We start from the raw sequence: 70,754 nt of genomic DNA, 5'->3' as shown, positions 1-70,754 counted from the left end.
GCTTTGCTGTGAAGTTCCAGAGCGTGGGAGTAGGGAAGTGCAGTCTGACACAGGGCTTGCCTTGGTGCCTCTGTCATCCCTGGGGAAAACCAAAATCTTCCTCACCTCTGCCTCTTCCTCACCTCAGAGCTTTCCTCACAGAGGCTCCGTGTCACGCTGGCACCTTGGGAAACCACAAAGGGATCAATGCCCACTAAGAATGGCCTCAAAGACTTGCTCAGAGCCCTGGCAAGCGAGGGAAAAACAGAGTGTGAGAGGTGCAAGAGCCTTCCCTGCATGCAAATTTTCCAGGCAAACCAAAATGTTTGTAGCCACCTCGTCTTCACCGCTTGCCACACACTTGCTGTTGTGTGAATGCTGCCAGGGGTGATGCAGAAATACCTGCAGCATCTTCTCCCTCCACCCATTCCAGGAATGCTTCTGACATGTGTGCTATTGTACCCCTCCACAAAATAAAATAAAAATAAAAATAAAACAAAATAAAACCAAATAAAATAAATAATTCTTTCCCCTCTTTATCCAAATCTCTTTCATGCAGTCAGGATGCCCAGCATCCTGAGCACAGAAACTTTTAAGAGCAAAGAAAGTGAAGGCCCTTTCCCTTTGCTGTTTCACCCCAAAGTGAGTAATCAGCCATTAACATCCAGAGGCCATTAACATCCAAATTTCCCCTCCCGTGGAGGAGAGAGCAATAATTACTGCCACTTTCTCAGCAGCTTACAGTAAAGCTCTGTGGCTGGTTTCCTTTATTACGAGCATGAAACCAAAGTATCCCAACCACCACAACAGCACATCAAAGGAGGAGGATGTTTGTTGTGAACCAGCTGCTTATTCTGAGAAATAATCTGGGTGACTCTGGGCTGGGGGAGGCTGAAAAATGGGGAAGAAAAAGGCAAAAATGCCTCTGCCATGCCCTGCCCTGCCCATCTGGGGTGGCTATAGGGGGATCTCAGGCAGCCCCACAGCTCTGCCAGCTCACAGCTGATCTCAGCTCTGCTGCTGCACAAACAGCTCCAGCCCTCTGGTTCCCCTCAGAGTGCTGAATCAACCACCTCACTGCTTCCCCAGAAGCTCCAGATCCTCCAAACTGCCTCTGCCTCTTCACAAAGGCCTCTTTGCCATTCCAGGCTGCCTTTGCCTCGGGCATCGTGGGCAGAAATTCCGGGCAGGAGCTCCCCGGCTCTCAGGGAAGGGACACAGCTGGTCAGGAGCTCTGTGCTGTACCCTAAGAGCAACAACGAGACTTAAACACCCAGCCTAAACACTCCCCCTGCGAGGTGATTAATTAGGCTGTGTCTAATGAGCTGTGCACAGCACCCAGGCTTGGTCAGGGCATGGAGGAGAGGGATGGAGCAGCACCAAAGCTGCTGCACCCCCCCGGTTTGGCAGTGCCAGATGTTTAACACCGGGTTCTGCTCGCTCAGAACATGCCAGGAGCCCCCACAAACTTGGGAAGCAGCAAAATCCTGTCCCTGCTGGAGCTGGGAAGCAGGATGGAGATGAATGGAGGGGGTTTTGCCTGTGGATCACCACGGTTTTCTGTCCCCTGCCCTGGCCCCAGCAGGTTTATTTCCCTGCCCGCACTGAGGAGAGCTCAATTCCAGCACTCTGGGACCTGCTTGAACAAATGGAGCTCAGGGCAGGAATGTGAAGCCAAGGTGGAGAAAACCCAGACTTTTGGTTGTGCTCAGCCATTGTCCAGAACAGCCTGAAAGATCCAAAGTCTCCCAAATGAAAATCCACCAAGGACAAGCTTGTACTGCCTGCTCAGTGCCCCAGTTTCCCTTTTTGTTTACTCTGGTGCTAATCCCAACTCAAACTGGTGTAACTGAGGTCAGGGGTCAGACCCAAACGTTCGGCCTCGAGCTCTTTAATCTCCCACCCTTCATTTTTGGTGCCAAGCCACTTTTAAAGCTACACGAAAGAACCATCAGTGCTTTCTGAAGAATTCAATCAGGGCAAGTATTTTGGGGAGCTGAACACACAAAACCCAGCTATTTGCTATTGTTCCCAGCACTACAGAACTAAAAGAGCTCAGGGAGAGTTAATTGGATTTTTTTTTCGCTCTCCTGCTCCCCCAACTTGTAGACTAAATCCCAGCTATTATCAGGAATATTACAACCAAGGACCTATGGCTTGATCTGAAGCCCTGGGAAAGGATTTGTGTTGTGGTGTTCGGTGGAGATCTTACTGTAGCAGAAAGGAATCAGGCTGCGAGTCACTCCTCATTAATTAAAAGCGATTCCGCATCCCTTCGGAGTGCTCCCTGCTGCCCCTCCTCAATGCCCTCCTTTCCTTGGCAATTACATAAACCAAGCTTCTGAATGGGGGTGAAAAACAGCTTTAGTGGCTTAGAACAATGCCCAGCATCTTCTGGCTCTGACCTGGTTACCTCCCTATTCTCTGTCCTGGGCAATTAAGGGGTTGAGCGGTGCAGCAGCCTGGTGTAATTAAACGAGCAGGCCCCAGTGGCAGAGCACTGGGAAGTTGATTGAGGGCTTTAAAGCTGCTGCAGATGCTCGTCCAGAGATGCTGTCCTGATTAGACACACGTTAATTGGGATTCCACCCTCAGTGATGCAGCTGTGGGAAGGGTGGGAAGGGCAGGAGGGGAAGGGCGGCAGTGGGGGAAGTTCTTGGGGTGAACAGGAGGAGTTCTGCCCCTTTTCTCCTGGATCAAGGGATGAGAAGGGGCTCAAGAGCACAAGCCTGGTGTTGCCTGGTTCAGGTGGAAGAGGGAAGTGCCACAAAGTAATAATTCTGAAGCCACACCACACAGTGCAGGTGAGGATCCCTCACAGGGCTCCCGGAGCCCCAAGAGAGAAATCTGAACTGCTGCCCTTTCTTAGGAAGGCCATGGGAGCTGGAAGGATCATGTGGAAGGGCCTGGTCTGCCAGGAGACACTTCAGAATTCCCACTGATGGTGTGGATTTGGGAAGTACAAGGAAATGACTGGAAAAATCTCCCTCATGGTCAGCACTCCTCCTTACATGAGTAAAAGCTCCTCTGTGGATGCACTGGAGATTTGTGCAGGTGCCCCTTTTGCTCCCCTGTCCTCTGCTGAGGGCAGAATTTGTACCTGAGGAGCTGAATTCCCATTCCCTTTGTGTTTATTTCCCTGCTCCAGCCCTTTTCTGTCCTGCTCACACAGCCCTGCTCCTTCCCTTAACATCTGGATCCAACTTCCAGCAGCAGGATCTCTGCAGCACATTCCTCCCCTCCCTCCTGCCTCTGTCCTGTTCACAGAGGGAAGAAACACAAAGAGGGGGAGGTCAGACAGAGAAAAAGGGGGACAGGGCATGATGAAGACGTTGGGAGATGAAATAATCTTTTCTTTTCCTTTCCTGGGCTCAGCTCTTGGCCTGTGTGGCTCTCAAATGCTGCAGAAATACAGGAATGCCATTCAAACCCACTGAAAAAAGTCTTTCTGAAGCTGCCCCCATCCCTGAAAGTGTTCAAAGCCAGGGTTTGGAGCAGCCAGATTTAGTGGAAATGTTCCTGCTCATGGGACAAAATGAGTTTTAATGTCCCTTGCAACCCAAACCATTATGGGATCCTACGAGAGCTGCACTCAGGGGGCAGAGGGAAATCCTTCCAGCCATTTCCAGGGATGGAAAAGGTTTGGAATGCTCTGCAGGTGTCTCCCATAGCTCAGCCCCACAGCTGGGTGAGTGGAAACCCCTGGGCACACACAGAAAGCTCCGTGCTGTACTTTGGGAATGAAGCAATCACGGAGGTCAGCGCTAATTAAAGTCCATCAGCTCGTGCCCTCAGCGTGTTTGGAGATTAAAACGAGCGAGGTCTGGGAGCAGCAGCTGCTCTGAGCCCTGGATCACATATTCCCATGAAAGGAACCAAATATCCTGCTGGGAACATCTGAAATAACAGCCCCCAGGGACAGGGGAAGGAGCTTTCATGTCTCTTCCAACCCAAACCATTCCATGAATAAAAGTGGTGCCTCTCCAAGTGTCCCTCCACTCCTGAGGAATCCAGGCTGGGAGATACTCTCCAGCACATCCCTGCTGCTGCTGGCCTGGGAGAGGTTAATGTAAACCAGAATGATTCCTGTGGGAATTAAAAAGGGGAAAAAAAAATCTCCAAATGGTGAATTTTTAATTGGGAGGCTGACCAAAGAGCAGATAAAGCGATGCCAGCGTGGAGTTAATATCCTTTAAAACAAAAAGGATGTGAATTTTCTGTGCAAGGCAAGCCTGGTGTGAGAGATATTATAAATCTCAGTGAAGCCCTCAAATTCTAAAAGGATATAAATCTAATTAAAGTGATATAAATCTAACAGGAGAAATACACTGTAAATCCAGCCAAAATGATATCCATCTAAGGAAAGCAATGCAAATGCACCAGAAACACCATAAATAAAATCAAAGCAATATAGAAGATGTAACGGAAGCAATGTGAACCCTAAATCAAGTGCTATAAATACAGCAGGATGATCTAAAACTAATTAAAGTGATTTATAAAATGGACATTTGGAGAAGAATCACGGCCCACAGAACAGGAGAGGAGCAGGAGAGGGGGATCAGAAGAGGTTTATGAGCGATAAAAACACAAAGAATCAAGCAAGGTTAATGAGGTGCTGTGCTCAAAGGGGCACAGCAGAAAGGGGCAGGGAAACTCCTCTTCCCCAAAACTCTGAATCCCATTTTATTGTGACACACATTTCCCAGGACAAGGCAGCCAAATGGGGATGGTTTTGTGGGGTAAATGGTGAAAATAATGCCAGGGGAGCCACAGGACCTTCCAGCCCAAGGTCCTGGGAGCTTTGGGGGATCCTCAGCCAAGCAGGAATTTGTGGGAGCTCAGGACAGCCCAGACAGCACAGCCCTGACATTTCCCCCCCAACCCATTCCCAAATTTTCCTGTCTGCAGTGAAGCAAGAAAAAGAAAATGAAGGATTTGGGGATTTTCTCCACCTCCCTGTTTGTAAGGGCAGAACTGTTCCAAATCTGCTGTCAGAGACAGACAGACACAGTGGGGACTATTTTTGCCTTAAACTGGAAAAATCTCATTTGTAGTTTCCATTTTCCACCACTTGTACATAAAATAAGTTCCTGAAGGTCTTTTCTTTTTCACCTAAGTGATGCAATAATTGACCCAATCCATCCACAGTCCACATAATCATAATCAATAATGTTGTTTGTCTTTGAGGGGAAAAAAAAAAAAATCAATTCCAGAAAATAACCAGGTTTGCTTAAAATTCTGGCTGCCTTTAGCGAAAAGAAAGTATTTTCATTCTGAATAATAAAACACCCCTCAGCTTTACAATTGTGCTTTTCCCTTCCCATCTTCCTCTGAAGTGCCATATGTTTTATTCTTGCAATTCCAACATTTTCTGGTGCTTGAAAATCATTTGGCATTTGAGCATCTGCAGTGGCCTGAATTTCAGGAAAAGATCTATTTTCTGGAAACTCACTGGGAAGCAGCAACCCCCTTCCCAAACCCCCATCCCCAATAATTTATGTTCGAAAATCAGCCTGGAGGAAAATGCAAATATTTTTCTGGCAGATTTAGCTGGAAATATTTCCTGTGCTTTCCTGAACATTAAGGCAGGATTCAGCAGCCACTGAGTCAAACAGCTTTATTAATAAAAAAACAAATTTTTTTATTTAAAAAATAAAAAGAAAATAAACACAAGTTAATTAAAATGTCAATTTAGTTTCTTTATGGACAGATGGGTGCCTGGGGACAGCATTTGTGTCAATGGGGTCTTAAAACTTATTGGAAACAATTTTGTAAATTATAGATTTGATTTGATTTTATATTTTTATTTTATATTTTATATTTTATATTTTATATTTTATATTTTATATTTTATATTTTATATTTTATATTTTATTCTCATTAAATCATTGGGATCAGCTTGAAACAAAGAGCTGGAGATGACCAGGACAGAATCTCCATTATTTCCATCCCGTCTCTGATTTAAAGTTCCTCCAGCCAAACCTCCCAGAACCATTTCCTGGAATCGAGGACGTGGGCAGAGCATCAGCATCCCCTAAATCCCAGCCTGATTCAAGCTGGAAGGAATGAGATGGGGGCCTTGGAATGAATGAGTGAGCTGGAAATTGGGAAATAGCTGGGAATTGGGAAGTAGGTGACTGGGAGCTGGTACACACCAGACCCAGACTGCCACAGTGGCACAGCAGAGCCTCTGATTTAATGGAATAAATGGAATAAATTCTCCTGGGATTGTCCTTCTGGGGCAGATTTTACACCAAAGTAGGGTTTGATCTCTGCAGCCCTGGAATCAGATATGGAGAGATTACCCTGTGGGCACAGGGGACAGGATGTGGCTCTGGCCATCCACACTGGGATCAGCCCGAGCAGGGATTCCCAGCCAGGCTGTGAGCACCCTGCAGACAGACAGACAGAGAGACAGATGGACAGAGCCTGAGCTAACTGAGCCTGAGCCTGGGGCCCTGCTCAGTGCTGTCACCTCATTGGTGGCTGCATAAATATAAATCTAATATCTAAAATCTAAATATAAATATAAAACACAGAGCCAGGGCAGGCGCAGCTTCTCCCAGGAACAGCTCCAATCCTCCATGGAAATCTTTGCTGCGTGATGCCAGGGGGGATCACATTGAGGTGGTGGAATAAAATCCCTCCTGTGCCCTCTTCAGCTCCCAAACCCTGCTGTAAATCCCAAATCCTGCTGTAATTCCCAAGCCCTGCTGTAAATCCCAAACCCTGCTACAGTTCCCAAACCCTTCTGCACTTTACAAACTCTGATCCTTCTCCCAAACTCTGCTGCTGCTCCCAAACCCCACTGTAATTCCCAAAACCTTCTGCAGCTCCCAAACCCTGCTGTAATCCCAAACCCTGCTCCCATTCCCAAACCCTCCTGCAGCTCCTGGTGACGTTATCCCAACTCGTGGCTCCTGGAATCAGCCCAGAGTCCCTCATCTCTCCCCAGCTGAAGGCTGATGTCCCCACAGGCAGTGAGATGGAGGCAGGCCAAGGGACAATCTGTTCCTCATTGAGGTCATCCTGCAGTTTGCTGCTGATGTGGCGTCTGGGGGATGGAGCAGAGCAGAATCAAATAAATAATCCCTTCCTCGCCTGGCCTCAGATAAAGCAGGAGAAGCACGAGGCCAGCAAAGGAAACACCAAACTCTTCCAGGTGACCCTTTACCCTGCTCCCACAGCACTGGGGGAAAAGCACAGCAGCTCCAGCTGGGCCCAGTATCAGGCTTTGCAGGAATATTTCTCGTATCTCCAGACAGTCTTTCCAAAGATTTGTTTGTTGGATTTTTTGTCTCTCTTTCGGAGCAGGGGCTTCCCCCAGCCCTGTTCTCCAGGCTCTCCCTGCTCCCCTGCAGCCCTGCAGAGCTGCTGTGTCATTTTAATGAGCCACCTCAAAGCACAGCTGCCAAACTCAGGCATTTTGTCGGGTTCTGGTGAAAAATCACAGCTGTCTGAGAGTTTCCTGCTCCCCTCACTCGCCCTCCCCCCTTCAAGGAGGTGGGGAAAGCAGGAATGCAAAAGCTCAGAAGCCTCCAGAGCTGGGAATATTTTTCTTCCTTCCAGCCCAGTTCTGCCTTCCCTTTCTGTGGCAGGTGAGAGAAATCAGCAGCACCTTTTGAAGAGCCACCCCAAAATACGGAGACTCAAATCCCAGAGCTGCCAACCCTCCCTCGTGAAAGGCCTAAACTCGGAATGTCAAATATTCCAGAGGCTGAGAGGTTTGGCTCGAGCCGTGACTCTGGAGTTTGGGATGTGTCTCTCTGCAGAATAAAACCAGTGGGCTCCCCCATCAGCTGGTGACTCAGGGAAGCAGAAAAAGCATGAAAGGAGACAGCAAAGAGGCTCAAGAGCTGGAATCAGACAGAGCTGCCAGTGGGAAATCTCCTTTGTTTGCCTAAAGCTCCGTGGCAGGAGCTCAGGGATTGATTAAGGACAAAACAGGATGCTCCTGCTCGTGGCTGCCCTGCCAAGCACTTCCAAGCCAGGCAGACTTGGAGCTGAAAGTGCCAGGCTGGAGAGAATCCCTCCTGCTGCTGGAGGGTGAGGAATTTCCTCTTAGCTCTTTGGAATTCTGCAGCCCAGGATTAATTGAGCGGCGCCTCGCGCTGCAGGAGAAATCACATCGAATTCCCTTCACAGCTCAGGGCCAGGAGCGCCAGAGAACACAAATTCCTGGCTGGGATGGAGCCAGGGAAGGGTCAGGGCACTCCTGTCAAGGGAAGAGAGACCTTTTGCTGGAGATAAGAGGCATTAAGCACAGCGGGGAGGCAGAGCCCGGGGCACTGGGCTTTGCTTGCTTAGAGCAGAGGCAGAAGGGAAAATGCTCCCATTCCCTCTTTCCCAGGGACACTCCTGAATCTGCTTTTGGGTCCATCTGGGATTCCCTGGCCCTGCCCAAAAGCTGCTCCCCCCAAGCCCAGTGCTCCCAGGAGCTGAGGAAGGAATGGCCCCATTGTCCAGCTCCAGAACACCACTGCACAGTCCCTGAGCCAGGATTTTGGGAGCGTGGGGGCTGCTCCGTGCCTGCTGTGCTCATCACAGCAAGGATGGGGCTGGGGAAGGTGGGAAGGGGATGGATTCCCATTCCCTGGCACCGAGGGCTCCAGCCAGGCTCTGATTCCCTCAGCTCAGCCCTGGAACCACGTGTAGGACGGGAGCCACTCCATCCCTTCTCCTCTCCCGTAACCTCAGCCAGAGCCCTTCCCCAGCACCACGTGGAGAACGTGGCTCTGTTTCAAGGGACAAAGTGCAGGAGTTTTTCATTAACAGGGAATGAAAAGTGCCTGCTGTGATCCAGCTGCGCCTTGGAGGAGGGAGGGAAAGCGCTCAGGGGGAAGAAAGAGGTGGAAAAGGAAATCAAAGCAGCAAAACTGCCTTGTGGTGCTGTCCCTGCACTCCTTTCCCTGTGGCCCCTGCTGGACCCACACTGACCCCAGCATGTCCTGCTCCCCACATCTTTTGGGGATCACAGCTTGACCTCAGTGTAACCCCCAGCAAAACTCTGCCCATGGAACAGAGCGCTCCCAGGATGCTGGGAGTGGGGAGCAGGAAGGGCACAGGGTGTTTAGGAGCAGAGAAGAGGATGAAGAGGAGCAGCCCTGCGCTGTTTACATCACTTCCAAAAAGAAGAAGCTGAGCTGCGATTCCCCCAGGCAGCTCCCAAAGAATTTACCCGACATTCCAAGAAAAAGGCCTCTTTTTTTTTCTTTTTTTTTTCCCCCACCTACGGAGTTGGCTGCAAAAGCAGCCTCTCACTGCACAAGAGGAAAAAAACCCATATTGTTGAGGAGAGCCCACTCCTGCCAAACAGCCACGTGGGCCAGGGCTGGAGCAGGAGTGGGACAGGGAGGGAATAAAGTGGTTCTTTATGTGGTGGCCAGGCTGGACGGGGCTGGGGGTGATGCTCAGGCAGCAGAACTGGAAAGGTCAAGTTCAAAGAGGGGGATCTTCCTTCTGGGGGAGCTAGAGGGGGAGCAAGGAGGAGAATTTGAGCAGCAAACAGGCAGAGAGTCCCCGGGAGCACGGGAGAATCTCCCTGGGAAGCAGCACATTCCCAAGCCCCAGAGGTGAAGGAGCAGGGAGGGGGATGGCTGCGGGAGAGATGAGGGGAAAGAAGGGGGAAAGCTGAGTTTGGACAGAGCAGCAGCTTTCCTTCCAGTGCACCAGAGAAACCCAGCCCCAGGAAAACTGTCTGGCATTCTTCATGGGAGAGAGAAACGCGCTTCGCTTCCAGCCCAGCGCACATCCAGCACTGCAGCTCCTCTGAGCCGAGCAGGGAGCTGCCAGCAGCTGCTCCCCCTGGGGAAGCTCCAGGCCCAGAACCACCCCTGCCTTGCCCTGTGCTCTCCCCCAGCAGGGGCTGGTGCTGCTGGCCAGGGTGCCCTGCCCATCCCTGCCCACCTCCCGTGCCCAGGGTGAAGGGCAGGTTGCGAAGAGACAAAGCCCTGATCCCATTGCCATGGAGATGTTAATTCAAGCCGAGTTCAAAGGAAATTGTTCCAGCTAAAGCTAACAAGCCTGGCAGGAAAGCCCTGCTGTCAGTTGAAAGGGGCCAGCTCCTCGTAAAAAGGGGGAAAGGAGAGGGGCCCCTGCTCCAAACACGAGCTGCGAGGAGCCCCGAGCTGTTCCCTCGGAGCAGAACCTCCCCAGCAGCACAGGATGCCAGGGAACGCTCCCAGCACAGCTCTGCAATGCTGCCATGGGGCAGGACAGGGAAGGGCAGCACAGAGAAAGGCAGCACAGCCCTCCCCTGGCGCTGCAGCCACCCGGGGTTTTGTGGAAATGTTGCATTTTGGTGTAATGATTAATCCTGGCCGGGAAGGCGCCTTGGAAAAGGTTGGGCTCTGCTGTGCTGTTTGGGGACTGCTTCGTCTCTGAGCTGGGGAGGAGGTTCCCAGCCCCTCCGAGGATGGGTGGCTCTGCCCTGGGCTCATCTGGCAGTGCTGGAGGGTGGGAAGGTCCACATGGAGCACCTGGAGGGAAGGCACAGAACCCCCTGAGTCTGAGGAGGGGTGCAGGGAGGTCTGGGGTGGACAGGAGACAGTGCAGAAAACAGCTCTGAAAGGGATGGTGAAGCAAACAGCTGCCAACCCCCTCCCCTGCCCTGCAGGAGCACTTTGAACACCTCCCCTGAGCCAGAGCAGGAGCAGACCTGCTCCGTGCAGGATCCGGGGGTTACGAGCAGCACAGCTTAGCGCTGGAGACATGAACTGTGGTTTTAAATAAAAGAAGGAACAAAAACCCCAGAGTCAGGACAGGCTCTTCCAACTGAGCTAGGAGATCTTCCCATCTGCTCCTGCAGTGCCAAGAGGAGAATTGGTGCTGGAGTGGAGCTGCTGCCTGCCAGCCAGGGGCACTGAGAGGAGCTTTTATCTGGAGCAGAAAGTCCTGGCTGGCAAAGACTGACCCTGAGGGAGTCCTGGGCAGTCTCTGGCCACTGCTGGACACTGAGGTGCCTCTGGGCAACACAGCTCCTCTTTCCCTCCTTTCCATCCCTATCCCTGCCTCCCTGCAGCCCCTTCCCGCTGTGCAGGCTCAGATGTGCTGCCAGGGCAGTGCTGGGGAGCAGCAGAAAGTGCTGACAGCCAAGGCACTGCTGCAGCTCCCACATCCCACATCCCGCTGCCTGAGCAAGGCTTGGGCCCTCTCCCACCTCTTCCTTTGCTTTCATCCTCCCCAGTTCCAGGCTGTAGCTCCGAGGCTGCAGCTGCTGCCGGAAAAAGGAGATTTTTGCTAATGCACAACGGGGAGACTTCGCACAAATTGGAGCAAAAATGTTTTCTCTGTCCTTAACTTTTTTTGCTCCCCTTCTTTCCCCTTTTCCTGCCACCCCTCCCAGAGTCATTCCCTTGCCAGCTGGCTCCTCTCCCCCTGTGTCACTTCAGGGGCTCCCTCCTGGAGCAGCCCTGACTTTTGGCCTCCTCAGGGACGTGTCTGAGCAGGAGGAGAGGAAAGTGAGGAGAAGGGGAAGGCCAGGCCCGGGTTTCTGGCTGATTTGTGCAGGGAAGCAGAGCAGACCTGGATCTGCTGGGTTTGGGAATAACAGCAGGAGACTGGAATCTCTCTGTAATCTCAGGGCTGGAGTCACAGCTCACTCATGGCCACGTGGAAGGAGGACACAAAACCAGAGCTCGGATCTGCTGGAGCAATCTCAGGTTAAATCATATCACAGCTGTCTTCCTCAAAATAAAGAGGTTTTTCCTTCCCCCCACAAGGCTCTATCTACAAGCTGAATTCTTTTAGAAAACAAAAACAACCAGTCAGAAAAGCAACCTAGGCAGCCACAGTTAAATTTGTTTTTCCATTTTTCTGTAAACTTGGCTCTTTTCCCCTGAAAAATTTGGTCTGATTGTGAGGATGGGGAGGCCCAGGCACAGAGGAGCTGTGGCTGCCTCATCCCTGGAAGTGTCCAAGGCCAGGTTGGAGCAACGTGGGATGGTGGAAGGTGTTCCTGCCTGTGGCAGGTGTGGAATGAGATGGATTTGAAGGTCCCTTCCAGCCCAAACCACTCCAGGATTCTGTGACATCCTGCTGAGGAGCGAAGCAGCATTTCCGTATAGATCGGCAATAATTTCTCCCAGCTCCATCCCCTTTTTAGTTGCAGATCCTGAATTAGGTGCCCTGACCCTGTGATATCGTGAGCTGCTGAAAACCCTGCTGAAGGAGCCCTGATTCCTCCACTCTTCAGGACCAGAGGGAAGGAGCTTTTTTTCCTTGAATCCTCCTCCCCAGAGAGCTCTGAGTTTTGCCTCTGCCGGGAACTTGGCGATTTCCCTTCGGGACCTCTGCCTGCACTTGCCCCGCACTCAGCCCTTTTCCCACTGATGATTAAACTCTTTTGAGGCAATCCTGAGACTCATCCCTACCCCCTTTCCGATTGCAAAACATCACCCATTCTCCCCTCCTCGCTGCCCTTTTTGTTGTGCATGCAAAGAACCCGGGGCCGGTTATTTTAGCGCCTCTTTCAAGGTTACTCAGCCTGGCCTTTGACAGCTGATTCCTGCACACACCGACCTCTGCTCTCCCTGCTGATCTGGCCTGTTTCTCCATCCCTTGCAGGCATTCTGGTGACTCTTAGCATCCTTTTGAGGTGGTTATTCATCCAGCTGGAACTGGAAAACTCCTTTGGAAGGTGTCCTCTCAAACATTTTGAACTCTGCTTGTTGTTTTTTTTCTTTTTTTGAAGGAAGAAAAAAAGGTTTTGTTTTTTGTTTTTTTTCTTTAAAGAAAAATTGCAATCGCTTCTCTGAGCTCCCGAGTCCAATTTTCATTCCTGTGGATTTCTCCCCACCAACGAGGATTTGCCTATTTGAAATCGAGGATCTCGTTTGCAGGCTTTGTTTGCCTTTCCATTTCATTTTCATTGAATCAGCAGTTAATCTCTGAATCAGAGGTTGCTTTCTTTGCGTGCTGCCCTCATTGCTGATCAAACCCCAGGACAGGGCAATGCCTTTCCTCGCTGGTTCAGTGAACACTGCTGAGGAAATTCATCTCTATTCCATGCCAGAATACATCCCCTGCTGTTATCAATGTCATTGATTTTCAGGATAAGTAAGAGAAAATCTTCCAAAGAAGACATTTGCTTGGGCTGTGTCAGGTGAATAATTTTGCAGAATTCTCTTTCCACGTCCCAGTTTGACCCTGGGAATTCACAGAACACCCCCTGACAATGCCAGGACCAGCCCAGATTTCTTTCCCCACTGATCTTAAGCCTTATAGATTCTTTTTCCAGCGTGTCAGGACTTGGAGGATTCTCACTCTAAAGCTCTGTATTGCCCCTTTTACTGTACATCCCTTTGGGGAATCGGAATTATTTCAGATCTGGTCTCAGAGTGCTCCTGCACTTCATCAGAGAGGTGTAACCCATCCTCTGAGAGCCGGGCAGTCTGCAAATGGAGAGAAAATGCAATTCCCTGAACTAGAGAGCTGCTGAAACCAGGATTCAGCCCAGAATGGACACGGCTTTACCTTTTCTCTCACTTCTAATCTCTCCAGCTTTGAAAAAACAGAGTTAAATCCCAAGACTGTAGTTAAATTTTCCTCTCAGTCACCATTCAGCAACTGCTGAATAATACAAAGAGTTGGTGTGGACACAGGGCAAGAGTGCAAAGCATCCTGTGCACCAGCACCTCATTTTGGGGTATTCCATGGCTTGTGGAGTGATGCAGAAATTATCTCAAAGCAATCAATTCACAACACCCAGGGGGATTTTCTCCCATGTTCTATTTGAGCTGCTGTGTTAAACTCTTCCCTTTCTCCTCCTGGAGCTCGGTGAGGGGCTGCACCACAGCCTGGTGCTGGAGAAGGACTTGGACAGGCTCCTGGAATCGCTACTACCAGCTGGGAGACTAATTTAGTTTCTGTTCTTCACCCCTTTCTCCCCTTTCTCTCTCTCAATAAGGGAGGAAGGCGGCCAAGGGCTCTGCTCCAGCCGGGCTGGGTCACTCCGAGGAGGAGGAGGAAACACCAGGGAGAGCTGGAAGGGCTTCCTGAGACTGAGCTGAAGCGCTGAAGAAGAGCATTTAAAATCCCTGACAGGTCCTGGCCTGTCTCCAGCATTACCTGGGGTGCAGTGGAGCAGCCCAGGGACTGCTCTGAATCCCACAGCAGTGTCAGGGAATGAATGAAAGAAAGAAAAAACAGGGGCTGAGGACATTGAGTGTTCTGTCATCTCCTCCTCTCCAGCTCTCTGGCTGGTGCCCAGCAGCAGCTCCACGATTCTGTGATCCCTGCACAAGCAGCCCCTTCCCCACTGAGCCCTGCTGTGCCCCTGGAGGTGCCATCCTCTGGAATAAGACATCAACCCGACTGCCTGACAGCCTGGAATGTAAAAAAAACCCTCCCTTGGCAGCTCCTGCCGGCTTATCTCCCTCCCTCAGCCAAATTCCAGGTTAGGAGCTGCACAAAGCAGCCGTGATGAGCTGCCAGGATTTTAATGAGCAGTTCCCACAGACACCTTCCAGTGATGAAACTCGGCCGAGCAGGTGCACGGTGAGCTCCCCGAAAAGGGAGCTCTGTTTGCTCCTCTCTTGTTCAAACAGCAGCGGGTACAGAAATCCTCCCTCTCCAGCATCACTCCAGTCGGGAAGTGGCTTTGTTTGGCAAGGAAATTGTCGTGGAGAGAGGTTTGCTGCGGGATGTTTACACGGTGCTTCTGAGGGGATGAGGAGTGCGCTGATAAGATAACGGGGTTTATTTCAAGGGGATGGGGAAAGGAATTACCCTCCTGCACCCCGCACAGGCAGCCCCGCTCACTGCCGGCTCTTCTCGCAGGGATTTCCAGGATTTCACCCCCGGGATGGAATCTGGGGTGTTCCCCAACCCTTCCCAGCATGCGGGGCATTCCAGAAGGAAGGAGGAGAGGGAAGGGGATTACCACAGCCCCAGGGAGCCCGGCTTCTGCTGGGAAGGGATCCCGAGGGCGCTGACCCTGCCGGGGACCTGCAGGATGGAGAACCGGCTCCAGCACAGCCTCCCCAGGGCTGGCCGCAGTGCAGTGCCAGTGCATTTCCCCCTTTCCCAAAGCGTGGAAAAGCCAGCAGGATTAGACCAGTGTAATGCACCAGGGATGGACCCAGGGATGGTCCAGGCATCCACCTTCCCACCAAAAGCACGGAATTGTGATAACACCCCCCGGCTCCGCTCAGCTCCAGGCACCCGCTCCGATCCCAAGGTGGAGAGGAACTGAGCTGCCGTGTTCTGGAGGGATTTTCCAGCACGCCCGGGTTTTTGGGGCCCCTGACACCCGTGTGTGGGCCACGGAGGACACCTAGTGGCTGGCAGCCCGTGCGGGGTGTCCTGCCCCACAGCACCTCCTCTGCTGGGCACAGCTCCCCAGCCTCTCCCTCTGCATCCCCTCCATCCTCAGCTCCCCTCTCCGTGTCCTTTTCTGCTCTCCACCTCCCATCTCCATCTCCCCTTTCCATCCTCATCTTCCCTCTCCTCTTCCCTTCCTCCATCTCCATTTCTCCTCTCCATCCTCACCTCCCATTTCCATCTCCATTTCTCCTCTCCATCCTCATCTCCCATCTCCATCTCCCCTCTTCTCTCTCCATTTCCATCTCCCCCTCCATCTCCACATCCCCTCTCCATCCCCCATCTCACCCAGAAACCCCAGATCCCAGGAAATCCACCATGCAGGGATAATGCCTGTCCTTGTTCCACGCCTGAAAGGGGAAGTGGAAGGGCTCAGCACCTGTGGCCGCAGCGGGATCCAGGGTGGGGGATCCCTGGGGTGGGAATAGGGGTGCAGACAGTCAGCAAAGAGGGGTGAGCACCTCCTGTGTGCTCCCAGGCTGGGGTGGGCAGGACAAGGGGAGCTGGGATGGGCAGAGGATGCTGGAGGAGCCTGGCAGAGGCAGGAAAGGAGGGATTTGGGTGGTCAGCAGGGCTGCAAAACCAGCCTGGGGGCCCTGGGTGGATGCTCAGAGGGTCCTGCTCTAGGAAATAAAACACTAAAAGTGTCCTGGGAGGGAAATCTCCACTGGTGATGCTGCATGGGCAGGATGTGAGCACTGAGGGCAGGAAAATCCGAGCTCCAGAGCCTTGGGGAGGAGGTGTGAGCCCCTTCCAGCACTGCCCAGCACCTCTGTGTCCCCCTGCCAGGGAACTGCCCCAGGGAGCCCCGAGAGCACAGGGAGCCCTGGAATGTGGGGCCAGGCCATTCCCTGCTGCAGGAGGGAGCTGCAGCTTCCTCTCCCAACCTTCCCCACACCTTGGCTCTCCTGCCTGGGTGCCAGCCAGCCCTGGGACGCCACACCAGGCTGCGCTGGGACTTGATGGAGCCTCCAACTCGAACGCAATTAATGTAATAAAGCGGGGCAGGAGAGCAGGCCGGGCTCCCTGCCGTGCCCCAGCTCCAGGTGTGCCGTGCCCGTGCACAGCAAGCAGCATCCCTTCCCAGCTCCCTGGCGTTCCTGGGAATCTCCCCCGTGATTTTCCCCTCTTTCACAACAGTCCCACCTACAGGGAGGTCGGGTGGTGCTGGAGGAGCAGGCTCTGCACTGTGGGGAGGCAGGAATGCAGGAGTTCCTGGGCCCTCTGGGCACTTCCCAAAGATCCTGTGCAGCTGCACAGGGGCTCTGCAGCCTCAGGGACCACACTGGTGACAGGGTGACAGGGATGGACAGGATGGGATGGACAGGATGGGATGGACAGGATGGGATACAGTGGGTGGTCACTGCTGTGCCACTCAGAACTTCATTTTCTGCCCTGACTCCCAGTCAGATCCTCCTGGGGATGTTCCTTGAGCTGGAGAACATTCAGAGGTTTGTTCAGCTGGGTGGGAAGAGCCTTTTCTGCCCCCAGAGCAGGTAGGAGCGAGGCAAAGAGGCCTCAGAGCGTTGATGGGATGGTGGAGGCTGTTTGGGGTGCAGGAACTGTCCAGGATGGAGCCCCTAGAGGGAGGCAGGAGCAGGATGAGAGGTGCAGGCCCTGCCATGCCATGGTGGGGCTGGGAGCAGACACAAACAGGTGCTGAGGAAGGCCCATGAGCTCAGTGCCACTGACGTCAGAGCCGCCGTGCTCAGCCCGTCCCCAGCTCCTTTCCAAGGCAAACATCAGACATTTTCCATCCAGCTCTGCTTCCAAATCGCACTCCCATTCCTGCAAGCCAGGGCTGGTGTCCACATGCTCCTGCTGAATTACAGGTCCCTTCCCAAGCCTCCACCACGGAGCAGCCCTGGCAGGAGCAGATAAGGGAGCTGGGAACAGCAGCTGTGTCAAGGACAACCTGATCCCATTTCCATCTAAATTCCAGCCACCAAAACCCCCGCTCTGTGCTGCTGCCTGGACAAAAGCAGCCTCGCTGGCCTGGCTGATCCTGCTGGTTTTTCCTGGAAAAGGGGGTGGCATGACACACACACACACACACAGAGCTGTTTCCCAGGCAGCTGCCACCACCCTAAAGCCAGAGGGTGGGATTGGGCTGCAGAGGGATAATGCTGACCCAGGACTGCAAGCCCAGACAAAGCAGCTCGGTGCTGCTGAGTAAGAGTGATGGATGCAAAACCCTCCCCGAGGTCTGGTCCTGACCCTCCACCTGCACGGCTCCTGTCACGTTATCCTGAATTTATTGCCATGAGTAAGGCAGCTTCAGGCCCCAGGTTCATGCTCTTATCTAGATTTTATATTTATATTTGTATTTATCTCCCAGAATTGCTCTGATTTTTTTCAATCCTTTTCCCAGTGTTTTCCCCTCTTCCTGCTGTCTCCCCCCTCGCCCTGTCCTGTATTTCTCTTGCTGTCCTATTTTTTCCTTCTGTATTTACAGTGGGAAGGCAGAGGGGAGTAAATCAGGAGCCACACGTGCAGGCACACACATGGGCTGGATATTTGTCTTGCTCAGTCACAGGGTGAATAAGTGTCCCTGTTCCAACATGTTTTCCCGTTTCACTTCCCAGGGGCTTTTCAGAGCGAGAATTCCTCTGCACAGCCACACACCAGGGCTGAGCTCATTCTCCTTTGCTGTGCGTGGTGGCCTCGCTCCTCAGGATTTTCCCCTCCTTTTCCTGATTTCCAGGAACCCAAAGCCCACCCAAAGCCTCCCTGCAGGGCAGCTGGAGCTGAGCTGGCTGCAAAGCAGAACCAGAGCCGCTGGTGGAGGTTTCTGTGCCCTCCCGTGGAGGAGCAGGAGCCACGGGAGTGGGATTTTCTCTGCTGGGGTTCTCCCACATCCATGGGATTGCTCAGCCCTGCCGATGCCTCCTGTCCTCCTGAGCCTTCTCAGGAGTCAGATCCCACTGGAGGCTTCTCTAAGAGGTAAAGGAACGTTCAGGGGACACCACATGTGCTCTGAGCAATGACACACTGGCCAAAACCCCAGAGCTGACCCCAAAATCCACGACTTTGTCGACATCCCCAGCTCCTCACCAGCACAGTGAGGGGAGGAGGCACTGCCCCTTCCTCATCCTCAGCTGTCCTCTGTCCCTGCCACCGTGCCAGGCTGTGCAGTGACCCTGGCTGGCTCAGGACAGAGCCACAGCTTCTGTCCCCAGGGCAGGGCTCTGCTCTCTTGCTGGACCACGGCCTGCGGGGATGCTTGGCTTGGGATTGCCAAATCTGCAGGATTTCATAGGAGACTCTGGTAACATCTGGCTGCCCTTTTCCCTCTTTCCCTGCCTTGTTCTGCTGCTCCTTCTCCTGCTGTTTCCCCACGTTCTCTCCAGGCTGGGCTCTGTGAGTCACAAATCCCATCAGCTCCTCTCTCTCTTGCAGCTTGCTTTGTTCCCAAAGATCCCAGGGCACTTCAAACAGGCTGGAGCAGAATCTCCATCTCTGAGTTGGAATGGGGAGCCATCCACGAAATCCCAGCTCCAGAGTTACTGAGTCTGACAAACTACCCCAGGCCCACAAAGCCAAAGCAGATGGCGAGAAACCTGCAGGGGTCCTTTTCCAGTCCAGCTGAGGAATGTCCCGTCCTGCTCCCAGATTTGGAGCTGGTGTTTGGGTGCTGAGCAGACACCTGAGAGGTGCAGCCAGCTCCACCCAACCTCCCCCTCTCCACAGGGCCGATCTCTAGTGAAAAGAGGGTGGGAAAGAAAACAACAACTCAAAACCAATGACACAGAAACCAAGTTAATCATCAAAGTGTGTGGGGGGATCCTTCCTGGCCTCAGCAGGCAACCAGCAGAAGCCTTGAAACGCAGCTTTAATTAATTAATTAGAAACAATATGAACACGGTGCAACAAGCCCTGTGAGCACGCAGGATCCTCTGCACAGTTGTGCAACGTGTTGATGGCTGCACAATCCCAAATTCTGGGGTCCAAGGCTGCTCCAAAGCCTGGCCTCTGCTCCTGTGGTGCTCCCCTAATTCCCAGCTTGTGCTTTTAATGAATAAATTCACCCTTTTTGATCTGACATTGACCTTTAACTCAGCCTCCCCTCTGTCTGTCCTCTAATTTAATGCTGAGCTGTGGTTTTACCCTTCAGCCTGTCCAGACTCAGCAGAAGCCCTGGGAAGGGGTTGTCCCCCAGGCTGCACAAATCCTCTGTGCTGTCACTCCGCCGGCGCTGCTGCGGCGCCTCGCCCGGTATCGCTCTTACACAACGGGGCTCTCGCGTCCTGCCTGCAACTTCTTCCAATAATTAACATTCCCCATGGTCCTGCTCATAGCCTGCAGGCCTGGTTTGAGCCCTGGAACGGTGTTTGGCCTGTGTGGTACCCTGGAGGAGCTCCTTGGATGATCCCAGCACCCAAAAAGTCCAAGTCTTGCTGTAGGAAGACAGTTCCTGAGCAGGACTTGAGCAGAACTGAACCAAATTCATCCCCCAAATTACTGAGTCCTGTTGGTTCATCTTTCCTTCCCTTCATCCCCCAATGTAAGACACACAGCTGATGGTCAAATCATCACAAACATCTCAGCTTCCATTTATGCCCTATAAATCCAGCCTACCTCGTCTAAATTGAGTCCATCTCACATCAGCTCTGCATGGGGAAGAGAAAGCTCCAGGGAAACCTCTCTGTGGCTTCCCAGCATTAAGGAGGTTTATAAAAAGTGGGGAGAGGAACTTTTTAGATGGGTGATAACAACAGGACAGTGGTTTTACACTGAAAGGAGGCAGGGTTGGAACTGATGTTTGGAAGAAATTCTTTACTCAGAGGGTGGCAGGTCCTGGCACAGGAGCTGGGGCTGCCCCTGGATCCCTGGAAGTGCCCAAGGCCAGGCTGGAACAAGCTGGGATAGGGGAAGGCATCCCTGAAAACGAGAATGAGATGGGATTTGAGGGGATTTGGGACTTCCACCCCAAACCATGAAATCACAACCCAGAGTCTGTGCAGAGCTGCCCTCTCTTCCAGGAGAGCCCCACTGACCCACCTGCATGTGCTGCTGCCTGAATCCGATCCCCGTGGGAGCAGCACGGAGCCCTGAACTCGTTCTGCCAGCTCTGCTGTCACCCTGGGAGCTGCTGCTTTCCTGCCCTGCCATTGCCCAATGTCCCCACACAGCTGCTGGCTTCAGCTCCCAGCCCTCCCGCAGCAGGAACACCCCAGCTGCACCTCGGCCTCGCGTTTTCTGGGCTGGGGATTTATTTCAGGTAAAGGTGGAAGAAATGAGAAAGGGCTGGAAATATTCAGGATGTGCAGGGCACGGTGGATTAGTGGGCAGAGCACGGAGCAGGCAATTACCAGGCAGGTTCCCTGCTTGGCTCGGAGTTGTTGTGAGAAGCAGGGCCAGTGAATCATGGGCTGGTTGAGCTAATTCTCCCTGACTCCCCATGACTTCATCACTCGCTGCTGTTTGAAAACCTGCTCTGGAGCCTGCCTAAAGGAGTGCCCCGGGGTTGCCTTAACTGTTTCTGTTCTATTGGGTTTGAAGTGGACCCAGTTTCTTTCACTTTTTCATCCCGGGGAGGTCGGTTTTCCAACACCAACCTTGTGCAGCGATACTGCGGAGTGGAAACGTTTTGGTGAGAGCGATAAAACACCCAAACTTTCTGGTACAGTGACAAAAGAAATGAAATTCCAAACAGCAACAGCAGCATCATGAGGTATTCATAAAAAAAAAAGCAAGGATTTAGAGGGTTCACAGCCATGAAGAGTGAGAGGATGCAAAAGGTGAAAAATAAGAGGATGCAAAAGATGTAAGAGGAAGCAAAAAAGGTTGCACAGTGATTTCAGGTGGAAAAAACTTCCATTTTGCTGAAAAATTTGCCAGCTCCCCAGTGCATGCCTCAGTTTCCCTAATTGCTACGTGGGGTTACCAGCCCAGACCTATTTTGCAAAGGTGTTGTCAGATTTAATTTGCGAACCTTTGAAAAGCTGTGCCGAGTCCTGGAGATGAAAGGACCTTGCAGATGCCACCCGTGGGTGTGTGCTCTGAGTCACAGCCAGGGACCTGTGTGCTGGGACAGCACCCGCCAGGGGACTCCTCCTGTGCAGGAAACAGAGCAAAAATCCCAGGGGATGCTCCTACAAACATGAACTCATGCTGGAGGCAGCAGGAGCCACCTCTGGGAGGGGAAAAGATAAGGAGATGTCCAGGCTGGGCTGTGTTTTGGCTCCGAAATTGCCTGGAAAATGTGTGTGTGCACAAATCGGCACCTGGAATATCAGGTCCCCAACACAAGGAGGATGTGGAAGTGTTGCAGCAGGTCCAGAGGGGCTGGAGACAGGCTGAGAGTTGGGAATGCGCAGGCTGGAGAGGAGAAGGATGTGTGGAGAGCTCACAGCACCTCCCAGGATCTGAAGGGGCTCCAGGGAAGCTGGAGAGGGACTCTGGATCAGGAAGTGGAAGAGGGGAAATGGATTCAAACTGCAAGAGGGGAAGTTGAGTTGGATGTTAGGAAGGAATTGTTCCCTGTGAGGATGGGCAGGCCCTGGCACAGGTGCCCAGAGCAGCTGGAGCTGCCCCTGGATCCCTGGAAGTGTCCCAGGCCAGGCTGGATGGGGCTGGGAGCAGCCTGGGACAGTGGGAGCTGTCCCTGCCATGGTGGGGTGGCACTGGATGGGCTTTAAGGGCCCTTCCAACCCATCCCAGACATCCTGGGATTTACTCTGGATTTGCATCAGTAAAACCAAGATCTAAAAACTCAATCCTTCACCTTTTATCTGCCTCACCTGCACCAAAATCTTAACAAAGCACCAGGAAAACAAACAAAGGCCACCTTTGTCCAAGGCAGACCTTTTCCTCGGGATGTTTTCTGTTCCTCAAGGATTAACCTTGGCTGGAACAGCTCTGCTGAGCCTCCTCAGTACATGTGAGAACAGGAGCCTCCACCCTGCAGTATTTTTAATTACTTGGAGACTTACAGGACTGTTGATGTTCTAAAGAACAGCTCAGCCCAGCAAGCCAGGGGGAAAGAAATGCATTGATGTCAGTCAAATTTTTCCTTTATGAAATCGAGTCTTAAAAAACGGCATTGCCCTTTCCTGCACTGGGGAATGAATTCTGACTCATGAAAGGCCGTGGGACTATTAATAAAAAATTATTAATGAAAGAAATGCCCTTTCCCAACAACTATTATCCAAAAAATGCAGAATTGCGAGGCATTTTTCATAAAGAGAGAGTCATGAAGACATGCAGGCAGTGAGAGGGGCTGGATCTATGAGCCAGGGGCCCAGAAAAAGAATTTAATTTTATTTTTTCTTTCATTTTGCACAGACAAGACCTTTAGAAACCGCATTTTTAAGACAGGTTCTTCCTTTCGCCTATCAGATCCAGAATTTATGCTGGTCCTGCTTTGCCTCTGTTTCCTCCACACCTCAAAAAAGGCTGGAAAATGCAGAGCTGGATTTTCACTCAAATCCCTTCCTGGTGGATGTTTAGGGAGATTTTTTTACAGGTAAAAACACCTTCTCCAGCAGCGCCACCGGGGCGTTCTGAGAAAACCCAATCAAGCACAAATCTCTGGCATGGTTAATTTGCACCCTGGGCATTTAACTCAGAGAAATCTCACTGAAATTCTGAGTGTAATCTGAAGGGATGTGAAAGGAAGGTCAACCTCATCCTTTAGAAATCGCTGGAATCCACCAGTGCCCATAAAGAGCTTTTTTTTCCTCCTGAAATCATCTGTGATTCCAACAAGTGAACATTTCCCAGGAATTCGGCTGCTGGAGACAGATAATTTTTAACTTTTTCACTTCTTTTCCCTGGCAAGAGATATTTTAACCATCTAAGCTGCAAAATGTTTCCTCTTCCAGATGTGTTCAGTTCTGAGGACATTTATGGGAAGAGCTACATGGGATACATCTGAACCTTTATCTCCGAGCACACAATGGGGGTTTTATTTCACCATTCACCTTCTGGAGATTCTGTGGCCTGTGGGAAAAGCAGGGCCAGCCAATTTTTACCTCTTCTGATCCGTGGCTGGGTTATTTCCAGGTCTGGATGGACAGACCTTGCACAAACCCAAAATAAAATCAAAATAAAGATAATAGGGCCATTTAAACCCAGGATTAACCGTGAATTTCTCCTCCCTCCCAAATGCAGCAAGCCCTGGGGGGAGCCTGCTTGAAGAATGCTTTATTCTAGGCGTTCATTTTAATTACAACTCTAATTATTTTGGTGCATGGCTATGACCCAGTTAACAAACCCACCTTGGGCATCTCGTGGTCTCCCGACCCTGCCCATCTCTGCAAGGAGGGAACCTCAGCTGCTGGCCAAATTATTTTTGAAACAAGCGGTGGAACTGGTTGCTACATCTTAATGAAAATTATTTCTTTTTTTTTAAGGAGACATTTCTATGTATATAAACAGCCCTTCCTCCCCAACCTGGTTAGACAAGAATGTTCCTGGGTGTGGACTGCCTTGTATAATTAACTGCACAGCTGGAGCTTCTGATCCCTCAACGTCTGCTCCTTCCTTTCCTCCTCTCCTTCCCCCCTGCATCCACCTGGGCGCGATCCGGGCGCGCTGCGGGTGCGTCACCGCGGCAGAGAGGCTCCCTGAGCTCGGCATTCCAGAGCCATTCCTCGCTGAGACGAGGCCCAGGCAGAGCCTGCCTGCCTTGGAGGGCGCTGAGAGACGGGAGCTGGAGCAGAGAGCGAGCACAGACAGCCCTGACCCCGTTTAGGCCATGGAAGCGGGCAGCGCAGCCAGGACAAACGGCACCACCAGCAAACCCGAGGACGTCAAGAGCCCAACTGCCCCCAAAAAAGAAGAGGAAGCCAAGAAAGCCACGAGCCCTGGTGGAGGCGAGAAAGAAGCTATAAAAGGCACGGGCGGTGCTGCGTTGGAGACAGGGCAAATCAAGAGCTCCCTCTTCTCTGGGAGTGACTGGAAGAGGCCCATCATTCAGTTTGTGGAGTCATCCGACGAGAAGAGGTCAACCTACTTCAGCATGGACTCGGCAGACTCCAAGAAGATGCAGTTTGCCAGTGGCCAGATTGGAGACATGCGGAGACCGGCCCTGAACTTCCCGGAGAAAGGGGACCTCAGGAAGTCCCTCTTCTCCTTGGATTCCAAAAAGAGCTTCCTGCCTGCTGACGGGGAAGGGAGGAAGTCCTTGTTCTCCTCAGGGCAGATGGGGGACCTGAAGAAATCTTCCCTGCCTCTGGTGGAGACGGGGGATCTGAGAAGACCCTTCAACAAGCCCGACAGAGCCGCGGGCTCCCGGCCCCGCGTCAAGCTCGAGGACGTTCTCTGCGACTCCTGCATCGACAACAAGCAGAAGGCTGTGAAGTCCTGCCTGGTGTGCCAGGCTTCCTTCTGCGAGCTGCACCTCAAGCCCCACCTGGAGGGAGCGGCGTTCCGGGACCACCAGCTCCTGGACCCCATCAGGGACTTCGAAGCCAGAAAATGCCCTGTGCATGGCAAGACCATGGAGCTGTTCTGCCAGACGGACCAGATGTGCATCTGCTACCTCTGCATGTTCCAGGAGCACAAGAACCACAGCACGGTGACGGTGGAGATCGAGAAGGCGGGGAAAGAGGTAATTTTATTCTCCTTTTATTCCTCTTTTTTATTCCTCATGTCGGCAGCAGCCTGCAGATCCCAATGCCACACCACAGCCTTTGCTCCCCAGCCTGCAGTCCCTCCTCAGGTGTGCCTGGGATGGAATCCTGGGATGCAGTGGTGGGAAGGGTTTTGTGGAGAATTGACATTGCCTGGGTGCTGTTCCCATGGGATTGTCGTTCTCCTGAGCCTGCTGGAGCAGCACGGCGCTGGAGTTGTGCCGCAGGCGGGATTTAGGGATGGAGATCCTGGTTGTCAGCAAACCTGACTTCCAGCAGAGGCTGAATCAAAGCCCCAGATTCTAAGTTTTTTAGAATATTCTTGAGTTTTGACAGTGTTTGTGTGGTGTTACCCACAGAAAGGTGCTCAGGGTCAGCACCTCCAGAATACAAATTGTCAAATCAGCGGCTGCTCAAGTTACTCATAGGCACTGATATTGAAAATTGCAATCTCAGCTCCTTACAGTGAGATTAGGTTTTAGTTTTGTTGGGTTTTTTTTCTTTTCTGTTGAGCCACACCTATGGAAAGAGTCTTTTGAAGTTTAAATGGAAAAAAACCCCAAACCTTGGTGCAAGCAGAAAAGCTGATCTTTTCCCCTGAGGTGTTGCTACAGCAGGTTCAGAGGATGGACATCCAGGGAGATTTCACTAATGAAATGTCTTTCACCTTTGTTTGCTCAAAGCCTCCTGTTGTTTGCTTTCTGGGTGGATGAGGAGGATTTCACTTGTTCTAGCAAAAAAATCAGGGTCTCACCACATTTGTTGCTGCTCATCTCCATGGTAGAAGCAGGACCTGGCCTAGAAGCTTTCTAAGCAGACAGGACAGGAGAGATGCCAAAAAGGAGACCTGTAAAATAATAATTATATTAAACAACATGCCTGGAGTCACACAGTCAGAATCTGGAAGGGCACTAAGATCTCCTAAACCCCAAACCAGTGCTGTGATGTGGTGACCAGGCAAACACAGGTTGTGAGAAATTCTTGAGTTCCCTTAATGGGAAGAACAATTTTACTCTTTCTAAGGAGCTGGGGAGATTTATCTCATCAGGCTGAAAGAGCATCTTGTGTAGAGCTTATCTCTGGCTTCTCTGGTCTTTCCTTGCCATGTCATCTCCAGCTTGCAGCCTCACTGAAACCAGACAAAGCCTTTTCCATGTCTCAGACAGCCTTTCCCAAATTCCTGCAGGGCTTGCCAGCCTGCTGTTTGTTCCATAATTGCCTGTCCTCGTAGTTTTGATGCCAGCCCCGAACATTCAGAGCTCCAACATAAATTTATGGCTGGTGTTTGCTGGGGTGTCCCATTCCTGCCTGGAACAAGGTGAACAGCAGCTTCCCAAGGAAGCAAAACTGCCCAGATCCTTCCTCCTGGGGCTGGAGACACCTCCAGCACCCTGGTTTTAAAGACACAACCTTGGGCAAGCAGAGAACTGGGATTTAAATGCTGTTTGATTCCTTTCTCAGAGTCCTTGTGCCACCTTTAGCTCTGCTGCTACTCAGCCTAAAGGATTTAGGATTTATCAACATGAATCATGCACATGTTCGAGTTTGTCCTGACAACGAGTTTGATCGTGCTGTAACTCGAGCGAGCATTCACTCAGACAAAAACAATTAGCACGAAAGTTGTTGCCTACAATTGTTTGTTCCCACCCCTGATTTATTCACCAGAGGTGGAGCCTCAGCAAGAGCCACAAAGAGCAATGAATATTTCCAAGCCCCTGGTGTCTAACACCTCTTCTTATCAAATCAGCCCAGCTGGAATGTGACCACAAACTGGGAGAGTGGCTGCTGCTGCCCTTTTGGAAGGGATAAGCACCAACCTCACACCAGGTCACATCCCTGTTTTCCCAGCTTGGCATCCCAGCAGCTCCACAGTAGTTTTAAAGCCTCCAAATCCATCCTGCCACTGGAGCTGTGACCAGAATAAAGCAACGTCTGGACAGAGCCTTTCACACAGTGCTGGATGTCCAGGATTTATCTGCAAGGATTTCCTCATCCCTGGCTGTTGTGTGACTCCAGAACTGCAGAGCATTCCAGAGCTGGGCTTTGTTTTGCTGCACTGCCAACCTGGGAGCTCAGTGATTTGGTGGCACCAAAGTGTCACAGAATAAGCCTGGTTTTGGTACATCTGCCCTTCAGTTCTGCAGAATTAATGCAGATTCCAGCCTGTCTTTGCTGTGAGCCTGTAGGGAAGAGAGCAGTTGTGTTTAGAGCTGGGAAAGGTCCTTCTGTGGAATTAGGAAACCCTGCTTGTCTCAGGGAGCAGACAGAGAAGAGGAATGCAAACCAGCAGAACACAGACACCTATAGTTAGGGCAGTGCAAAGCCTGATATCTCTGTCTCAGACAGAGAACACATCTTCCACTTCTCAGGAGCCTGGGGTGAGAGTCACTCACCTCCTGTTCCTGCTGAGCAGACACAAGTGAAAGGCACAGAGACATTTGTCCTGACTTCCCACCCAGTGCTATTTGCGTATTTTACCCAGCAAACCTTTAATGCTCTCCCCAGATCCACTTTGCATTCGTTTCCTGCTGCAGCTTTAAAGGAAAAGTAAGAGTTTGCACCAGAACCAGTACAAAAAAACCAGCCAGGGAAAGGTCTGTGAGGCTGGGTAATAACCGCTCACACTTGGAAAGTGAGAATTCTTCTCAGCAGCTTGTACAGTTCAATAAAACCCTTGATTTATCAGCAGAACCAGAGCCCCCCTTGGAGCCAGCATCCTTCATTCTGAAAGGGGATCCTTCATCCCAAACCTGTTTTACAAGGCTGCTCTCTGAGGGAGACAACTTCACCTCTGCCTGCCAGTCCCAGAGCTGTAAATAACCTGGCACTGCCTTCCAGCACCAGCCTTGGTGCTCAGCATGCCAGGGCAGCTCTGCTGAAAAACACTTTGATTTGGGTTGTTTTTTTCTGTAATTCTTTATCCTTTAAAGCAAAGTTCACTGTGGGTACAGGGAGCTGCTGTGCTGGCTGTTCCTCCTTGCCACAGAGCAGCTTTGAAAAGGAGGGATTTCATAAAGGCTGAGCCAGGCTTTGAAGGAAACCATCCACAGAGATGGATCCAGAGGGATTCCCATCCCTGCATCACTTTCACTGAGCAGAGAGCAAACAAAATTAAACCTTGGAAGGGTTTGGGGGCCTTTCTCACTGCTGCAGCGTGGCTGTGAGGTTTTTATCTACACCAGCTGTAGTTGCTCTGTGGACACAGCTCAAAAGAGATGCTCTTTCTCCAGAGTTTCCTGCAGGAAGGACACTCTTCCCAGCTGGAAATAGGAATAAATTTGTCTGTTTGCCCAGATTCTGCATTAATCCTCTACACTGAGGACAGAATCCAGGGAAAATCCACTTGCTTGCAAGCAAGGAATTCTCTCCAGGCTGTGCAGAGAGACTCAGCTTCTCCAGTGGCATTTTATAGGACGCTGGCAGAGTCCCCAGAGGTTGCAGCCCTCTGACACCCAGCTTGCTTAACAGAAACCGAGATGGGGAACTGCTGTGAAGCCAGCAGAAATCACATCTCCAACAACTCCCTGACTTTTCAGGGGACAACGAGTTGGAGCAGCGCTTCTCCACTCCGTGATTTCCTCTGGATGCTGCTGGCAGGTTTAATTAGCAGAGCTCTGCCAGGTTTGGGACACAGGAGTGTTCCCAGAGCTTTCAGGGCATGATGCTGCTTGTGCTGCTGCTGCCTTGCACAAAAGCACTTGCATCATCCTGCAGGGCTCTTAATCTGCCATCTGCAGCTCCTGCACAGCAGCAGGGCTGGGTTCAGCTCTGCAGGTCTGGATGCACGCTCTGAACTTTCACTGGAGCCTCTTAACTGCCCTAATTAACTGAGGCTCTAATAGGGGATCCAATCTTAGCTTGAAGGTTCTCAGTGCCTTCATTTCTCAGCCTGCTCTGCTCCAAAATTGTCTAAATCTGGATTTCCTGGATTTTTCTACATATAATACAGTATAATAGATGATATCTATAATATATATCTATATATAATTTAGATAAATATAATATATAACATATAATATATAACATACAGAATATAACATATAAAATAAAATATATTATGTATAATATATAACATAGTATATAATATATTGCATAATAGACAATAGATAATAGATAATAGATAATATATTAATATATTTATAGAATATAGAACATAGAGCATATAATATATAATAACTGTTCCTGTTATTTCTGCTCTGGAGGGATCCCCATGGTGGGGATGTTGCTGTATTATCTCTCATGAGGACCTTCTGAACCACAAATCTTCCAATGGATTTGTTCTGGATGGTCCATCAAGGATTTTTGACCCTGGAAAATCTGAGAAATATGAGGACAGATGGGAGTTGTGTCTCAGGGAGTGAAGCTTGTCCCTAAGACCTGTGGCCTCCATGCTGTGCCTGTATCTGTGATATACATGGGCAGCCAAAGCAACCTTCCAGACAATGAAAAAGGTCTTAAAACCATCAGGAAATCACCTCCTGAACCCTTGATGTTGTGCTCCACCTCCAGAGCATCCTTCCTGAACAATTCTGTCCTTGCCACCAGTTTTTCCACTGTTCCAGAGTCTTCCTGCACCTCTCTTTAACATTTTTTCTTATGTTTAGGGTGTTTTTTTGTAGTATATATTTAATTTTGTTTAGTATTTATTTAACTTTTTGCAGTATCCCCACAGTCACACCTCCCTTGGCCTTGCTGGAGCCTGTGCTGGTGTTTCCCCTTTCCCAAATCTGGCTGAGTGTGGGATTTGCATCCTGGCTGTTGGGACCATCTCTGTAATTTCCATTTGCAAGTCACAAATCTCGCCCCAAATTGTTGTGTGCTCTTAAATGGTTGTTACATCCCACACCACCTTTCTGGGGGATGTTTGAACTGCTGAGAGTCAGGATCACTTTCACAAATAATAGCTCCCAAAATTCCTTGGAGACACATCTTAATTAAAAAGGACTATAAAAGCAGAATATTGTTATCACCACCTTCCAGCCATCACCTGGTATTTTATTTTCCTGTCATTTTCTCTGCAAATCCCTTGAGTTTGGGAGTGTCTACGTGGCTGTGAAAGTTCTGCTCTTCCCCAAAAATGCCTTCCAGTCTTTCTCTGTAGGATTTCACTCACATTCCTATAAGGATGTCCTGATTTTTGGGGATGAGGAGGGAAATAATCGCTCTGGAGATGAGCTTTTTACTTTACAAACAATTAATGCCACCTGGAAGCAGCTCTGTGGCTCGAGGAAACAACTGGAATTTGGGTGTAATTTCTCACATTGGTTAATGCAGTGGATAAATGGATCTAAAATATTTTCATCTCATTGCATTTCCCTGCTGTGCAGAGTCTTGATGCACAGGACATCTCCCACTGCACGTGGGAATGGAAACCAGCAGGAATTCCTCCAAGTCACTGTCTTGAAAATGTGAAAATTACAGGATCAAACTCCTGTCTTTGTTCTTTTGATCAGCAGCAGAGCGGATTTTCTCACCTGGAAGCCGGCGTGGCTTCCCTGGTGCCACAAAATCCTTTCCTGCATGCCCTGAACCCCTGGAGAGGATGAGAATCAGCTCATGGCAGCGTTCAGGCCACTACTGAGAGTGTGTGGATTTAGAAAGCCAGTGCTCTCCTAACTCCTAAAAACCATGTGAGGATGCAGCTTTTGTGGCACTGAGACACCTCTCAGCACACTTCCCTTTTTCCTGCCCGTTTTTCTAATGTTTTATAAGGCAACAAAACCACCATCCAATCATTCTCCCTCCATAAACAGAGATTTTCCAAACTGGAACAGCTGGGGCTGGTGGATCTCAGAGCAGCTGTGCTGGATTCCAGCTCCAGAGGGTGTTCAGACACTTGTCTGGCATCAGGACAAGGGCTCCTGCCTGGGCTGGTTCACAGCCCCTTCCCTGCTCTTCATTTTGAGTGGGGAACTGAAAACTTTTAAACTCTGATCAATAAAGACCCAGATTTTTGTGTTCCATTAAGTTCTTGGATGGACAGCTGGAGTGTGAGAGCAGATTTATCCAACCATGCCTCTAATTGCTGGCCTGGATTTCAGTGGTTTGGGTTAATCCAGCCATTTTCCAGAAGATCCCACATGAACAGCAGGTTCTCAGGACTCTGCTAACATGACAGAACACAGGGAATTTCTGCCAGCTCTCAAATTCCTCAGCAGCTCTGGGCTGGGTGTCCCACAGCCAGATTGCCTCCAGCCATGGCTGAGAGCAACCTGCACCCACATGAAATGCAGAAATGCAGAAAGGCTGGGACAGGATCTGTGGGGCAGGGATGGAGAATGGGAATGACCCAAGGAGGGGCTGCTGGAGTTGACAGGGCAAGGCTTTGCCAACATCCAGGTGCTGGGCTGACCCAGGGAAACAGTGTGTGGTGTCCACAGCTCCACTGCCACGAATTCCTGTGCCAATCTCAGCTCTGAGCTTCTCTGGGAAGCCTCTGAACAACGAAATGCAAATGAATCCCAGCGAAGTTGCTGATCTCAGCCAAGCACGTTGACTACACCTCTTCCCTCCTCCTTTTGTGGCTTTTATTTTTTTTTTCTTTTTAATTTTTTTTTTTCCAAGCATTCCCCAGCTCCATCGCTACATGAAAGCTCTCAATTCAGAGCAAATTAATCCACAATCCTGTCTAAACAGAATTCCTGCCGGAGGCATCATCCTCTTGTTGCAACACTCGTCAAACGTCATTCCGTAATTACATGAAAACTGTTATTGCTGCACAGGCACACCCTGGGCTGGGCCCTGCTCTGCACACACAGCTGAATTTTGAAACAGCTCCCTTCCCCTGCAGCTCATGACTCCCATGTGATTAAAAGCAGCACCCTGACAGCCTGGGAGGTGGGTGCTGCTGCTTTGCTGAGGGAGCTGAATCTGCTGGGCTGGTGCCCGCTGGCAGCGCACGGTGCCCGCTGCAGCCCCGACCTCCCCACTGCTGCCTTCAGCACACCAGGGCTGCTTCAAGTGGGCCACCCTCAGCCCCAGCTCAGCAGCTCCCTCTCCTCTCCTCCCCACAGGCCGAGCTGTCGCTGCAGAAGGAGCAGCTGCAGCTGAAGATCATCGAGGTGGAAGATGAGGTGGACAAGTGGCAGAAGGAGAGGGACCGCATCAAGGTGTGTTTGAGATGGCCGGTTCGCCTCTTCCTCCTGTAATCACCAATTTCTTCTCCCCTTCTCCCACATCCCTCTCCTCTCCTTTCCTCCAGTTCTTCCTCACTGTATCCCCTCCCTGGCCTCTATCTCATCCCTGTCCCAAACTCCAAGCCAAATCTTGGAAACAACAACTCCCACTGAAGTCATCTTGCGACATTCCCTGCGGGGAGATCAAGCCCTGATACAGAACCAAGGCACCTCCCTGCTCTGGCTCCTTTTTTTAGGTCCTTTATGGCACTTCCATCATCAGTAGCCAGGCAGATTTAGAAACAAAAAATCCACAAATAACCTGCAAAAGGGCTCTGGGTTGCCCAAACTGAGATAAGACAGCAGGAGCAGATAAATTTACCCAACAAACATCTTATTTATGGTGGAACAGCTTATTTCCATGCTGAGAGAGGGCTCCTTTATAATTCTTGCACTGTGTTAAGGGTTGGAATAGAGTCACAGTGTTATTTTTTTCATTTATAGCCAAACTGAATAAAGCAGTGAAAGCACAAGTTGGAGACACCCCAGAAAATTTGCATAATATTAACAGGCAAAGCCATTCTTCTTCCTTTTATGTGGTGCAAGCACATTGGCTCACCAGCTCTGCTTTTCATCTACTTTATTATTACTATTATTATTATTATTATTATTATTATTATTGGAAACCTGACCTAGAAATTTTGACTCTCAATATAGTTACATCTTGTTCATCTGAGGAATATTTCAGAGGCACCTCGAGGTCAGGCTTGTAAAAATTCTTTCAGCACCTTTCATCCTTTGAAATGGTGGGAATTTGGTCCTCGAATTGTCCAGGAGCCAGAACCCTGATTTAGAAGGTTACAGAGTGTTTTCAAGTATCACCTGTGAGTGCAGGAATTGAACCAGGGATAGAATTGAAGTAGGGAAGGCAGTGGCCCTTTTGGATTGCATCCATTTGATTATTGCAGGAACAGGTATTGCTTCTTTCCTGCAGCTGAGACTTGCATGGCTGGAGTTTCCATACTCTAAATGCTGAATCCTTGGATTTACTCCTCTCTGTGTCTCTCTGTTAGCAAATAACTCTGAAATTTTAATATTTTCTTGCTCCTCTTTGCTGCTGCCTCCTCTCTCTGCCCCTTCCCTATCCAGAATTACACCACCAACGAGAAAGCCACAGTGGACCAGCACTTCAAGGAGCTGATCCGTGACCTGGAGAGGCAGAGGGATGAGGTGAAGGCTGCCCTGGATCAGAGGGAAAAGATCGCCTCGGAGAACGTGAAAGAAATTGTGGATGAGCTGGAGGAGAGGGCGAAGCTGCTGCGGGAGGACAAGGAGAACAGGGAGCAGATCCACCAGATCAGCGACTCCGTGCTCTTCCTGCAGGTGACAGAGAGCTCATTTCCCTTTCCTTTATCCCTGTGAGGACGGGATTTGTCCCAAAGACAATCCCAGAGAAGTGTGAGATGGGTGAACCTTCCCCAGTTCACTGCACATCCACAGCAGGGATTCAGCTGGACATCTGGAGCTGTCTCTGCTCTGGGAGGTGAGGAGTGGACTTGGACATGGTTTTTATGGATGGCTGCAAACCATGGACAGAACATTTCCCTGCCCATCTTCACTGCTTTCCTTTGCACTCTCAGACTCCAACATCAACCAGCTCCCCCAGATTCAGCCTCCACATCTTTATGCTCCTCATTAACCGTGATCCCTTTTTTTTTTTGTTTGGCAGGAATTTGGGGCTCTGATGAGGAATTACGTGCCACCTCCATCCCTCCCAACCTACAGCGTGCTGCTGGAAGGGGAGAGCATGAGCCCATCCATGGGGCTGCTCAGGGATGACCTCCTCAACGTCTGCATGAGGCACGTGGAGAAGATCTGCAAGGCAGACCTGGGCCGCAACTTCATCGAGAGGAACCACATGGAGAACGGTAAAATAACCCAAATATCCCCCTCCCCTCCCTCCCTGCTTCCCTGGAGTGCAGGGTCAGGGGTGATGAGGATGATGAGCACTCCTGATGAAGAAGAAAGTAAGCAAAGACCTGGGGAAAGTGGGAGCAGCGACTCCTGTAGCTGGAATTAATCCTGGAATATGAGAGTTATCAGAGCATGAATTCTGGAATATCAGAGTTCTCCTAGCACTCCTATGTGAGGATGGAATCAGCTGAGCTGCCAGGGATTTAGGGTGTCGCAGGCAGGACACCAAACTGGCCCCACTCCCCTGATTCTTGGTTCATTCCAGGTTCATTTTAGGGTTTCATGTTTAGGATTTAATGGGTTTAGCCACCTCCTGTGTGCAGTCAGGAACAGCCACCCTTCCCTCCTGCCCTGTGCCAGGCTCCAGCAAGCCCCTGGAAGTTTAGCAGGGCATTTTCCAGGAGGGGAAACTCCACAGATCTGCTGAGGGCCAAGGCAGCAACCCAAAGGTGAATGTGGGATGGCAAGTGTGAAATCTTATTTGTACAATCAAAGGGTGCTGGAGTGACACCAAACATTACAAGAGCAGGGTTTCAGCCTCTGCTTGCCTGGCTGGAGCATGAAATACCCTGCAAGCACCTGTCACTGAAAAGGAAATATTTGAAAATCTAATTTTCCAAGTAAAGAGGGCTCTGTTTGGGTGTTCAGCTACAACTTGAGCTGGAATGATTCTGGTCATTCTCCCTGCTCCCCTTGGGAGAGCTTTCCTGCCTGCCCTGATCCAGGGTGTTCCCCACATTTCAGTGATGTTTAAGGTGATCTTTAAGGTGAACAGAGAGGTCACAGCCGACACCACAGCACCAAAATTAATCTCGTAAGTTTATAACCCACTTCCTCACAATTAGCTGGGAATAAAGGGCTTGTCTTACATCAGGCTCACACCTAAGATTGGGACAGGGCACCACAACGGGGCTGTGCTGCCTGAGCTGCCCAGCTCTGCCACAGGCAGCCTCTGTAACCCTGGGCACGTTGCCTAATCCCAGGGAATGACCTCTTGCAGGAGTAGCAGGGATGGCAATGAGCGGTTATCTCACCTGGATGTAATCTCCCAGTCATTGAGGAACCCCAGGACAGCAGGGGGTGATGTGAGGATAATGGCACCCTGCCCTTCCAGGAGGATGTGGGAGTCCAAAATGTGCAGGAATAACCTCAGGGACAGCTCATGCAACACAGGCAGCTGAGGAACTCTGCTGCAAATCTGCAAAATTGCTGATAATTCACTGAAATTCACAGCCTTTACTGGACACCCATCCTATATTAATCATTACACTGTCCAGAGCCATCATTCTCCATCAGACATGAATTAAATGGACCTCCAGATCCTTCTGGACCAACCTTTCAGGGATCCCAGAGTGCTCAGGATGCACAGCAGGTTTTAAAACTCTCCCTGCCTTTGAAGTAGCTCAGGAAATTGAACACTACTTATCTTTCAACACTGCAAACATTCCTATTTAAATTCTCAACACTCCACATGCTCCAGAATCACCGAGAAATTTGACAATAACTCAATATCAATAGGTGACAAACAGACCCAAAAATCACTTCTGTGCATTTTTCTGTCTTTGTTCACCTGAAGCTGTGCAGAATTCCCTCTGCTGGGATGTGTTTTGCCAGTCCTGGAGCATTTCCCTTGGACATTTTTAAAACCCAACAAGGTTCTGCAGCTACTCAGTTCTGGTAGCTCAGGATAAAGCCTGATTGCTTCTTGATTATTTTAGTTGGGGTCTCCTCCATGATGCCAGAAGCCCTCACTGTTATTTGAAACCCATGGAACTCAAGTGCCAAAACAATTTTTAACTCCTTCCAGAAACCTGGGTGCTTCCAGAAGCTTTCCCAGGGACACAGCTTGGATTCTGCCCGAATGACAAGTTGGGAACAGGTGGGAAATGTTATTTATGGCGAGTCCCAGGAGCTTCAGAGCTCTCCTTTCTCCAAGCCATGGTTACAGATGAAAGAGGATGCACTCTGCATCCAGTGGCTGCGAGGGAATTAAATCCATTAAGGAACTGTGGAGTTATTAACTCGGACTCCCCCTGAGTCACTGCAACAAATTCATTTGCAGCTGGCTTGATCTTCTACTGTAAAAAACTTCCCAGGAAGAAATATTATATTAATGGAATGAAAGCTGCTTAATAGCAGACTCCAAAGGGAATCCAGGTCCTTTTAGTTGTCATAACAGGTACCTACGTGGCGAGGAGACAAATAATCAGGGAGCTTAAATAGCACAGAAATAAATGGGAGAAATAAAAGAAAAGTTTGTTCAGTGACATGAGAATCAAGGAATGGAGCTATTTAAACATCAAAACCGAATTTACTTCCTTGCAGAGAACAATGGGTTTACAGAGGCCTTCAAAGAATGTTTTTTATGAGCAAGTGTAGTGATAAAGCCTCATTTCCTGTGAATCAGTGTCAGAACTCCAAACCCAGGCTGTGTAGGAGTAAGTTTGATCCATGAAACCTGAACCAACCACCCTTGTCCAAGACTTTTGAGCTGTTTGCAACTCAGCTTTAGCATCTCTCCCTAAAAAGTGGAGAAGCCAAGCCATTTAACCCTCCCAGAACTGATTCCTGGAGCTTTAAAGAATCACAGTTCTCCATCAGCCAGCCCTGTGCTCAGGTTGAACACAAAAAGGAGCCAAACTCAAACCTCTGGAGTCATTTTTAGCCACACTGCAGTGTTTGGGCAGGAAAATGCCTCAACCCTCAGGTGTCCCTATGGATTTTAGAGGATCCTGTGTCTGCTGCGAGGCTGAACGCTTCAGCTGGGCTCTTCCTCTGAGGGAACATTTTATTTTACACTCTGGGCAGCCCCAGAGCTGCTTCAGCTCCCAGGCAAAGATCCCACAGGGGGATTAAAGACCACCAAAGTGCACCCCCAGCTCATGCCCTGCTCTGCCTCTCCAGGGGACCACCGGTTCATGATGAACAACTACGAGTGGAACCAGCCTGACAACCTGAAGAGATTTTCCATGTTCCTGTCTCCCAAAGGTACGGCATCCCAGAGGTGGGCAGGCTCCCTTCCAGCTCAGGAGAGGAGATTCACTCATGATGTATCCCAAAATTTGCTCTCCCTCACTTTTCAGATCCATCCCTCTTTCATCCATTTTCTCTCCAGCTTACAGAGTTTTGACAAGGTTTGCCTCAAACCAGGCAGAAAAGGTTCTCAGTTTGATGGGGAAGAGCTGGAGTGACTGAACTCTATCCCAGAGTGAATATAGTGGAGTTTTAACACAGGTTACCAGGATAAAATCTGTGTTTTTCTCCACCCAAAGCTTATCTCTCTGTGCTATCAAGTGAAAGCTGCACTAAGCATTAAGATTTTACTTTCACCACCAAACATAATTTTTCCTTACAGGGAAAGGACAGAAGAAGTGAGGAATGTGTCCTAAAAAAAAGAAAAGCAGGAGTCTGGAGTTCCTCTCTGAGCTCTGACACGAGCCCTGGTGATTTATTTATGTCCCACTTGTTGTGTGGCTGCTGCAGGATGAATTTTTGGAGCGAACCAATGTTTCCAACACCTCCAGCTCTAAAATCACACTTGGAATTCCTGAATTGGCATCCAGAGCAGGGAGCTGGGAGTGCTGAAATCCCAGGCAAGGCGAGGAATGAAAACAGGAAGGGTGGCACCAAACAAACAACCAAATTTCAGCCCTGTCCTTGTGCCGTCAGGGAAATTCTGCTGAGACCACAGACTCAGCCCTGCACCCAAAATTTTCCAAGCCTGAGGGAAGTTTGAAAATCAATTCTAGCATTGCACAAGCTGAGCTTATCTCTACCCAAAATGTGGAGCTTTCAGGTGGAAACAGCCTCAAAGGCATTTAAGGAGTGTGGCAGGGAGGAACACTGGGCAGTGTCATCCCACCTCTGTCTGGGACCGGGATAATGCCCAGCCTGGCAAAAAGAAAGGGAAGAAATAAGGAAAAAGCCATTTTGGCCATGGCACAGCATGCCAGTGCTGTCATGAGTGCCTGAGCTTCCCTCTGCTGCTCTCTGGAGCTGCTGACACCGGGGAGAAGAGGCTCCAGCTGGGATCCAGCATTCCAGCTTCCTGAAAATCCAGGAGGGATCTCCAGGCACTGCCAGATCCACGTGGTGGTTTGTGTCCAGAGCAGAGTGAGGGCTGCACAGCAATTCCCCTCTTCCTGCACTGGGCTGCTGCTTTATTCCACCTCCACATCCGTGTTTTCCTGGAAACACCGGCACTGCTGCCTTCCCAATTACTCATTCTGTGTTTTCTATCGACCAAGTGACTGTGGCCAAAACAAGCAGTGATTGCACACAGAGCCTGTGTGGAACAGGGATTGGAACAGGGATTGGAGCAGGGATTGAAACAGGGATTGGAACAGGGATTGGAACAGGGATTGGAACAGGGATTGGACCCCAGCAGGGTCAGGGCTCAGGGGTGACAGGGAGGATCCAGCTGCTGGAATCACGCTGGGAGGGATTTGGGGAGCAGGATGAATCAGTAGGCAAAGCAGGAGATGTGAGAGCCACTTGGCCTGCAGGCTGGCTAGCCAAGGATTGCCTGGTGATTAACACAGCATCCCCAGCATTTTTTAACTCTCTGTGCCCCGTGCACCAAAGCCCAGCAGTGCAGCTGATTGCATCTTTCCTAAAGCATCCCAAAACGGGGAGGGAAAAAAACCTGAGGACCACCCTTTGTGGTGTGCAACACTCTTGGAATCCTTCAATATCTCATGGCAGCTTTGCTACACACTCTGTTTCTGTCTAGGCTGGGTCACTGCAGGTCCTGCCCCAGGCCACAGTGCAAAGTCTGTTTGCTGGACTGAGGAATGCTCTCTGCTAATTACAGCAGCCCAAACTGAGGAGCTGCTTGGATTCCAGCTGAACTTATTGGTTTTAAGCCCTGCTTAAATTCAAGGAGACTTCACTGTTCTTGAGTTTCTTAATAAATGGCTTCAAACTGACAGAGAGGAGGTTTAGGTGGGATATTATGAAGAAATTCTTCCAGTGAGGGTGGTGAGGCCTTGGCACAGAGAAGCTGTGGCTGCCCCTGGATGTCTGGAGGTGCCCAAGGCCAGGTTGGACGGGGCTGGGACCACCCTGGGACAGAGGAAGGTGTCCCTGTCCATGGCAGGGGCTGGAACAAGATGATTTTTAAGGTCTCTTTGAACCCAAACCATTCTGTGAGCCAATATTTGCTTGCAGCGATGACAGAACGAGGCAGAGGTACATAAAATATTTCCAACACTGCCTCAAAGACAGAGGAACCAGCTGCTCCATGCTCCTTTCTATCCTCTCCCACTAAACTTTCTTCTCCTGATGTGTCAAAGACTTTGGCCAAAGCCAGGAGGAGATTGGAAAAATCATCTTGAAAGTCTTTGAATGAAGAGTAGAAGGGACTCAGGCGCACAGAAATTGTGTGAACAGAAACACACCTAAAACGGAGAAGCAGCCCACAGGATGGCAGCAGAGCAGCTCCAAGAATCCATCTTCTTTTTGCTTTCCTGGGAGCCCGGTGCCTCCCCAGAGGGCTGCAGCAGCACCAGTCTGTCCTGCTGGAATCCTGGGGCACACACCTGGCACAGGGCTGGGAAATGTTCCTGTCCTGGTGTCTTTGGAGCTCAGAACCCAAACCTCTGCCTGCAGAGCTCTCATGTTGAGTACCCAAACCTGAGCTGGCAATTCACTGCGGCTCTGAGAGCTCTGCTCACTGCAGGAGAAGCCTGTTCCCCATCCCCTCTTAGCCAGGGATAAAACCCGGCTCCTCCTCTGCTGCCTGGGCCCAGATTTCTGTTTTGGGGCTGCTCCCAGCTCGGTGGGGACCTTTTCTAGAGCAATGCCAGGTACAGGCCTCTGAGGCAGCTCGTCAGGAGCCGACTGCTGAACTGGATGCTCTTGTTTTACAGCCAATTTCAACCCACGGTCATGGGAATTTTCCTCCTTCCAAGCGACTGAGGAAACACTTGGTACGGGTAATTCCGCCTTCAGTGTGAGAGGATCTAACCCCCCGTGCCACAGCTTTCTGCCTGACTAACCCACCTTTCCTGCTGCCCCTCTCAGCTGCCTGGCACCCGAAAATCCCGGCTCCTGCCGGGCTGCCAGCACTGCCTGAGCCCAGGCTCTTGGTGCTGTGCTCAGAGGAGGGAAAGGCATCCCTGCTTCTCCTTGTTCACGCAGAGAAAGGAGGTGGAAAGCACAGGAGGCAGTTTGCAAAGATCCCCGGATCCCAAACGTTCAGAGTGCTCCGGGGAGGTTGTGGCAGAACCAGGAGGAGGCTCCAAATACCCTCAGCCAGTCTCAGAAGCACAAGGTGCTTCTTCCTACCACACCTTTCATTCCTAAGTTCTCAAAGACACAGCCAGGCCCACGTTCATGCCTTTTCTTCCCAGATCCCCATCTTCCTTTTCCAACATTTTCCTCCTTTGCTTTATTCCTACAAGGTCCAGCCTTTCCCTTGGTGCTGGAAGCAGCCACGGCCACCCTGCCTGGGGAGCTCTGGTGACTCAGAGCCACACCTCAGCCCCTCCTGCTTTCCAGGCAGGGCTGTGTCCCTCTCATCTCCCCGCTCAGATCCCTCCTGGCAGCCAGAGCCCGAGCCCGAGGAGGCCAGGAGGGGAAGCTTTAATGGCAGTGGGGTTTGAATGAAGCACTGCCGGGAGGCAAGGGCAGTGCTGGAGTCATCCCTCCTGCCTCTGGAGGTGCAGGGAGCTGCTGCTCCGGCCACACCTGCGCTCTGGGGCTCTGGGGAGCACCTCACACCCACACACTGCTCCCGTCTGTCCCTGGGACAAAAGGGACAGGGTGTCCCTGCCCGTGCCCCCCCAGCCAGGTGCCACAGGTGTGTTTGGAAATGTCCCCTGGAGCCCCGTGGAATAACACAACCTCTTCTGTCTTCCAGTAGGCAATGGCACTAAGCTGCCTTTTCAGTTCTCCTCGGTGGGACAGAATCCGCCCGGTGACTTCAGCAAACAGTCTGATGGGAGCCTCTTCACTAAGACCGGTACTAGGAGCTGAGTATTCCCTTCCTCCTGCCCCTTTCGAGGTGACAAAGCCCTGAATCCTGCTCTGGCTTCCTGGAGCAGCCCCACACCTTGGCCTGACTGCCAAGCTCTCTGCACGGGAGCGACTCTGCTGAAGCAGGGCAACAAGGAGTGTTAAAAAATATTAAAGTTTTATCTAGGAAACAGCTGGAGGGATTTTAAATTTTGTTCATAATGGGTAGGGGATAAATTTTAGATGATTTTCGAGGAAGACACGGTGACCATTTGCCCCTCTAGTTTCATCACTGCAAAATAACACAAACAGCACAACTTTAAAAAAAACCAAGTGTGAGCTGCCTGGCCTCCTTCACCAGAACCAAACCCTTCCACCACCTCATCACCCACCCGAGGTGGAATTCGAGAGCACCAGAACCTGCTGAGCAGAGTCAGGGCTGGTTAACTGGGGATGGTGGGTCCATGGTGTGATGCCCTGAGCGTGGTGCTGCAGCCTGGGCAGGGCAGGGCTGGGGGGCTGCCAGGGCTTGGGGCTTGCCAAGCTGCCAGAGGAGCTGCAGGAAAGCCAGGCTCAGCTCTTGCCACCAATGAAACAGCCTGCAGTGCTCCCTGCCAGAGCCAGAACGCTGACCTGGGGACTCCAATGTAATCGGTCTGATTGCATTCCACCTCCCTGCATTCCTCAGACGTTTTAATTAGCCAGGCTTTCTTTCCTGCCTTTTCCTGCCTGATTGGGTGGTGGAAGAGGCATCTGTCTGACGGCTGTCTGTCGTGTCCCACCCCGGGGATGGCTGCATTTCCATGTTGAGCAATGCAATACTAATGAGGTGGCACTTCCAGTCCTGCTGCTGGTCCTGGGGACAGGGGGTGGCAGTGGCAGGGGCTGACCCAGCTGTGTTTTGTGTTGTCACAGCCTACCCTTCCATTGTGAGGCACCAGTCTGCAAAGGTGACGCCACAGACGTGGAAATCCTCCTCCAAGCAGTCGGTATTGGTAAGAAAAATAACGATTTTTCCTTGGGAGAGCTTCAGCCTGTTCCAGGGGGGGCTTCAGGTCCTTTGGAAATGTAGAAATAAAAGCCCCACCGCTCCTGTTCAGGATGCAGATTAACCCCCTTCACAACCTTCACAGCTCTAATCAGTGCTGCAAAAATTACGTTTTGAAAAGGTTTTGGCCTAAAATTTGATGCAGAAGATAGGAACTGTGCAAATCCTCCAAAACGATCCTGATAGGACTTTTCCTGCCTGGAGGGGTGACACCCACTCCGTGTCACTCTGTGACATCCACAATGTGGAAATGACACCAGAAAGAACCACGTCACAGTGCCTTGCTGGTCATGTCCTGCAGTGCCAATGCAGGATCAGGGCTGAGGGGTCAGAAATCACCACAACATCTCTGAGCCACTCATTTGACACCCATCATGGTAACAGGCACAGGGCAGTGATGTTTTAGGGCTTGTAGTCCCAAATATACAAATGCACTGCCTCAGCAGCACCAGCTTCATCTGGTTTTATTCACACTGTGCTGCATTAAGGCCTTGCATGATCTGATTTAAGATTCTCGAGCTTCAGCCACCACAAATGAAACATTTATTATTATTATTATTATTTTCTTTGTAATTTCTGAGTGCACATTTGTGAGAGGTGATTTACAGTTCTGTGGAAATGAGACCTGGGGTCAGGAATGAGAGCATTCCCACACTGAGGGAAACACTCCACAGGTAGAAAGTGGCTGCCTGAGGATTGCAGCTGGATCTGCTCCGTTTTCAAGGCTCCACAGGAGGTGAATTCCTGTGGAAGGGATGTCCCTTGGCAGACTCTTCCAGGAAATCCAGCCTTGAGCCTCTAAAGGTGCTGCAGCAAAATTCTGCCATCCCTTCTGCCTTGGGTTTGACCCTCTAAAACATCATCACCCACATCTATTGTGTTCCCAGTGATTTTTCCTTAATCCCCACAGAGAAAACCTGGGTAACCTCTCCCACCCTCCCTGCCCTGTCTCCCTCTCCCATGCACGCATTTGCAATGACCATTTCCTTTTTATAGCCAATTTTCACCACACAGGCCTGAACCCAACAATTGAGCTGATAAATACAAGCATTTAAAAGCACCAAAATAGAAATACATACTCCAGGCTGCAGTATCTCTGCAGGAGCTTTTATGGTCTATTGGGCCAATAATCTGGCTTTTAAAATAGCCTTAAATGTGTATTTAAGTAATATACATTCTAAAAGGTCTGTAAATATGAATTTTCACAAAGAACTGCGCTGTTTAAGGAGGAAGGTCTTTTTCACGCCCAGGGAGCTCTTTTAAATGAAGACCCCCCTCTTTCATATCTTAATTCTGTTGGAAATTAAAGCCATAAAATGAAAAGGGTCTTGACAAAAGATTGAGCAGGAGGTGTTGAGCACTGACCAGGGAGATGGGCTGGGGTTGCTCTGCCCTGCTGTTCCTGATATTAAATAGGGCTGCACTAAAAGGGGCCTGTGGGGTCTCTCCCACCTTCTACACGTGAGAACAAACCTAAGACAGACTGGGCATTAAAACCCCCATTTTTTTCCTGAATTCCGTGGCTGTTCCTTCAGTGATGGGAGGATATTCCCACCCAGGCTGGAGATTGTGCCTCTGTGATCCCAGCAAATAAATCAGCTGCTGTTTCTGCAGCGTGAGGCTGCACAGCTCTGCCTGGTGCTGCTGGCTGAAATGGGGCAGATCAGAGTGAAATCCCAGGGCCAGGCCCTGATGGCATGAGATCCACTCAGGGACTGCAGCAAACAGAGCTGGAGAGGCAGAAAATGCCAATTCCTGTTGGTTCTGCCCCATCTCTCCACTCGTGTTTGTGTTTACACAAACACCGGGTGCTGCAGCAGAGCCCCGTTGTGTGAGAACTCCCAAGCACAAGAGTTTGGGGTTTGCCAGCAGAAATAAACCCCACACAACTTGCATAACTGTGCGTGGCTCCGAGTGTGACAGCTCCCCTGAGCTGTCAGGTTAGTGAGCAATTAAAGCACACTGACAGAGGCATAAAAATAAAGGTGACATTCCCCTTCTCCCCCCCAAAACAAAACCCTCTCATCAAGCCGTGAGTCACAGTCTGAGGTTTTTGCATGAGGCATCATTTGGCTCAGCAGTGAGGGCCATGCAAAGCACGTGTGTAAATCAAACAGAAAAATAAAAGCCAAGTTATTTGCATTTGATGTCTCCAGCACCTCCAGGAGGGGAAGGAGGCAGTGCTGCTGTCCAGGAGGAAAAGCTGGAGGCGTTGAGGCAGGGATTTGTAAGATGTGGATGGACAGGTGAGGTGCAGGGGGTCAGGAAAAGGAGGGGGGTCAAACTGACGTGCCCCAAATTCTCCCTTGCAGTCACATTACCGCCCCTTCTACGTCAACAAAGGCAACGGAGCCACCTCCAACGAGGCCCCCTGAGCCCCTGAGGATGTGGGGGAGAGCCGGCAGCGCTCGGAGTGAAGGCTCAGCTGCGGATTTTCACGGATGTACCTGCTACTCTTTTAACCCTACTGCTCTAATCTCTGCCAGGGCCAGGGGAGGTGCAGGAGGGAATCGCCTTTCCCTGAGCAAACCGGGACTTTTCCCCGAATCACCCGCTGGCCTTGAGAGCTCGGCAGGCCTTAACACCCTCTGCTGTCCCCTCCTTGTCCCCTCGCTGTCCCCAGCTGCTCTGCCCTTCATGCTTGGGTGGCACCCCCTGCTAGGCAGCTGTCCCCCTGTCCCCAGAGCTGCTAAATCCTGGTGGAGGACCCGAGCTGGGTGTTCCCAAAGCTCTTCTGAGCTGGGTGTTCCCAAAGCTCTTCCCAGCACGGAGAGATCCCAGGCTGGAGCTTTTCCTGTGCCTCTCCACGCTGGGGACGCCCAGCTCCCACTGGGATCAGATCCTGGTGGCATCACACGTCCCCAGGGTCCTCCATCAGCTCAGCTCTGCTCCTCACCTGCCAAAAAACCCCAGCAGGATTTTTCCGGAGCTGCTGGAGGAGGGCAGGGAGGCTTTCCAGCCCATTAAAGTGCCCCTCCAGCCACCGTTTCAAATTAAGAAATAAAAAGCAAATCCATCCTAGTAATACAAGATTGATTAGATGCCATAGGTGCTGGGTGCTTTTCTGGTTTGTGGTGGTTTTTCTTAATTCCCCTAAACCAAAATTGATTTATATACTGTAGTTCAGGTATTTTATATTTTATTTTTTCCCTGCAGTGGGCAATGAGAATTACTGCCACAGCTTTTTGCTCAGGATAATATTTTTGTATTTGTCCCCTGGACAGATGAATCACATCCAGGGCTGGAGAACCATTCCATGATCTCCCTGAGGGGATTTTCCTTCTCCATGGACAAGCTGAGGGGTTCAGTCCATGCCATGCAGGGGGAGAAATGGGAATAAGAGCCCTGAAATGGTGAAAACCAAGACCTAACAGCTCCTTTTCATGGTTTGCTCTATCCAAGCAGCTTTGAAATGGCTTCCCCCTACTTTTTCCTGCTTGCAGCACCTTGCTGAGGGAGGTCCCACCTGAAAATTCCTTCCTGGCTCATCCTTTCACAAAGATACTCACGGCTTTTTAACACTACACCTCACCCAAAACTCCTGGGGCTGGGTGTTGGTCGCTCCAGAGCACTTGAAATGTCACTTTATGATGATTTTCTTCTTCCCCCCCAATAAAGACCAGAGTGGGGAAGGGGCTGGCATGGTAGGGCAGGATGTGACAAAAAGGATGTGAAAAAAAGGATGTGAAAAAAGGGATGGAATCACTGGGTTTGGCACTGAGGGGTTTGAGGATGTGCATGAAAGGATAAAATCAGCCCACTCCAGCTCTGTTTGCTCTTGAGCAGGTCCACTAAAACCTTCCACCACCTCCTTTTTAAGCTCCAAAACATGGGCACGACCCTTCCTGCTGCTCCTCCTCCTCAGCTTGGATGTTAAAATCCCCTGTCCCCCTGCCCTGAGGACACCACTGTCCCTTCCTCCCGCTGTCCCCTGCCCTCTCTGTGCCCCCACAGCCCCTTTGCTCCCCTTCCCCTCCCCAGGGGCCTCCCCCAGCCCTTGCACACCCAAATTCCCACCAGGAATGGAGCTGCTCCCTGTTTGTCCCAGCCCTGGAGGACGCCAGGACCCTGCTGGGGTGCCCCAGCCCCTTTTCCCCCCGGGATGGGGCACATCCCAGCCCTGTGGTACCTCTGCTTCCCAGGGCTTTCCAGCGAGGCTCTGAGGTGGGCAGGAACTGTTTGGATGGTGTTTTGGTCAGCAAAGCCGGAGGGTTCCTCCTCCTCCTCCTCAGACAGGACGTGGCTGCGCTGGTGATAAACGAGATGTAAACGAGGCCCCTCAAACGCTGCAGAAATAAAGGAGAAAGCTCCATGTCTGACCAAAACCAGCCTGCTGAGATCTGTCTGTGGCGTTTCTGTGCTCTCAGAGAGGCTGAGTCTCTCCAAATTATCCTTTCTGTGAGCTTGGGGAACCCGTTTTCACTGCTTTTTGGATGTTTAAGGTCAGAGGAAATTCCCACACCCTTGAGGGTCAAAAGTTGATGGATGCATTTCTAGTACACCACCCCAAAAATACCCGGCTAGGTCAGCTCCCAAAATCCTTCCCAAGGGCATTTCTGGAAAACCCCTCAGCCAGTGCCAGTTAAACCATCCTGTATTCACTGGCCAAAATAAGAGTATTTTGCCCCAGCCTGGGTCTGGATCTCCCCAGGAGGTTGGTTCTGGGCACCTCTGGGACCCATTTGAGCCCTTCTGGGACCTCTGGTTCTGTTCAGCTCGAAGGTCTTGTGTCCATCACAGCTTCTCCTTCCCCTGAGGGAAAGAAAATCCCTGTGGGGTGCCAAAAATGCAGATTCAAGGCCAAAACCAAGTGGATGTAGCACTGACAGCTGCTAAAGTAGCGATTGTACATCCCTCTGTGAGGACAAAGGTTATTCACAGGAAGATTTCCAGAGGATTCCTGGCATATTTCTACTCCCAGGCACTAAATACCAGCTATTTCCCCCCAGACACCAGCAGCACTCATCCTGAGGAGTGAGAATGCCACCAATTCACTGGAGGAGCCGGTAAATCCTTGTTTACCCCACAAGGGAGTTAGCAGAGGAGAGAGCTCAGCTCTTTCCCATCAATTCCACTCATTGCCTCCATTACTGTTATTACTGTGATTAAAAAGCAATCAAAGAGAAATCTTCTTCCTGTCCTGGAATTGCTGCAGAACGTCTCAGTTCCACCACTGGAGCAGGAGGAGAGAGAATTTTGGGCACCTCTTGGGCTCAGTGACACCAGGAAATGATGATGGCCTGGCCTGAGCAGGGAGCAGGGCTGGAATAGAAGGTTTTTAATGCAGGGGGCTGGATTAAATGAGGTTTTTTTTGATCCCTTCCCACCCAAATTATTCCATGGTTCCTTAAGGAATAGAGGTGATGTGTTTCCCTGGCCCAGCCAGAAGCTGTGGGGGTGCAGGGGACACTTGGACACCCGAAGGGGCTGTCAGAGCAAGGCTCAGTGACATCCACAGGGTGCCTCAGAGTGAAACCAGCAGCTGGGACAGCCCTTTGGCCAGCCTGGATCATGGAATCACAGCATGGGGTGGCTTGGAATGGATCTGAAAGCTCATCCCATTCCAAAGGACAGGGATGCCACTGCCAAGTCAGGTTACTTGGGGCAGGAGGTGGCTGCAGGGACAGTGCCAGAGTGGATCCTGGGGACAGGAGGTGGCTCAAGGCCACTCCATGGGTCAATCCCAGGGGCAGGAGGGTCTTGGGGCTGATCCCAGGGTGGATCCCAGTGCACCAGTCCTGGGAGCGATCCCGGGGGGATGTGCTGGGTCCCTGGCCAAACCCAGGGACAATCTGGGGCAGGTGGGGGTCCCTGGCCAGTCCCAGGTGGCTCCTGCAGGTGTCAGTGCTCTGCCGTGCTGTATCCATCCCTACCGGCACCGCCGGCTCCGGCCCTGGCCCCGCATCCATCGCTTTTTACCCTCGGAACCAGCAAAACCCAGCTGTGACACCACCACAGCTCCATCCTGCTCCCCTGTTCATCACCCCACCCTTCCTCATCGGGACAATGCCAAGGGAAATGTCCCTAACCCGGCCACAGACCCTCTGCTGGGGTGTAAATTCCCCAAAACATCCAGGGCATACATTTGTCTCTCATAATCCATTCAGCTCACTTGACTTCAGCCACCAGAGCAATGCAGGCCACTGTTTTATCTTTGTACATATTAACTATAAAGTTTTAAAATGAACAATCCTTCAGAGGCGTAAACAAGAATTACAAAATCTAATTGCTTGTGAACCTTTAAATTCTCGCAATATTTTATAATGACATAAATTTGCCACTCTCTTGCACAAAGATAACACGGAGATAAAGTGTTTGAATTTGCTAATTAGCAAACATAAAACGCAGGGACGAGATCTTAATGAAACTATTGGGATGTTCAATCAAAGGCTATGATAGCTCCTGAATTTTCATTGCCAGGACTCAGATCTTTGGGTTTTTTAGCTCTTCAGGCTACAGACCTGGATAGAGCTCTTTACAGGTTAATATTCCCCTTAACCTGCAAAAAACAGCCCAGCATTTAAGCCATTAACGCACGGCTAGTTGTGGTAATTAATTTGCACATTTTAGTGCTTTTAAACTCATAATCTTACACTCTGCCATCAGGCACGTATCTAGACCTGGAGCAGTAAAGCTTCTTATATATGAGAGCAATGAAGGATGAATATTTTGTCCTTTCTGTTTGTTATTACCAGTTCTTCAGTGTTTTGTAAATAAGAGTTTTCATGTTCTTGTGGATGTGGGCTGTCAGCATTTTCTCCCTGAAAAGTCAGGCAGCATCAGGGCACAGATGGACCAACAGGAGCAGCTTCCCTGGCACTGCTGATCCTGAACCTCGTGCTCTGGGATGTTTTGGGGAGGATTTACAGCAAATTCTGTCAAGCTCTGCCCACAGCGTTTGTTTTCCCTGATAGAACCCCATCCCAGCCAATCTTGGGAACCCCAAACCTGGTTCAGCCTGGCTTTGATGAGCTCTAGGAAGAACTTGTCGAGTCCTAGATGCCCCCAAATCCTGCTGAAGCTGGGCTAAACTCATCCCAAGGCTTGCTTGGGTTTGCTTTGCTGCCGCCAGGAGCTGCTCATCACCCCCTGCATCAGCTCAGGGTGGTTTTATCCAACATCTCAGGGCCAGAGTTGGTTGTAGGGTCTGTGCACCTCAGGTGCCACAGCACAGCTGTCTGGGTTTGCAGGGACACCCCCAGAAGGTGTTTTTGTGGGCTCCTTGTCCCCAAACCCCCAGCAGGAGCTCTGGCACCACAGAGCCAGCCCTCCTCCACAGTCTGACAAAACCTTTCCCAGCCATTTGGAGCAGGAAATCTCCTTAGCAGGGGAACCTTTGAAGGCCACAGCCTGCCCATGCGTGCTCTTGGCATGGAGCTCCCTACAAAGGCAAGATTTACTTCCCATTTTCTCCTCCTGCTCGGGTCCTCCAGGGGACGACAGCTCCACAGCCGTGCTCTCCTTCCTGCTTATGGATTCTGTGAGTACTTTGCCATTGCAAATCCTGGAGGATTTAATATCCACTCTGTAATCTACTGGCACCAACAGGCATTATCTAACTAAACCTTAAATTGAAAATGCTCGTCTTTTCATTCTCCCCAAGCCCCGCTGAAAAGGACGAGCTCGCCGAGTCCCATGTAATTTAGTCTGACTCTAATTAAAATCCAGCAGGCAGCTCTGCCTGGTGTGACACTGGCTGGTGCCACGAGTGTCACAGGCGTGCCAGGACCTGTGTGGAGCTGGGACAGGAGCCTCCAGCGTGCCTCTGCTTTACCAGCCCTGCCCCATCAGCTCGTGCTGAATTCTGTTCTTTATTTTGCTCTGCTCAGTTGGTTTTGGCTCTGTTTGGGCCGGTTTGTCACTGAGGGTGCCCAGCTCCTTGTCCCAAGCCATTACCAGACTTTAGTGATCAGCAAGGAAACTTTTGAGAGTCCTGTTTGGTTCCATAAAGAATGGGAATTGAGCAGCACCCTCAGACCCTCCCTCCAGCCAGGCCTCAGGTCACAACAAGCTGGCTGGGCTAGCAAAATTCACAGCTGGGCTTGCAGAGGTGAGCAGTCAGCAATATTTATGATTTCTGGTTTGATCAGGGGGAAAAGGGGTCTGAGTCCCAGGCAAAGCTGTTGTGTGTATCAGGTGTGGGTCTGCTCTGCAGAGGGAAAAGGGAAGATTTTGGGGGGTGAGAATCGGTCAGGAGGTGCAAGAACAGAGCCAGAGGGAAGGCAGAGCAAGGCCAGCTGTTTGAGGAGCACATCTGGCAGGAGCAGCTGCTCCGTGGGATGCCCCAGATGTGGTGGAGCTGCTTTTGGGGACAGCTCTTTGCTCACGGTGCCATCAGTGAGCTTATGGCCCTCATTAATGCCACTTTCAGCACTTTTAAATCGTTTTAACCCATACCTGAGGCGATGCCCATTAGCAGGACATCAGCATCCCTGTTGAACTGATTTTCCCAGCCAATGTGAATCCCCCTTTTACAACCAAAGGGATCAGAAAGAGAGGAAATGAGGTTTTCTTAAAGAAAATGAGTTTGGAGCAAGGCAGGATCACGAGGAGGGGAATATTTTCCAGCTTCTCTGGGAAACCTGTGCCAGGGCCTCACCACCCTCACAGGAAAGATTTCTTTTTTCCTAATATCTAGTCTAAAAACCTCTCTCTATTCTGGCAACCTTGGCCTATGCAAAGTAGAGTTAATAATTCTAATATTTTATTTGTGGATGCTTCAGAGAGGAGATGGAACAACACACACGATGAAAGAAGCAGAGGAAGCTAAACAGAATAATGCATTTTCAAAAAAAAAAAAAAGTATGATAAAAATGAAAATTTTCCCTTTTGAAACACTTATTATTTGATACACTTAGAAGAAAAATAATTTCAGGGAGAAGTAATGACTGAATATTCCCAAATCCATTTGTTTCTGCTAAAAGAACAGCTGTACTTGAAGGAGAGGGAAATAATCAAGAGCAAAAATCTCATCCCAGCATCCTCTCATGTTCAGCAGGCATGAGGGACTCCTGCCCTTCACAACTAACACTTTGTATTTTCATCACCCAGAGAAATTATTAATCCTTGTTTGAACCTCCCCACATGCCCCAGTTCCATCACTTCAGAGGCAGCGAGTTTGACTGGAATATAGAGAATTAACTGAAGGACAGAGGGCTGCCTTGGACTGATGGGATAGAAGAACAAGGCTGGAGCTCTGGAGGTGTCCAAGGCCAGCATGGACCTGCTTTAGTGGGAGATTTCTCATTTATCGCAGCCAGGACAGCAATTCTGGGTTACCCCAATACAAAACTCCATTACCTCAAGATCAAACTCCTCAGCCTGCAGGAAAAATCCAAGATTTTCTATCCTGAACCAGCCAGGTGGGAGTTCAAAGCTGTGTTGTGATGCATTATTATTATTAATTGTGATTTTTATTATTTTTATACTGTCAGCAGCACAGGGCATCACTTTTCGTCAGCTGCAGATAGATAGAAGTGGCCAGGCAGCTCAGCTGTGCCGATTATCAGGAGGGTTTTTAAGGGAATATCTTTGCATTCCATGGATCAGAGTGTGCACAGCCACAGTGGCTTGGCTAATGAGGGGTAATTTGTTAAAGGAGCAATTATTTCATTAAATAGCCCATACTGAAAGGAGGGAAAAGCCCACAACTCCTGCCACTCGTGGCAGGGGAAGAATTCCTCCTTTTCTGCTCTTTGCAAGCACCTGAAAACACCCGGAGAAGTCAGGGAGAAACACAAAGTAATACACAGAAAGTGGGCAGTTTTACCCTGAAAAAAAGGTGGTGTCCACACGTTTGGGTGGGACTTTCCAGAGCCTTTCTCAAGGAAAGCATCAGCAGCAAATTGCTGACTCCCAGAGAGGTGTGAGAGCCCAGGCACAGGAGAAAAGCAGTCACCAGATGTTGAGGGACTCTGGAGGGCACAGAACCCCAAAAGAGGAGTTCCTGCATTTCCTCCTCTTCTGCCAGCACTACAGGACATTAAATTTGATGAGATTAATTAAACAAGAACTGGTAAACAAATGCCAGGCATCATAATCACATCCAGTTCATGGCTTCTGCATGGAATCCCCTTTCAATTCCATGAATATTCCCTGGAAGGAATTACACCACAGAGAAAACACGATCATGGGGCAAAAGTTTCCAGCTGAAAGGATGTTTTGTCTGGGTTTTTTTTTGGGTTCTTTTTAATTATTTCTCTTCACTGGCACTGCTTGAGGGATGCAGTTCAGCTGCTGAGCATTTGGCTGGCTGGATGCAGGTCCCTGGTGGGCTGCAAAGACAGAGCTGGAGCTCCAGCAGAGGAGAAACGCTTTGGTGCAAGGGTCTGCTTCCTCTGTGAGGATAATTTCAAGTCTGTGTTTCACAGAAGAAGGGAAAGATGCTTTTATTTAAAGCAGATGGGCTCAGAGTTCAAGGAAAGGGGATGAAAAGAGAGTGGCAGGGAAGGTTCTGGGAGGTGTTGGGATTTGAGAGTGGAGATGGGCTGGCACTTGGCAGATAAGAAATTACAGAGGGCAATTTGGGCTAAGAACTTCTCTGACCCATCTTAAATCAGTTCTTCAGAGCCTTCCCTGAGGGCCCACAGCAATTTCCTCCAGCTTTTACTCGGAGGCCAGGCTCTCCTCCAGGCAGCTGCATTTCCACAGGTTGTTCTGTGGATCTGAGATGGCAATTGCATTTCCAGGAAATCAGGGCACCACAAACTCTGTTCCCTGCCACACAACACAAATTCCTGCCTGGGGCTGTGGTTTCAGCAGCTTTCAAATCCCTGAGTCCCACAGGAACCTGATGCAGTGTCCAAATCCCCACACAGAAAGGACATTTATCCCTCGAGCCTCATCCCCTGCTCCATTTTCACTCAATAAACTCTTCTTGCCAGGCATTTCTAGTTCTACTTATTAAAAAAAAAACACCAAAAGAAGCACAGCTTGTCTCACTTGATTCCTTCAGGGTGGATCCTTGGTGGATGTCTGCACATTTCACACATTACCCACATGTTGATATCCAGGTGCTCAGAGCACCTCTGACACCTTTTCTTCATTCCCCCCTCACATTCCCCTTAACTGAGTGATGCTCACCTGCCCTCCCCCCTTTAAAGCACATTAAAACAAAGCCACTGCTTTGATTTGCATGGCAATTCCCCCTCATTTCCTAAGAGACCACGCAGAGAAACCTCCCAATCCCAGCAGCAAATCAAGAAATCCTGCAGTACAAATAACTGAAAATATTTTTTACAATAGTCATCCTGGTATTTACATATTTGCTCCCAGTCTCCCCATCTAATTAGGTTCTGAATCCCATCCTCACTTTTGCTGGCAGAGAGCTCCATTGTTTCCCTGATTTGGGGCTGTGGCTGACTGGAAGGCTCTGGAATAATCCCATTTATGCCTTTGGTGGAGGATGAGGCAAAAAATCTGAATTCTCCAGAGAGTGTTTGTAAAAGCAGAGGATGGCCCAGGTAATTTTAATTCAGTTGATACCACAGAGCATCCATGGGTTCAAACAGGGGGCAAAGAACAACCACCTGAGTGAAATCATTTTTGAATTTGAGATTGGGGATCTTTGTTTGGAGATCTTTTGCAAAAGAGGCAGGACCTAGGGAACAACAATGGTTCACCAGGAGAAATCCTTGGGCACTGAAATCAAACCCACCACTGGCAAGAGCCTGGGGATGCAAGAGGAAAACATCAGGAAAATGACAACCAGAGGGGCAGGAGGAGCTTTTCCAGCAGGTTCTGCAGGGACATGGATTATCCAGTGAGAGCTGGAGTTTGCTGCTGCTCCATGTATGGGACAGACCCAAGGGGACGAGGCCCAGCCCCTCCAGATCTCTCCTGAATTTGTGCAGCTTTGGCCAAACTGAAGCAAACAGGGCTGGGATAAAGGATGGGCTGGAACAGGAGCCAGACCTTCCCAGGAGGAGCAGCCTTGGAATACCCATCCCAGAATTGCTGTCAGGGTTAGTGCTGTGGCACCTGGGCAGGGAAAAGAATCAAAACACAATTTTTTAATTTAAACAATTTGGGTTTGACTAAGGGCAAAGGGGAAGGGGAGGGAAGAAGCTGTGAGAAGACAGCAGGAAAAGGAAACTGTCTGAAAAGAAGGGAATTGGGAATTTGATCCTCATTGCCTCTGTTTCCCTGGCATGTGGGAGGAGGATAACATCTCCTGGTTCAGCAGGGTGTGCAAAATCCCTCTGCCATTCTTACCCTGGCACCTGTGGGATTAACTGAGCCTTTATCAGGTACTCTGCCACCTTCTGAAATTCTCTTTTTACCCACAGAAGGATCAGGAGCTGCCAGTGGGGCTCAGATTTGTGCTGCTGGCACAAAGATCCCATCCTGGCATTTTGCTGTTCCAGAAATAAACTTCAGCTTAGGATTTATCTGCTCTTGGTTAATGCCTCAGAAAAGCAGCCAAGAAAGAGTCCTGATGTGCTGTGGACTGCCCCAAGGGGAGCTGATAGCTGAAGACAGCTAAAAGCCAAAGAAATTCTGGCTCCTGAGCCTTGCCCTATTTGTTTTGTGAAATTTGGAACCCAAATCACTTTGATTTTTGAGGTAAGAGACGCTCCAGGGATGTGCATTGGCTCAAGAGACCACACAGCATTTCCACCTTGGAATCACACAGACTTTGGGCTGCACTGACCCAAACCTGGAATTTGGCTGGAATTTCTGCCAAAAGAATTGGTCAGAAAACTCTCAGCCCTGGGGAGATTGTGGTGGGCAGAGAAATCCTCTCTGATTCTGCTTTTCCTACCAATTTAAAGTTCACTTTCTGCTCCACAAGTCTGTCTGAATTATTCTGGCCCTGAGCAGGGAGGGATGGGATGATCCTTGCTCAATCTTTGCTACCTTTCCTCTGTGCTGGGAATTCCATTCCAAATTATCCACCTTGTCCCTGTAAATTGAGATCTTGCTGACCCCTAAACAAGTGGAAAAAAAATGTTTCATAATATCCTTACAAAATAATACAATAACACAAAATCCTTGTGTATTTTGGGATGGTGAGGAACACAAAGCCATGAAATCCTGACCTCCTCTCCCACCAAGGCGGATTGCAAAGGAGACAGCAGCATTAATTATTGATCCCAAATGGAATTAATAAAGAAAGAACATTTACCACAGCTGATAAAATGTTCTGTGCCAGATCCTTATCCCCAGGTCAGCGCCAGGAACAAGACAACAGCGACAAACAAGATGTGAATCCTTGTTTTTCCCAAAGGATAAAAAAAACATCCAGGAGCTGCTGGATGAGCAGAGCGAGTTTCCATGGGGAAATCCAAGCTGGCATCAGGAAAGGCTGTGCAGGCCCTGTTACTGCTGGGACAATCATCCCCATATCCCCTGGGAATTCGGGATTCCAAATCCTTCATGCCCTGCTGGGGTGATCCTGTGCCAGCTCCCAACTTTCTGAATCCCATTCCAGATAATTCCCAGCTCCCAAAAACTGCCCACCCTACCTGTCCTTACTTCACTTTTCTTCTGGAGCTGCTCTTCCCTCCCTTCTCCAGCACAGAAACCATGGAGAGCACCACTGGAGGGCCCACAAGTTGTTTGAAGGAGTCTATCCTATATTTGCCACCCCCTGGAGTTAAAATATAATGAGCTCTATAAATAATAAATAAATCAGCAATTCTTTTTCATGTCTTTGGAAAGGCTATTCTCTAAGGCTACACAGCTTTTAGAATTTTTAATGGCAAGGAGGGGGGAGCCAGAGATCTTTTCTTTTTGATTTTAAAGATAAACACATGATTCATGGAGGTGAAGCTTTAAGAAAAGTCAAAAAAAAAAAAAAATCAAGGAAATCTGATGAAATCATCTTTTTTATTTTCAGTTCAGTGGAAAGACAGTGGGGAAAAGTGGACTAAGTTTTGCTTGGAACCTCCTAAGAGAAAACATTTCCTAAGAGAAAACATTTCCTCCCACCAGACAAACAGATCAAGCTTTTTTAATGCATCTACACATGGCAATTTGAACAACTCCTCTACATGAACACGGTGCTTGAAAGGATGATCTCAGTGTCTGACACATCCCCAAAAAGGGAGACACTAAATGGGGAAGAGGAGATTGAGCTCTGCTTATTTATTTGGGATTTTTTTTTAGTCTTGGGACAAGAGTTCAGATTATCTTTAGGTTATTAATAATAGAAATCCCCCCAAATCAAATATAAAATTGTATTAGGAAAATGCAATCCAAACATCCTTGATGAAAACCACCACAGCTGAGTTGAGGGAGAGTGAAAAAATAATCCAATATCACCCCTCAAGGTCCTGTCTCAGCAAAGCCTTCCTAATGAGGCGTTTTCCAAAGCTGAGGAGAGAATTCCCTGTGGAATGGGAGCACCAGAATGAGGATGTGCTGAAATTTATACCCAGCAGGGACTCAGCAAAGGGGGAAAAGGGATGGGAATCAAAATAACTCACACAGACCTCGATATTTCCACTGTCTCTGCTTCCATCTCTCCCCTGGAAAATCCCAAAACCTGGGGTGGGTGTGTAGGAAAACATCCCCAAAATCTTCAGCTACCCCTGCTCCAGCAGAGTTTTATTTTGCTTCTGTTTTCCCAAGAACAAGCCCTAGAGAGCAATATCAATGTAATCAATATGATTAAACACCCTCGAGAGGATGTCAGCACGGCCAAAGGGAGCGGTGACGGAACAAAAGCAAGGGCAGGGGATTATTTTTGGATTTGTTTTGTTCTTCTGTCATTCCCTATCCATTTCCCCCCATGTGAAATAGAAGTGGAACAGAATTCTTGGGCATTGCCAAGATGAAAAACGAGGTTTTAGTTGAGCCTAAATAGAAAGATACACTGAATAAAATCTCTTTTCTTGAGGCAGTGGGAAATACATCCTGAAGCTTTGACCACAGGAAGGGGTGCCCAAGTTTCCTGTCAGTCAGATTTTGCCTGCTTAATTACCTGTCTAATTACCTGGACATTGTCTAATTACCTGTCTAATTACCTGTACCACTCTGTCAAGAGAGTTGCTGCTGGGCTGGACGCTATGGGCAACAATTTCACAGTCCCAGGAGAAGCCTTTCCACATGGAAATCCCAGCCCAGAGGCTTCCCTTGCATCTCTTTGCATTTGTAGAGGCTCAAAACCAACCCAGCAGAACACTTGGGACCTCCAAAACACTTCCCCACAAAACACTAATTAAGGGATTTTTTTTCCCAGTGTTTTTTCCTACCTGGATGAGAACTTGAATATTTCCGAGTCTGTATTTGTGGGATGAGTCATTTCCTGCCAATTTAGGGAAACCTGGGCTTTGCTTTGAAGGCGGGGAAGTTTTCTTTCCGCAGAGTTCGGAGCTGGCAGGGGGGGATTTGTCTCAAATCGAGCTGTGTCTGCATTTTGGGTTGCCAGGCAGGTTCTTCCAGAGCGATCACAGCTCAGAGCAGCTGAGCACGGCTGCAGAGCTGAGCAAAATTTGGGGAAAATCCCATTTTTTGGGGGTCAGCATCTCCTACCCTGCACCAGCAGCACCCTCCTTTCATTTTAAATCTCCCATCGCTGTTCTGAAAGCTCCGAGATGGTCCCCAGAGGCCAGACAAGAAAATAGGAATTGAAGGAAGATTAAAATGCTGATCTAGAGCTGCTAATGCCCCTCAGGAATTACACAAACATCCACTTGGAACGGGGCCCATCTGGATAACAGCAAGAAGTGCTCAGGAACAAACCCTGAAGGTTAGTGAGCACACCAGCTTCCTCTGGATCTCGGATTTTCTTTACTTTCACCCATTCCCTGGCCTGGAGATCACTTCAGATCTCTGGCAGTGCTCACAGGGCCTCAGGCAGCTGAAAGAAACCCCAGATTTGGGGATTTTTTTGAGCCACTGATAGGGTGGGAACGCTCTGGATGCTCTTGGGTGACTGGTGCAGTCCCCTCACCTCCCTGAATCCATCAGTGAAGGATGAAATGAGGAATTCAGGGCCATTTGGAAGAAGGGTTGGGCCAAAACCGTGCAGAAACAGGGAGAGCTCATCAGGAGCACGGGAGAATTTGGCTTTCACCTTAAAAAGCATCAAAACTAAAGGGCAGGGTTCAGCTGGGGTTTATTTACCCTGGCTGGCCCTGAATTCATTGTTTCTGTTTCTTCAGCCTCCCTTTCAAGGAAGAGGGGGCTGGGAGCTGAAGGAAGCCTCAGATGCCTTGGCAACCTGTTTTATCTCCCCTTTGATCCCTCCCCGGCCTGTTGCAGCATCAATACCCACTTTGATCCTCGCCTTTCTTGCCTCTCCCCATTATCTGTCCCTCCCTCTGCAGGAACACGCTGATTTCCCACTAATTCCACCTCCCCACATCGTCCCGAGTTTTTTCTTCTCTCCTTGGCCTGCCAGGCTCACCCTCCTCAGTTCCCACAGCACTTTTTGCCTCACACCCTTCTGTATTCCTGGATCAGACTTGGGAACCAAGGTACACACAATCCCCAGCCTCCAAAATTCGGGTTTGCACACCACCTTGGGTTTAATCCAGAGAAGTTCTGGGTCCTTAAATCTTCTCAGCTGTCCATTGCCAAGAGCATCACCTACCCTTCCAAAGATGCAGGGCTGCCAAGCCCTCAGATGATTTATTTTATCATTTGTGTGGCGTTTTGGAGCTTTTTTAGAGTCCAGAGGAGCAACCTACAAATGTGCACGAAGGCAAATCCTTGTTCCCCTTCACGGCTCTCCTGAAAACTCCTTTGCAGAGGAAACCAGTGAAGCAGCAGCTTTCCCTGGGGCTGCATCTGTGGCCCATCATGATAAACTACCCCTGCTCCTCGCCTCATTTCTGTCTGTGCTCACTCTCTGTCTCCTGGAACATTTAATTTCGGCTGTCTGAGGGGAAAGACCATCCTTCTACAGAGTCCTTATTCCTCTCAGCACCGCAGGGATTAACTACACCTGAAGCTCCTAAACAAAAAGTGAAATGATTGTCTCATTTATAGCAGCAATCCCATTATAAAACATCAGCAGCTCCGGCAGTGCTGGGCTGTAAAAGTGTCCCAAATCTCTGGATTCAGATTTTTCCCCCTCTCTTCTTTCTCTCTTTTTTTTAATTCCCTGCCTCATCAGAGCTGGGAGTGCACTTTGGGGGCTGCTCTGCGTTTCAAGGCTGCTTTAGCACTTTAACTGCTTGTGACAAGGGGAAAGGAAAGGACATGTGAGCAAGGAAGGGAGAAGTTCCTAACGACCACGGGATACTCACTTATCCCTGATGTGAATAACTGAGGAATCCAGGAGGATTTCCTGGGCATGGAACAGGAACAGAGCTGTAAAGAGAGAGGGGAGGAGGAGGAGATCTGGGGCATCCTTGGTGATTCAGAAAACCGCCCCACCTTCAGCTTTGTGCTGACAGAGCAGCTGGCACCCCTAAATCCCTTTCCTCTGGGATGATGAAGGAGGCTATGGGGCAGGGAATTTCCCGGGATTCAGGGAATGGAGACCTCTCCCTGATGCCAGGTGAGGAAGCTGTCACATCCCCCCGGGATCAGTGCTGGAAGGGCCAGAACGCTTCACTCAGGTGACACTGTGACATTTGCTCTCTGAAATATCTGATTGCTGCTGTCACCTCCTGCCCAGCTCCCGGATTTTCCTGCATCATTCCAAGCACCAATTCCTCCTTCCCTCCCTCTCCATCCCGCGGTGCTGCCGGCTCAGGAAAACACCAAACACGGAGAGAGTCAAGGTCAGGGCAGCCAGGGCTGCAGGAATCCCTAAATTCCTTCTGCATTCCTGGATAACCACAGATATCCAAGCGCCGCTGGATCCACGCTGTGTTCTGACAAATGTCTGCTAATAAATGCAGGATTCATAGGACTGCCCAACAATTTTCCTGCTCTTCCTGTGGCTTAGAATAATTCTTTGCATATCCTTGATGGGTTTCGCTTGCTCTCCTCAGGCTGGAATTGCAGAGGGAATTTCCAATTTTCCTTTTAAATCACGTTATAATTCTGTCCTGGAGGTTTCAACAGGGGAGCACAAAAGGGACCTCAAAACATTTCAGAATCCAGTTCCAGGACTCAGGGAGGCCGAGGAAACAGCTTTGAGACCCCAAAATTGATGAGGAAAAGACCCTTGAAGTGGATTCAGGGAATGAGACATTATGGGATCAGCAATAAAATCTATCTTTTAATGTAATTGCATCCCTTTATTATGGGAATATCAGAATATCAGAATATCAATATCAAAACAAAGTCCTGGAGACTCTGATGACATGAGCAGGGTTTTATTGGTGGTTTGTGGCAATAAAAAAATCAGATTCTTGTTTGGCCTCAAGTTTAAGGTGAATGTAAGATCAGGCTTCTGCACTGAGTAGCTCTAATACATATTTTCTATATGTAGGATACATATATTTATGTGTTTATAGCATATAAATAAATAACAATATAAATAATATTCTAAATACATAATATATATGATAATATAAATAATATTAATATTTGTATTATATTTACATCTTTCTGTATTTATATTTATGTATATATATTTATGTATATGCTATACATATATTTATACATTATATTAAATATATATTTCTATTAAATATGTATTATATTAAATCTCTATTCTATTAAATATGTATTCTATTAAATATGTGTTCTACAAAAGCCTGGCAGCCTGGGCTTGCTCACACATCAGTGGCCACTGGGAAGGGGACAAGCGACATTATTACAGCTAAAATTCTGCCATTAACCCTTTTGGCTCCGTGCAGGAAACAAAATTAAACTAAATCTGTGATTCCAGAGGAATTCCTGGAAAACTGGAGCAGATCCCAGGCACCTGTGTGAGGTTTGATCCCAGGTTTTGACTGGGCAAGGACAGGGTCCTGGGGAGGATGTGGATCAGGCACATTCCAGAGCGGAACAGGCACAGGAGCCAATCCCAGCCTTTCCCAGTGAAATATTTCCCTTTTCTTCCCCTCTTCTCCACTGGGTGCTTGGGGAGCTGATGGCTGCAATCAACTGGTGTGTAATTAGTGACCAAAGGGGCCCCTGGGATCTAATAACCACCCATGGATCAAATCCAGAATTTTCCCACCCTGTGTTGATAGCTCAGAGCCATGAATGATCCTCCCAGCTCGGTTCTGCTGCTCTCTGGGGCTTTTTGAGCTGATTGCTCTCTGCCCTGCTTGGCTCACAAAGGCCACACAAAAATGGAGCAACTGTTCCTCAAATCCACCCTGCAATTCCCACTCTTTTCATTTATCCCACTTTGCTTTATTTTTTTTCATGATGTGGACAAGAGTTTCATTTGCTGACGCCATGGGAATCAATACATAATGATAAATTCTCTGTGGCTCAGCAGCTGATTCCCAATCTTTTATCTGAATTACTGCATCGATCCGTGGGAAAAATGAATTGCAAATAAAAATACAAGACAATTAAATGCTGGGCAATTAGCACTAAGCCTCAAGGAAAAAATGACTTTAATATAAAGGGGAGAGCTCAGTAATCTGCTTTTATTCCTGTTTCTTTTTTTTTTTTTTTGAGGATATAAATCCTGATGTTAGGGAGAAGAAATGTTTTTCTCAGGAGATGTTTTCCCCAGGAGGAAACACTTCCAGTCATCATCCACTGGTGACCTCTTCTCCACTGTCTGGAGCCATTTATTTTGGGATTAAATACATTGTTCTTGTAGAGCAGTGGCTGGATCCTCTGTGGTTGTTTCTCTGGGAAGATCCCCAGGCTTGAACACAAATTATCTCATCAAAAATCTGGAATAATCCCGCTGATTTCAATGGGAATGGTGAGATTTGGGATAAATTCCTGCAGGGGGTCCCTCCAGCCTGGGATGTGCATCCAGGACAGGATCTTTTAGTTTAAATTAAAAGGATCTCTAAAATAAAACCTGCTGGGAGCAGCACAAGAGAACACGGAGCACTTGGAATTCTGTTTGGAGTTAGAGTGACAAGAACACCCCAGCCAAAAAAAAAAATCCCAAAACAGTTCAAATTATTCCATAAATCTCTTATCATTAAAGATTTATGGATGTGGACAGGGAAGAGAAGGGAAAATTTGATTTCATACTTAGAAATAAGAGCAAGGCATCCACCAAAGGTGGAGATGGTTTGGGATAGGTGAGGATTAACCCTTAGGCTGTGCCCTGGGAACACACTGAGCTGCTGTTATCCATGGAAAACCCTGGAGCAGAGCTGTTTCTAGGGATTTATTCCCCATCTCTGAGCCCCTGTGAGGGTGACAGCGACCTCCCAAATCTCCATGTGAGACAGAGAATCCAGCACATCACCGATCCCAGTCCAGGAGATGCTCATTAACAAGAATTCCAGAGCCATCCAGGAAGCTGGAATCACTCATCCCATCACTCCTTAAACGTTCCTTACAGGTTTCAAAGCTCAAACCCTGCTCAGGACAGGGCTTTGCTGCAGCCCTGAGGACAGAAACGATGTGGACATTGCAAAGGCTTCTGTGTTAGGAGAGATTAAAGATATTAAGAGTGGATTAGTTCAGGGAGGAGAGGGAGAAAAGGTGGAGGTAGAGGAGTGTGAGGTGATAAATGGCACAGGGAACATCAGCTGGAGGCTCCAGCGTTTACTTTCCATAATAAAGGGATGCAATTACATTAAAAGAGGATTTACTTGGACCTGATAAAAGGAAATATTCTTTTCACATGCAGAGCAATCTAGCACAGGTAGAGAGAATTGTCCCAAAAAAGGAACAATCCCAGAGGCAGAACATCTCCAGCTCTTTAGGATAAAGGATTTGAAGGGAATGCAGATTCCTTGGAGAGAGATGCTCAGGAAAGTTGCCCCAAAGACTCACTTTCATTCCAGAGGGATTTTTCCCTGTCCACAGCAGCTTTTGGAAGGAAGGGAATGACCTGGAGTAATTTATTGTGTGTCCACAGTGGCACTGACACCCTCAAACTGCAGCCCTGGGTTGTGGGAATGTGGTGACAGTAACAGAGGGAAAAATGTCCTCAGCTCTGCTCTAGAATGAAAAGATCCAGCCTTAGAGCTCAGAGAACCTCTGCCAGGAAAATAAATAAAAAAAGAGAAATTACAGTAAATTAAAGACCATTTAAAGACCATTTAAAGCATTTTTACCTTCTTCAAGTTCAGTACCAGCCTCAGTTTGGGGTGTCAGGTGAGCCTTCCCCAGCACATCCACTGCAAAAATGGGCAACATCATTTCATAAAGTCCCAGAATGGTTTGAAGTGGAAGAAACCTTAAAGTTCATCCAATTCCAACCCTTCCACTATCCCAGGTTGCTCCAACCTGGACACTTTCAGGGATGGAGCAGCCACAGCTTCTCTGGGCAACCTGTGCCAGTCCTACCCCATCATTACACTGAAATATTTCTCCCCAGTATCTCACCTAAATCTAATTTCTCCAGTGCTATTTATTAGCAGAACAGGCTCCTTTTATGCTGGAAATTGTGTGTTCACACGGGGAGATAAATGCTGCTAAAAGCCCCTGTGATCTCAACTGGAATTAAGCACAATTGGGATGAGTAACAAACAAATGTAGGCAATGAAAGAAAATGGATAAAAGCTCTCGAGATAAGAAGTGTCCAGAGGCTCTTCATGTTGGTTTGGGGTTTTTTTGGTTTTTTTTTAAAGAATCACAGTAAACTGATTGCTTAAAAAAAGTGTCTTTGACACCGTTTTAAGCAGAAAACCAAATCTGAGCTTGATAATCACGAAAATTTATACAGGAAATGATTTATGCTCATCCAATCAGGGATTTAAAACATGCCACAGACAAGAATCAAAGCTGCTCCAAATACTCTTCCCAGACACCCATAAGTGACAAGCTTTAGGCCAAGATTTATCAGGAGAAACTCTTTTTTGGAATCTGTTGTTGCCAACACACACGTCTGAGAAAGTTGCAATCACAGAGTATTCACAGAAAGCAAAGTGTGTGAAACTGCCACTAAAAAATTCATTTCCAATCAAATGAATGAGCAGCTGAATGGGGCCTGTTTTCCATTTGAAAATGTCATTCATCCCCAAGCAAATTATGTTGTGAAATTGTGCTAATTTTGACCAGAGGGGGATAAAAGAATATTGACAATGATGAGGTGTTCTGCTTTGGCAGTTTTGGAATAATTTCACTGCTGTGGCTTTGGGAGACGATTTCAACTGCAATTTATCATGTGAGAGGTTACAAACACCAGCGCTGAAGCAAACCTGTTCCTTTTTGAAAGCTGACCAAGTTTCACCTAAAAACAGTCGAGGGTTTTTGGATTTGTTTTTTTTTTAATCTGCTCCTGTTAAATCACTGCTTATAAAAACCTCCTCGTGTCTGAGCTAAATGTATGCATGAACCCATCTGTTGGGTCCTTTTTTAGCTGAAAGGAGCTGACATGGGCTGGGACCTGCAAAAAAAGTCATGGGCAGGATGAGCAGCACCTCACCAGAGCTGGTTGCAGGGGGGAATCCATCCCAGGAAAGGTTCTCAAAGGGATTTTGCTTTGAAAATCCAAATATTCTGGGACACATCTCCCTTCCTCCGCTTTGAAACACTGAGACAAAATTCAAGGGATGCTTTGCGTGTTTGCCTTGCTTGTGCTGGGCTGTTCCTCCTTTCCACAGCCTTTAGCCTACAAAATGTGATATTTACACTAAAAAACATGATATTTTCCCTGACCTAAATAGCCAAATGCTTCAGTAAAATGGGAAGAGACTGACTTGGCTCTGTCTTTTAGTATTAAATAACTGTGTTTTGGGAATCACACTCTCCCAATTTTCCCTTTTTGCCCCCTTTATTTCTCAGCTTCTCCTTCCCTCCCTCCTGCCCTGGGGATGCACAGCCCCTTCAAAGGTACAGAGGGAGGTTTTGGCAGAGGTCCCTGAGAAAAAAAACCTTTGAAAAGTGGCAAAACTACTGAGCTAAATGGGATGTGAAAAGGGCAGGGCTGGGGCAGAACCAGCTCAGAACAGATTCCCCCAGCAGAGATTGGGGCTGGTCCCTCCCAGGTCCCTGAATTCATCCCCTGGGGGAGGGAGGAGGGAAAAGTCCGTGCCTGGTGACAATTCCTGTCCCTGATGCCATCTGTGGAGTGTCTGGGAGCTGCCACAGTGCCAGGAAATATTCCCAAGGGGGTTTGCCGGGCCATAAACCCCAAAAGGAAAAGCTCTGAATGTCCAGAAGGGAAGGTGGAGAGATGGATGTCCCTCTCTTTGTGACAGCACCTTCAGCCTCGCAGGGATAAGGGAACGGGATCATTTCTAGGAAAGGGAGTAGGAAATCTCAGTTCTGCAGCACAGTGGGATTGGGAGAAGGAGGAAACAAAAAAAAATGGAGCTGAATTTGGCAGAAGTAAGGCAAAACTCGGGCATTTATCGAGCAAATTATGTGCTGGGAGGGTTTGGAGTGCCTGAATGCCTGTGAGGGGATCCTGGAGAGGGATTGGGATGGTTGGGATGAGCGGCAGCAGCCGCCCCAAGGCACAGCCAAGGGACAGGAGGGAAGAGCCACAGCAAGGTGTGAATTCAGCCCCCACAGCCAGTCCTGCTCATTTCCTCCCAAAATAGGCTCTGAACGCTGTGAATCACCCAATTCCCAATTTAATTCACAAAGTTATTCAAGGGAGGGGGAACAACAGAGGAACGTCTGTGCTGCTGAGATACAGCAGGACCCAGATATTGAACATGGGTTTAGAGCAAATTAAACTTTTTTTCCCCTTCCTCATTGACAAGGATCTCCAAACAACGGAGTGCCAGGAAATAAAAGCATTTAGCAACACCTCAGTGGTTGTTTTTTTCCCAGCCAGCTGCTCAAGCAGGGTTTTGATCTGCCCAGAGGTTACAGCTGACTGGTTGTGCTAATGTCATCTCCAAAAAAAACCATCAGAGCAGCTATTCTGGAAAACACAAACATCCATTTATCCCCCTCATGGAATGGCCTGGCTTGGAAAGGACTGTAGGATTTCTTTGTTCCTTGTTGAAGGGACCTTCCACTATCCCAGGTTGCTCCAAACCCCGTCCAACCTGGCCCTGGACACTTCCAGGGATGGGGCATCCTTTGGGAAATCCATTCTGGGATCCCTGCCCTCATAGAGAAGGAGTCCTCCCCAATATCCCATCTAAAAAACTCCAGTTTGGATGCTGGGGAGCTGAGGATGGCTGGGGGGAGGCTTCCTCCCTCCATGAGGGAAGGCTGGCTGCAGCTTCAGGGATTCTCCTGGATTCCAATCCCATCCTGGCAGCTCCTCAGGGCTGGGATGAGGCACAACGAGAATCCCTGCGCCAAAGAATGGCTTCGTGGCAACAATGCCTTGACAAAATCCCTGACAAAATCCAGGAGCTCTCATCCAGCAGCTGGATTTCCACAGGCTTTCCCAGGATTCGACTCAGACAAAGTGCTGGGGAGGCCACTTGGAGTTGCTGCTTCTCTACGTGGGCTCATTAATTAAGGGCTCATCTGAAAGCATCCCACGGCTCTCTCCCGTGGTGCCCGGGCTGTTCAGAGCTGCTGCTGCTCTTCCAGGGCTCTTCCTGAACTCCCAGAGCCGGGAGCAGCTGCTCCAAACAGAGCTGGGCTGTGGGAGAGCAGCTCCAGCACATCCCAGCTCGCGGTGCTGCAGCAAATCCGCTTTTTTCACTGCCATCGCTCCCCTCTGATTGATCCAACAGCAGCTCTGAGCACTGCCGGGCTTTTTTGGGAATGTTTGGTTCATTCAGCGGCTGAGTCACGCTGGGGAGAGGCAGCTCTGCTGCTGGGCATGAAGGAGGTGGGGAGGAATAAGGGGGAGGCAGAAATATCCCCTTAAAAAGAGCATTTCAGGCCGAAAAAGCGTAATTTTCCGTGATTGTGTTCCATTTGAGATTATATACCGAGGTAAAAATAAGTCCCTAAATACCAGGCTGGGGCATTTACAGCCTGGGTTTGGAGCTATAGATCCCCAGAGCAAGGCAAATCTTCATCTGCCAGAATTCCAAGCACAAAATCTGCACACTCCTAGATTTTCCTCTCAGTGCTGCTCTTTTTGCCCAAGCTCTCTCACGCAGTGCCACAAAAATCAGGACTTTTGATGCAATTTTGGGATAGTCAGGGATCTCTCCCTTCTCTCCTACAGCAGTGATGTAATTTTTTTTTGCAGTTTCCCTCCCTTTTCTGCAGTAAAATTGGCTGCAAACCCAAAATCAGCCACGGTGTCACCCAGGTGGGACTTTCAGGCATCAGGGGCTTGGACATTCCTGCTCTCAACTTCTTTCCCTCCTGTCCTCAGCAAGAAAATTACATTTATCTAGCATTTCCCACCTCTCTCCCCTCCAAAGCTATCAGACAAATGCTGCTGGGAGTGAATTCCTAAAAAAAAACCCAATCCAGCTCCTTCATTTTCTGAAGTTTTGAGCTTAATTAGGCTCGTTCTGAACCTGTCTTGATGACACGTGAAGGAAATTAATGGGACCAGCAGCCATTCCAGACTTCCCTGTGGCCTGTGGGAGCTTCCAATTACTTCCAGGATTGGGTTATGTCAGGGAGAAGAAGAAAGGACTTTAATTATTGACCCTTCTGTGCTGGGGGATGGCTGGGAAATGGAGATTTGGCTGCATTACATGATCAGCACTTGGAGAGGGACATGGAAAAGGAGCAGAGAAATTCCGAGTGTGGAGCCTTCCAAAAAAATCCCAGGTGGAAAAGGAGCCAAAGCAGAGCTGCAGAAGTTCAGGGGAGAGCTGGTGATGCAAAACCCAGCCCTAAAATAGAGCAGCTGAGCAGCCACACCTGTCCAGGTAAAACTCCTGAACTCCCTCCCCTTGGCTTTAATCCCACACAACTCCACTGACTCTGGTGCATGCACGACCTTGAGGGTGAGAGAGAAGAGGGATGATGTGCAAGAAAGAGCACAGAAGTCGATATTTTTTTCATCAAAGATGCTTTCCTCCAGTAAAGCCCTTTTTCATCAACCCAGGAAAAGAATGAGATGAAAAATAAAAGAGAGATTTTTTTTTTTACTCTGTTTTTTTATGGATATCTAGGGAAGTTTTATGGGAAGTGTTTGGCTGCTGATGACTGGAGCCCAGAAAAGAGGGGATGTGTCAGATCTCGGTGCAGGCAGGGCTGTGTTCCCAGCACACAGGTTCCCTGGAGCTGTTCCCCTGCAGGGCAGCAGCTCAGGGAGGGGGCCCTGGCTCTGTCGTGCCTCACATTCCCCAGGGCTGTCACAGCTCCCAGCCAGGCTGCGTGGGCTGGGCCAGATGGAGCCAGGAGAGAGATACCAAACATCCACTCGGGGCTGTGTTTAGCAGGACTCAGCCTCTCCCTTCTCCTCCCTGCCTCAGCTACTTCCCTGGGCCAGCTCCTGGTGTCACAGCCATTCTTGGAGCACAGGACAGTCAAAACCAAGACTAAAGCTCTGTGGTCATAACCCATCTGCACCAGGAAGGCAACTCCATCCTGCACACCCAAAGCTCCACAGGTCCGAGCCTTGTACCTTCAATTATTTTTACTTTCTCCAAATGTGGCCAGAGCTTCTCTCAAAGCCCTGGAGGAAGGTGGAGATGAGACCATTTCCCATTTTCCCAGATCCCAGAATGGTTTGTGCTGGAAGGAACCTGAAAGTTCATCTCATTCCAAACCCCCTGCCATGATCAGGGACACCTAAACCAGGATTCTCCACACCCTATCCATGAACACTTCCAGGGATGGGGCAGATTCCTCATGGCAATAATAAATCCCACTTCTGCATATCTCAGGTCTCAGTTTCTCCCTTCCCTCCTGGAATAGATATAAAATAACTCAATTTTTTTTTTGTGCTGGTTTTGGCTGGAATGGAGTTGATTTTCTCCCAGCACACAGAGCTGGAGGAGGAAGAGGAAGAAGAAAGAAGAAGAAGAAGAAGGAGAAGGAAGAAGAAAGGAGAAGGAAGAAGGAGAAAGAAGAAGAAGGAGAAAGAAGAAGGAAGATGAAGGATGAAGAAGAAAGAAGAAGGAGGAGAAAGGAGAAAGAGAAAGAAGAAAGAAGAAGCCGACACAGGGGATGTTCAGAGCCCATCCTGGGGATGGCTGAACACCTGATGATGGAAGGTGCAGAATGAATTCCTTGTTTTCCTTTGCTTTCCTGGCTTTTGCTTTACCTATTAAACCATTTTCATCTCATCCCACGAGTTTTCTCACCTCTCCTCCTCCACTTCTCTCCCCCATCCCACCCTGGGGGCCGAGCTGAGTTTCTGCCTGGGGTTAAACCACGAGGTGTTTTTGGAGCCGCACAAAAACAATGAGGGCTGGGAGGATTTGTAGGTGGATGTGACATGTGAAGGACAATTTCACTCAATCCTCTAGCTGAATGATGGCTGCAGCTCTCTGGGTAATTAGCAGCAGATATTTTTAAACAGATTGGTCCCTCTGGCTGAGGGCAACTCTGAGGTTGAAATCAATCCTGTACAAGCGTTATATTAATTTCAGAGATCTTTGTCTCTGTGGACAAAAGCCCCACTGTCTTCCTGTGAGCGTTGTGATGATGAGAACATTAATATTAGATAATTATGGCTCTGAAAGATTAAATGAAAAACGGTGGTGAGGAGGAAAAGGCATGGTGTTAAATAAAACTGCTGCCCGTGTAGGCTGCTAACGCTCCTCTGTTGACAGATTCAAACTGAAACAATCAAAGCAAGGTGCAGGGAGAGGTGGATTCTGTGTCTGTCCAAAGAGGCAGAGGTGCAGCTCTGAGGCAGGGAAAACAGAGTTAATCACACAGAGGAGGCGTTTCATTGATCCCCAGCAGAAATTCAGCCCCTTTTTTCCAATGCTGCTCATCCTCAGGGCCTTTCGTCGTGGCAGGGCATGCCCAGGGTTTTGATTTGCACAAAACAGAATCTTCCTCTGAAGGATCACGGGGGGAACTGCAGAGAATCAGAATATCCTGAGAGATCACCAGTGCAGCTCCTGGCCCAGCACAGACACCCCCAAATCCCACCCTGTGCCTGGGGGTGGTGGCCAAACCCTCCTGGAGCTCTGGCAGCCTTGGGGTTGTGACCATTCCCTGGGGAAAGAAACTTCTCCTGATTTCCAACCTAATCCTCCCCTGACACAGCTCCCTTGAGCCCTGTCCCTGGTCACAGCACGGGGGGACAGCCTGGAAACCAGAGCCCAGCACTGAATTCGGGACAAAGCACCTGAAACTCCAAACAAGAGCCCAAACCATCCCCAGAGCTGTGGGGATGAGGGGAGGATGGGTGAGGGAAGGGTGGCACTGGATGAGGCTGAGGGGCAGGAAGGAGAAATATCACAGCAAGGAGCAGGAGCCCAGCCCAGCCCACAGCTCCTCTCCACACCCAGAGCTTGGCAAAGGGAGAGAAGAGCTTCAAAAATAATCATAAAAAAAAGGCCAGGAAGCAAATCCCAGATCATTCCAGGAGTGTCCCCTCCTTGCTTTAAATATCCTAAATATCCCTAAATATCTAAATATCCCTTTCTCTCCTCACCAAGCTGGCACTGCTGCCTTGGATGGCTCCAAACCCCAGGGTGAGGCCCCAGCACACCCAAATATCCCTGATATTGCCACCTTCCTTCCCTAGAATCCAGATTTGTCCAAGATTGTTGCCTGGCACCCCCTGGATATGCCCAAACCCGGTAGAAACATCACTTCAAAGAGGCACAAGCCAACCTGTCCACGCCTGTGTCATTTGCCAGCACAGGGCAGGATTTTAATTGCCAGCCCAGCCCCATTCCAGAGGCAGGTTTTCCTCTTCCTCCCTCCTTTTCTTTGGCTTGATTCGGTGGAATTTTATGAATATAAAAACCTTACCAGTGTGTGTAATAAGCAGAATCCTCTTAGAGCAAATCTGACAGGCACTGAAGGTGTCTTAATGGATGTATTATT

At 49.5% G+C, this 70,754-nt stretch overlaps 1 protein-coding gene across 1 annotated transcript; it reads left to right on the top strand.

The window, feature by feature from the left end:
• Positions 1–24,001: 24,001 nt before the first annotated feature.
• On the top strand, positions 24,002–47,072 carry TRIM29 (tripartite motif containing 29). Its single transcript, XM_015649565.3, has 9 exons — positions 24,002–24,856; positions 31,892–31,987; positions 33,143–33,376; positions 33,723–33,921; positions 36,872–36,955; positions 39,838–39,897; positions 40,830–40,931; positions 41,840–41,919; positions 44,285–47,072. Exons 1-9 carry the CDS (start codon positions 24,002–24,004, stop codon positions 44,345–44,347), a joined length of 1,773 nt encoding a protein of 590 aa, XP_015505051.1. The 3' UTR covers positions 44,348–47,072.
• Positions 47,073–70,754: the final 23,682 nt, after the last annotated feature.

The sequence above is a fragment of the Parus major genome, chromosome 24, assembly GCF_001522545.3.
Source record: "Parus major isolate Abel chromosome 24, Parus_major1.1, whole genome shotgun sequence".
In the NCBI taxonomy this organism is placed as follows: Eukaryota; Metazoa; Chordata; class Aves; order Passeriformes; family Paridae; genus Parus; species Parus major.
This window is presented reverse-complemented; position numbering and strand designations above follow the sequence as displayed.

Excerpts from the sequence above, each read along its gene's own strand:
- TRIM29 (XM_015649565.3), top strand. The coding sequence starts at position 24,002 with ATGGAAGCGGGCAGCGCAGCCAGGACAAACGGCACCACCAGCAAACCC. Across the intron at positions 36,956-39,837 it reads CATGTTCCTGTCTCCCAAAG|CCAATTTCAACCCACGGTCA; the intron begins GTACGGCATCCC and ends CTTGTTTTACAG. Across the intron at positions 39,898-40,829 it reads AGCGACTGAGGAAACACTTG|TAGGCAATGGCACTAAGCTG; the intron begins GTACGGGTAATT and ends TCTGTCTTCCAG.